Here is a 72,089-nt window from a genome sequence, read left to right as displayed (position 1 = left end):
AATGAAAAGGAATGCTATTGGGTTACGAAAGGATAAGTTTTTGATGTATCCTAGATTTGTGCAGATGATTCTAAATGCTCGTTATCCTGAATTGAAGAGATCGGGTAACACGCTGGAGTTAAAGCCCATGGGTCCTTCCTGCTTCGGTACCCTTACAACAAAGAAAGGAACAGAGAAGAAGTTTGAGGGTTTGATTGAGTTAGAGAAGTTCGGTCAGTTTGCAGAGACCGAAAATGTTGTTGAAAATCCAGTCAGGGCACTAGCCGTACCTGCACGTGCCATAGTTGCTGAAGAACATGACATTCAAAGGAGTACTGAAAATGAGCCAGAGCCAGAGCGTATCACTATTAACTCTGACGATGAAGGTGTTGAGATTGCATGTGATTCTGATGATGATGACTTTGAACTTCCTCCTGAAGTCAATGCTGATGCTGTTTCTACTGTTAATCCGGTGATTTCTGCAGAGAATTTGGCTCTGTTGTTAAAGAAAGTGGCTGACACGATGGGTAATCCTCCTACCAATCTGTCAGTGTCTACTGAAGAGCCTGAAGAAAGCCCAAGGGATTCTGATGATATTCCGCTAAAAAGGAAAAGACGGGATCCTAGACCCGGAATGTTTATCGAACAAAGCAAAGATCAATCCGTAACTGTTGCTGATGATGCTGAAGGTTTATATAAGTTTGATTTCGAAACAAATGTTGATGACACCACCACTACTACAGATAATTTCTTTGAGTCTGATGCTGGAATTCAAGGTGATGATACAGTTATGGCAAATGTTGAAGCTCAAAGTGAAGCAGTGCCTAGTGTTGAAGCTCACACTGAAGCTGGGCCCTCTGAAACTGTTAGTGCTGGACCTTCTGGTACTATTCATGAAGAACCGGGCAGTTCAAGTGGTAAACGGCCTATTGAACCGCTCAGAATGCCTTTCGACAGTGATTCCAGTGATGATGATGAGTTTATAAGTATGAGAGAAATGAAGAAACGCTTGGTTGTGCTCGAACAAGATTCCATTCATAAAGATGCAAAGATTATACAACTTGAAGACACCATTGTGAAGAAAGATCAACAGATTGAGCAACTGCAGGGAGATGTTGGTCTATTGTTCAATATTGTTTATGATCTGCGAGGCAAGCTTGAAAAGAAATTTGGTCAAGAGTTTTCTGATCCCACTGATGTAGAGAACAGAAAGAAAGCTTTTGAGAAAGATAATGCTGAAAAGGCTGCTGCTATGGAAAAGTACTTTGAAAGGGTTACTGATCCAGAAGCAGAGAAAGCGAAAGCAGAGAGGTTGAAGAAGAAGAGAGAGTTTGTAATTCTGAAGAACAAAAATGCAAATCCTGATGATGAAGATGCACGTGCTACACATCATTTGATGGATGTTGGTGAAACTCTCTACGACAAGAAAGGGAATCGATCTGGTGTTGTTAGCTGGGGTTATGATCATGACCGTAACAGGTGGTGGATTAAAAGAAAAGTTGGACCAGTCGAATGGTACAAGCGTTCAGGGCAATTTCAGTCATTCACTAAGGTAGATTTAACAGATTTGGTAAATAAACCTTATGTGGATGATAAGCTTAATGGACCTGGTCATATGTTCTTCGAGAGATTGAAAAGGGAAGTTGCAAAAGGTTTTCCCTCGATGCGTACAGCAGATACCACTGTTAAACCAGCGAAAGGAATCAGAGATCCATATACAAACAAGCGGATGAAGATAGTGCACTGGCCCGCTACTGACAAAGAAAAGACAATTCCTTTGGTAAGAAAGATTCCGAAAGGGGCGCTGAAGACAATGCATTTTTGGGCGTATAATGAACGTCTTGGTCAAGCTGTGATTGTTTGTGATGGAGATGAAAGCTACTGTTTGGTCGATCAGATTGATTTGTTGAATCTTGCAGTTGAAGATATTGAAGTACTGGCGAGCAACCAAATCAGAGCTACTGAAAAGTATGAAGAAATTGCTAAGGGGTGGACGTCTGCAGTAGCCTCTGTTATGCATATTCATAAGCGGGGATTTGGTGGATACAAGGACAATATGAGTGGTGGTCATCAAAGCAGCTGAAGACAGAAGAACCTGCATGCATAAACCTAGGGGGAGATTGTTGGAACCTGAAGGTTTATTCATGTAGGTTATTAATGTTTAGGGGTTGATCTTGTAATTAGTTTGTTTATGTTTTGGGTTAAACACTTGTGGGTTGGGCTAGAATGGTAGTGGCATGGGCCTAGGTTTCGGCTTGCATGTTTAGTATTTAAACACCCTTAATCTATTGATTAAGGGTTGTTGTTCACGTGTAGCAGGCAGGCAACATAAGCAGTCGCAACCGGGGTTCCATCCGATCTTGTATCAGTCATCGTTCAGTTGAATGCAAGTTTCGGTTTGTTTTGTTATTCATTGTTTGTTATTTGATCTTAATATTACATCTTGAATCGCCTTGTATTTGATTTCCGCGCTCTTACAAGGTTTAGATTGATATCATTGTGATCCTCACGGGTTTTACACTTTAGTAATTGAAACAATCAGACTTGAATTTTGAGAAAACTGAATTTTCACTTCAAATTCCGTGGCCTTTAGGTTGCAATTTGGGGGTTGGGGAAGAACTACACGGGTATTCTTAGAATCAACGTGTTCGATCTTCTTTATCGTACTGCGCACTACATCAGAACGAGATCAACCGGGGATGTGAAATGAACAAAACTGGGTTAATCACGAAGATTGGATTTGTTTTGGGGGATGTTAATGGATTTAAAATGAATATATTGGAAGATGGCATGATAGAGGACTGTGTTACGAGTACGTGGGCGAAAACGGCGAGTAAAACGGAGCTATAACGAAGAAGTTATGAAGAAAACAAGAAATCAGGAAATTCGCACCTACAGGGGGTGTCGGGGACGCCCTAAATGGCCGTCGGCGACGCCCTCCCTGTATGTGTGTCACGAATTTTGTTGTTTAATGAGTTGGGGATGGTTTTAGGTGAGGTTTTGACCAATTTTCGGGGGTTACGAGATAGGGAAGCTGAAAACACCATCTTGGAACCATTCTTGATCATCTTCTTCACCTCTAACCTACCTCTAACATCCCTAATCTCTAACCCATCACCATCCACACTTCAAAACCCTAGTTCACCATCACCATCATCTTCATCCATTCTCCACCATCCAAACCCTAACCCCTACTCTTCAACTCTCCCTCAAGACTCAAGATTATGGTGTGGTGTTCGTGTTCGTCATCCTGTGATCGCGGTCATTCAACCATGAGCGGCTAATCATCTCGGTTTCACCCCGGTATAGGTTTTTGTAAGTCTAGGGTTTAACATTGTTCTTGGTTTGATTTTGTGACAAATTGCTATTTGATTTTGAAGCTTATGACAATTGTCTTGCATTTGTATTGAATTCATAAATTATCGAGTGAAGATTAAATTTGACTTTATGAAATGTTTATTTGCATTCATGCCTTGTCTAGGTTAGTATTTACATGTTCTTGGTAATGAAGTGCATTTTTGTCCGTTCTTTGTAACGTTGATAGCTATTGGCACCTAAGCCTCACAACACTAAATTCGTTAGTCACTTTTGCAATTGAATCAAATCTAAAAACATGTAGAAACCCCAGGATTGCAATTACCGAACCGGGTGTGAATTGTGTCTATTAATCTTGTTTTAAACTATCAACTACAATTCCGTGCTATTGTCTAAGTTCTTGTTGGTCATAATTAAAAACCAAATTTGTCAGTCCACTCCGAGTTCTTTTCAAAAATCAAACAAACAACTAAAAATTAGCAAGCTTCATAATCACATTGTACATTTTTGTAAATAGTCTAACTAATCGAACAGGTCGTGTGATACTGACCACATGCTCTTAGTGGATACGATACTCGACTTACCCTAGCTACCTAGGTTTAATTGGGTTTTTGACTGATCGGGACGACATGGTCACGTCAAAATGGCGCCGTTGTCGGGGAGCTAGTCCGCTTAGTATTTCATTGCTTGTTCGATTTTAGTGTTAGTTTTCTTTCTTGTATTTTTGCGATTTTACTTTGGGTGGTCGAGCTTGTCTGTGCAGGTACATGTTTTGCAGGCACCATCTTTCAATATGAATTGGGTAGATGATGATCCGTGTGAGTGTTGCGGAAGCGGAGAGCATCTATTAGAGGATTGCTCTGTTTTCTATGAGAAGGTTCAAGCATACAAGGATCGGGAAGACTACCTCAGTGGATTGTACAGATATGGGAGGGCGGATTATGAAGATTTCAATGGTTAAACCTCATATTATCCATACGGTAATCCACCACAACCACATTATCAAGAATACTACTATGAACCCGAATTGCCACATTTCTCAAGTTACCGGGAGGAGTATGATGATTATTATAACGAATACCCTCAACCGGCATCCGAGGAACCTCAAGATTCAACGCATTCCAAGCTTGATGCTCTCATAAACATGGTGAAAGGATATCACAAGGATATCAAAGATATGAAGAAATCGAATGAAGTGAGAGATAAAGCCCATGAAGTATTGGTGATGCAAGTGGGTCAATTAGCGGAGGAAATAGCCCAAATTAAACGCGAGTGAGATGTTTTGGCTAATGGTACCATGGTTGATGGTGATGTGGTGGAAGAGGTCATAGATATTTTGGAGCAAGAAGTTGAATGTCTGAACCGAGCGGAAGACGTAACACCGCGAGACGAGTCGGATCCGAAAGAAGCCCACATTCATGTCCATCCTTCTCCCATACTTATCACTCTAACCAACAAAGTTGGGGATGCGGGTTCGGGTATAAGGCTTCGAAGGGTGGCGTTGCAAGACATTGGCTAGTTTGGTAAGAAGCGACCCCGAAGTTGTACAGTACGCATGCCGAATAGAAAAAAATAAAAGAGTGGATTCGGCATGCCAACTACCGAGCGTAAGTTGAAAACTCAGTAGGCAAATGTGCACTTCGACCACCATGAGAGGCAAATCAGGTATGATTGTTGTAGAGTTTGTACTATTATTCATTTTATTTTATTTTCTTAGTTAAATGAACGTTGTGGGTGTGTTCCCTATATAACCCTCACGAGACCTACTCGTCCTATCGAGCTATCGAGAGGTTTAAAAGGGCTTGTTGCATAAGCTAAATGCAACCGTGATTCCTACGAAAGTGAGTTAGGTTTGTTGTTATTGTACACTATTTTTCCACATAAATCAAAGTAAATTAACGTATGACTTGGTAATATTTTCATAAAAGTGGTAGAACTGGGTAACTAACAAGTTTTAATGGTTGTGAGAAGCATGCTTCTACACAAGGGTTGAGATTTGTAGGTACATTATGTTCGTGAGACGACCACTTTGTTGAAAAGATGAAGAGCACACGAGAACTAGCGAAAACCAGGTGCAGGTGCATACGTTTCTTTTTATCTTTAGTTTTTAGTTAGCAAATAAGTGGATTGTAAATTGTATTTTATTTTCCGGGGTGAAATTTTGGGGAAGGTTAGCCGTGTCACATCCCTTGTACGTTTTAAAAGCTCTATTCTTACACATTGAGGACAATTGTTTCCTCAAGTGTCACAGCCCCCGACCCCTCCCCGGGAACGGGAGCCGCGACCCAGTCAAATGGTATCGGTGTTTATTAATTTGGCAGCCGAAATTTTCATCAGGACCGTAGTTAGGAAATATTTTTATCAGAGTTAAACACCAAAATGCTTAAATAGATAGATGGAATAAAATCCAAGTTTTGTTGATAATACATTTATAATGACAAGTGGGACAAAACCCGATTTTTATTTGTAATATATTTATAGGGATTAACCCTAATTATTGAAAACAATACTCCTTTTTAATTAGGTAACTTTCATGGCCACTTTTCTAAGCCTTCAGTGCTCTCCAGCTGTCTTTTATTGGCTTCACATGTACACTAAGTTACCTGAAACACGTGTTTAAAACATTTTATCAGCAAGAAATACTGGTGAGTGAATCCCAATTTAATCAAAACAGATTTTATCATTTTACAGTATTGAGGGTGGTCGCGCAATTACATTTGTTTCCATCTACCTCAATTACCACCCACGGTAATGTCAATCAATGAATGGTGGTAACAAATTTTGTATACAAAACCCCAACATACCGATGATAATTGTAGAATACAAATACTCAATCACTGTTTAATATAATGTAAATCATTTGAGGTTTTGTAAAAACAGTTTGCAAAAAGGAGGATTACTCACATTGCTATTTTAGGGAATTCCTTGTGACTTCTTGGTTATAATCTATTAAATTAAACAATGCATACGCGTTAGTATAATAATGCAATTTCCATTAGTTATACCCTCCCCGAGACAGAACTCCAATGACTACGTCGGGCAGGGCCTCGACAGTCGTTACAGAGCACTAGATCAATCGGGTAGCGTATCTAATACGTAACCGGGGGTTATGATACTTACAACGAGGCAGTGTTTTGCTATTTAGGGGGGTATAATACCCGATATTATGTTTACAATTCAGAAATTTGGAGAGGTTATCAAGTTTTGAACGAATTGAAAGTGAATGCCGATCGCTCAATTTATAGGGCTGGAACAAGAGTTCCTCACGGCCCGTGAGAGAAACCACAGGGGCCGTCGCGCTCGGCCAGAGACCTAGAGGCGACGGCGGTGTTGCTGAGTCACCGGAGATGTCGACGCGTGTCCTGCCACGTGGCGGGCTGTGCTTTCGACGTCTGTTGCTCGGTCCCGCCCCACGACAGAATAAGAGGGGTCTGTCGCGCACCGTGACATCCTCTTATTTTTTTTATTTATTTTTTTTTAAAAAATAAAGGTATTTCGGGGCCGGTTTTCGTATACGTGGTGTATTTAGGAGCGTTTAGGGTTGTCCTAAATATTTCAGGAGGGTTGTTATATATCCTGGCTATGAATCCTGAACTATTTTATAAAATAAATAATGTATTCGTATTAAGTACAGTAACCCAATTAAATTTATCCCTACGTCACGAGACAGAACCCCAACGTACTTAGTCGGACAGAGTCTCGACATGCGTTGGTGGGTCCTAAATCAATCGGACAGGGTATTGACTCAGTGGTCAGGGATTACAATACTTAAAACGGGGCATGGCTTTATTATTATAGGGGTGTAATACTAAGAATATATATATATATATATTTATATATATACATATATATATATACATATATACACACACACACATATATATATATATATATATATATATATATATATATATATATATATATATATATATACAGAGTAGAAGTTGGGTGGAAAGTCTATTTTTCCTAGAAAGTCTAGGAAGGAATAAGAATTGGACATGTGTCATTGAGGGATTTTAAGTAGAAGGGCTATCATGTAATTTCACATTTTAATTTTATTTTTGGAATGTATCTTCATTAACTAAAATTCCATGATTTTCAGATTTTTTTATTATTTTTGAATTCAAATCTGGAAGTCAATGTGTTTATCTGAAACTATGAGCATGTTCTTAGTGATGTGTGTTACCAGTCATAGAGGTTGAAGTCAGTGTGTTTTAACACTCTGAAGTCAATATATAATCAGGTTGTGTTTTAACAGTTCTTTTGCATTTTAACAATCTGAATGTATTTTATGTTATTGTCTATGTCACATTACATCGCATATTTCATTGTTCAGAAGAAGATTACTGGAATTTATCAGCATGTTCTTGGTGTTGTGTTTTAACAGTTTACAGGGCTAAAGTCAAATTTTTTTATAGATCCCACAATATAAAGATGGTAAAACACAGGGTATGAATCTGATTGCTGTTAAAACACAACTCTATGAATCTGAATGCTAAAACACAACTGTATGAATCTGCTTGCTGTTAAAACACAACTGTATGAATCTGCTTGCTGTTAAAACACATCTGTATGAATCTGGATGCTAAAACACAACTTTATGAATCTGAATGCTAAAACACAACTGTATGAATCTGCTTGCTGTTAAAACACATCTGTATGAATCTGCTTGCTATTAAAACACAACTGTATGAATCTGTTTGCTGTTAAAACACATCTGTATGAATCTGAATGCTAAAACACAACTGTATGAATCTGCTTGCTGTTAAAACACATCTGTATGAATCTGCTTGCTGTTAAAACACAACTGTATGAATCTGTTTGCTGTTAAAACACATCTGTATGAATTTGAATGCTAAAACACAACTGTATGAATCTGCTTGCTGTTAAAACACATCGGTATGAATCTGGATGGTAAACCACAACTGTATGAATCTGCTTGCTGCTAAAACACAACTGTATTAATTTGCTTGTTGTTAAAACACATCGTCAAGAAAACGGAGATGATAAGAACAATATTTGAATGGTGATGATGAACTCGGAGATGGTGGAGATGGAGAAGTGTTTTAATTTGATCTGGTGCTCTCCATCGTTTCTAAAGTTATCTTCTTCCATGATTGTAGTTATTTTTGGTAGGGATTGGGGTTTCCAAGATGGGTTTGGAGAGAGAGAGAGAGGGAAAATCGCTTGAAATTAGGAACTGGGCGGTTATCTAATTGATTTAAAACACGGCCATTGACAAAATTGCCCCTACTCATTTAAAACAATCAATTAATTAAACTCAAATATTACAAGATTGCCATTGATTTAATCTCAACCCTTAAACACACCAATCGGATGGACTAGATCGCTTCCTAGACTTTCTAGGAAAAACACACTTTCAGTGCGAACCCTACTCTATATATACATACATATATATACACATATATATACATATATATACACATATATATACATATACACACACACACACACACACACATATATATATATAGGGTAGGGTTCCTCTACAAAGTGTGTTTTTTCCTACAAAGTGTAGAAAGTTATCTTGACCATTAGATGAGTGTGTTTGATGGTTGAGATTATATTGATGGCATTTTGGTAATATATTTGTCTTAAAAATAGGCTAATTTAATTGATTGAGGACAAATGTGTCATTTAAATCATTTTAAATAAGGAAATAACTGTCATACCATAACTTCCCCTTCATTTTCGCAAGTTTCTCTCTCTCTCTTTCTATCTTCTCTCCTCGGAAACTACTGTGTTTTAAACCTCCACAACGGTGTGTTTTATATTATGTATTTAAGACACTGATGTGTTTTATATGGTGTATTTCAGACACTGGTGTGTTTTATATCTGACACTGGTGTGTTTTATGTGTAATGGGTGTGTTTAATTATGAAATTGATATAACACAATGTGAAGAGCCCAGAAACAAATAAAAGACAACGTCTAGAAAATTATAGATGTGTTTTATGTTTTGAAATTAACGAGGGGATGTGAAAACTGATATAACACAGTGTGAAGAACAAGAAATTGATAAAACACACCTTAAAGAAATAATGGAATGTGAATATGAATTTGTGATCATCATGATATAAAATACTATAGTGGATTTTGATATCAATGGAGATATGCAGTTTTTTCTAAAATAACTCGTTAATTTGTTTAGGATAATAAATCTTCCATAATTAAAGTAATTATCCAATTACCATTATACCCTTTTGTATAAAATAACTAAATACCACATGTCTAAAGGAGATTGCTTTCTACACTTTGTAGGAAAAATAGGCTTTGTAGCCAACTCCTACCCTATATATATACATACATACATATATATATATATATAAAGATAGAGGGTGATCGAGAGATGAAAGAAAAATGGGCTGACCAAATTTAGATGGTGCAGTGCACCTTTCTATTTACAGATGTTGAAAACTTGCATAGAGTTCAAGCCATTTGCCACGTACACAATTGCATTAATTTCAAACATACACAATTGCATATGTAATCTTAATGCAATTGTTTAAAGTTTTATTGTTTTATTATTTTATTATTTTATATATTATAATTAATTCAGCTGCTTCACTTATTGGCGCTTATAACTTCTAAAATATGACGTTTTTCAAAGCAATGAATATGTCATTAGAACGAGAATATTTGTATCTACAATCTTGAACCAAGTTTCATTAAAAACGGAGTAGGTTCAAATATAATGTATTTTTATAATTAAATTATTAAACGATTCCTAGGCCCGTCTAGGTACTTCATATTTCTAACATTCAACTTACCCATGATCTATTCGTGTAATAACTTTATTTTAAATTTAAAATTTTGGGAATGTTACATCCTCCCCATCTTGTTTTAATTCTTGTCCTCGAGATTTGGACTACGATATCTTCTTGGGGTTACGTCATGTCTTTTAGTTGGTTATCAAGGTGTCTGGGCTAGAATCAAAAGATGAATATAAGGGTATCATAGGATAATTGGAATTCAATGGTCTCAAAACTCAGTTTCAAGAATTGATGTTAACTGAATGGGATGAAATAATACCATTATCAAGGTGACTTAGTTTCACAAATCAAAAGAGGAATTTGATAGACATAGAATTTGAAATGCAATGACTTGTAGAAACAATAGGATTCAATGCTAGAAAAGAACTTATTTTGATCATCAATTGAGGGAGATTCTAAATCAATAATCTCAATTTGAGAATGGAAGTATGAAAAATGATCTGTCAGTAAACCAGAAATCAGTGACATTTTTATTTAAGTGGCAAGTATACACCGGATAATACAATAGAATTTAGTGTAGCATTGTCTTAATACATAATTGTATCAAGCCTACTTGAAATGATGAGTCAAACGAATGATGTATGATTAGGGTTGACTATTAGCACAGACTACAAATTTATACAGACACCGCAAGGTGTTGTAATGACTGAAAGAATTCAATGATTACGGTGACCGAGCGAATTTACCATTCTCGTAATTGACTGAAAGTTTCAAATTGAGTGAATCTGGATATTCAAAAGATAGGATGTTCCAAATGAAGAAAGATATGAATATTATAGGATCAATTGAAAGAAATGTTGGAGGTATATTGGAATAAGAATTTAGGTACCTTTAATCTTAACACAAAATTGTATTAAGACTGGTGTAGGATAATGAATCAACAAATAGATAAATTCGTATCTCATGTGCGAAAATGAAATGAGTCCAAGTTTCAAAGAAATCGCCACCGCAAGATGTCGTGTTTTAACAAATGATTCATTGAAATTGAAGACCTTAAACAAGTTTATTATGATTCAAGTAATGAAATTACCTCGAATATGATGATCTCAATTCATCATATGGGATTTTGTATATTGTGAACAAGTTCAAACAATTGAGCTTGGTTTGGATGTATTCCAACAATGGATATATGTATTGACAAGAAATGGTTAAAATAAAAATCCGGTAAGTATCTTTTGAAAAGAAAAGGAGTTTTCCAAGAGATTTGTTGACTCGATTATCAAAAGTCAACATTAGGTAGTCATATAGATTATCAGAATGAGTACAACGAAATATTTATTAAAACTCAAGAATAACTGATCTTTTGAAGTGAATTCACATGCATGACAAGAAATGCATGTACAACATAGGAATTTGTCAAGAGATGAGACAAATGAGAGTTGGCTCTATAAAAGGAAAATAAAGACCTTTTATTGATGAAGTTTTGATTGGAATCAAAAGTCAACTAATACGTAAGTACAAACAAAACATAAGGGTGCCTTATTTAAAGTTTGTTGTTGTCTCCGGTGTTGTAAACATTTATGTGTTTTTCTTAGCTTCATCTGGGTTTCTATCCTCGTTGTCGGGTGCCTTGGATAGTTTCGAGCAATAGAGACGGAAGTGGTCTGGGTCTCCGCATTTGTAATATACATTATTATTCCTTCTCCTTCTACATTCTTCCTCTGTATGCCCAGTCTTTTTGCAGAAGTTACAGCGAAGTGTCTTCTTAGAATGGCGTTTTCTTGCGAGCTTCTTGTTATTGTTGTAGGTGGGCTGCGTGATTACTGGTTCCATTTCTTTGTCCTTGCGCGATTTGTCAGAGCGAAATTCCTTATAAGAGTAGCTATAGGTTATGGTTTTCTTTTGTTTGGAAGACAGAGTTTTGATATGAATATTGTGACAACCCAAACCTTCAAGGTCAGTATCTCTTCGGCACTTGATCCTGTTTCTTGTTATTCTCTTCGTATTCCTTACGACGATAAAAATTGGTAAACGCCTATGACTGTAATATAATTGCTAAATGGATTATGTTCTTGAATAATTGTGTGTCGTGGATATATTTGGGCCGCACCTCAAACCCTTGATGCCCAAACTTAACTCAATTGGATTAAAACCCAAACTGTAAAGGCTGTTTCGCCCGAGTTTTTGCGGCAGCCCAATTAAATGGGCTCAGGCCCATTCCGACCAAGATAGTATTGCCCGAAAACCTTGTATATATAGATTAGCATGACTCAGTTTTTGTAGCCCAATGATGCTATCATAACCGGCCCACTTGTAGGTTTATGGCATCATATTTAGAATGGTACGTAATATTCTAAATACCCCTCAACCTCAAGAATACAAACCCTACTTCCTACTTGTTGTGCGACGGCAGACGACCTCTCCCATCATCGAAGACATTTTCTGGTTCGGGCCAACTGTGGGTTAGTAAATGCTATGCTATATTGATTGTGTCTTTGTATGATTTCGATTAACCAAAGTATACATGTATGTTCTATGATGATGATTATACTATGGGAATGCTATGTTTTTTTTTTTTTAATAGCAAACCCAACTTTTATTCCAAACGAATGTTCCCAGCCAGAAGCTTAGAACAATAAACAAGGTACAAATACACTAGAAAGAAATGGCTGGAAAATTATAACTGCATTATACTAGCTGATTACATGTTCCAATTAAAATCACACCACTGTTGCCATGAGATTGATCTGCAGTTTGATCTTTGTTTCAAGCCTTGATACGAATCATCTTTTATATCTTCCACCGCTTTCTGAACGGTTCCCGGTTTACCTTTAAAAATCTTTTCGTTCCTTATCTTCCATATATTCCATATTGTTTGTAGGGTCACCGCATGAATCGCTTTCCTTATGTAACGACCCCTTCGTAACGACCCCTTCGTGCAGCATATGTTTTAACGATCCATCTAAGTTGACTTCAGGGCACTTCACCCACCTAAGCACTGCATTCCAGACCTGTTTTGCGAAGCTGCACTGCATAAAACATGGTCTGCCGACTCCTCTGCTATACCGCACAATCTGCAGGTATAGTCCGGTAACGACATACCTCTTTCCCTTAGACCCACAGCCGATGGAATCTTATTTTCTACAGCCCGCCACGCGAACATGTTGCTCTTTCCTGATGCCCATTTATTCCACACAAAGTCCCCAACCTGGGTATTTAAATCAATCTGATGTGCCAGAGACTCTCTAATTTCTTTTACCGTAAAACTCAACCGAACATTATCTTTCCAATACCATATATCGCTGCTTGATGATATCTGATGCTGGATCAGTAACTCATTCAGATCTTCCATCTCCTGTTTTTCAGTCTCCGTTTCTGGTGCCCTCACCCATGCCCAATCCCATATACGACCCCCGCCATTTGTCTTGTAACAGTCTTTTACTAACGCTCTTTTTTCTGTCGCTAACCGGTATAATTCTGGGAATTGAGACTTAATTTGATTATTACCCAGCCAGGTATCCTCCCAAAACATAGTTTTGTCCCCAATCCCCACTTTACTTCTTAGACACGCCGATGCATTTATATTACTTTTCGAGAATTCCACACCGATTTCTCCGATATTTTTCCATACCCCGGTGAGTGCCTTCTTACCGGAATAGACATCACTTTTCTCTTATTACAGTGTATCGCCTTTATCACTCGAACCCATACTTGGTTTGGCTCCATTTTAAATCGCCACCACCACTTTAGCAATAGTGCCAGATTCAGGTTCTTAATGTTCCCAATCCTGAGTCCACCGAAGTTTTTTGATGTAACCACTCTTTCCCATCTTACCCATCTGATTTTGTTGTTTGTATTACACCCACCCCATAAGAACTTTCTTCTAATACCTTCCAGTACCTTTAATACAGCCTTCGGGCACTTGTACAATGACAAATAGTAGTTCGGTAAGCTGCCAAGTACAAATTTCACAAGAATTGCCCTGCCCGCAAAGGACAAATTTTTTGCCTTCCAATTCGATAGTCTCTTATAGAACGTGTCAATCACTTCCTTCCAATTTGCCACTCTATTCATGTTTGCGCCCACTTTTAGTCCAAGATACACGAATGGAAACTTCCCATCTTTACATTTGAAGATCAAAGCCATATTATTAACTTCTGTCTCGGTGCAGCCCACACCATATAGTTGACTCTTCCGTTGATTTACTTTCAACCCTGACACTAGGTAGAAGATTCTAAGTATTCTTTTTAGGTTGTAGAACCCTGACACATGGGAATGCTATGTGAAACTGAAAGTTGTTATTATGATGAATAAGTTGATGATCAGTTAACATGCTAATGATTAGGATTGTTGCATATGATTGTGATTTTATGTGGATGATATGTTATCTATACTTTCAATTTGTCCAACAATTATTATCAGTTCTCTTATCTACACTTTGATTGGACCTCCAACTCCACTCACTTTCAAACATTTAATATATTGATACAAACTGGGCCGACAACTCTAATCGATATGACAACATTGAATTCCTTTTTCACATGCACAAGTATCAACTTCCATATAGTCGATATTTAATTGATATTGTCAACACATGATGCGACACTAAACTGAAAGATTATTGGACCAATATGTGTAAGTTGGCTGATCATGTAATTGAATATAGACCTGGGCCGAACCTTGTTTTGATCGCACCACTATCACTGCCCTCACACCTCGTGTATTGAGTCATTGTATAAATTGCTTGATGATATGATTATGTGAATACCTTATGTGATTTCATGATTAACTATTAACTATTTAATGAAAACTGAAAAGTTGCATGAGACCTTGAATCCATCGAGAAGCATCAGTTTTTGAAGGTCCAATTGAAATTGGTTTTAGTGCAATATAACTACAAATTGACAAAATTGTTTGTGGCCCATGTGCATATCATCAAACGGTTGTCATCCATTCAGGCTAAAAGTGATCCAAATTGTGACTAATTAGGGTATTTTGATAATTAGGGAATTGTATGTTGTTAGAGGGAACCTTTATGAATATAGAAAACCTAATTAGTGTAACTAAATGGCCGGGGGAGGGGTTAAGAATGCATAAGTCTTGGACTGTATGCTGCGGTTGGGCTTCACAGAGATAGCTTTTGGCTGGTCTCCGATGACACACATCATTGATTCACTGAGAATATGTAGATTATGGTTGAGTATAAATTATTAACGTTGTCATGTCACATATTGGAATTGGGCCACACTGGCCATTAGTTTGGCAGGTATTTTGGGCTGGGTTTTAGGCTGTGTTGGATACGGGGCCCAGTAACACTAGGGATATCGACCGCACAAGTGGGCCAGCCGCATAAGTAGTTGGGCCTCACACGTAATTCGGGTTGCATGAATTAATAACAAGGCAATGGGCTCTGATGGTCATGGGGCTGCGAATATTACAACTTGTTGGACTGGGAGGGTAACTTGTGGAATCAAGATACCGATCTACGTGTATAACGATATAATATATGCACATATAAACCTGTGAATTGATATGATACATAGTGTTATGGATAACTATGTGGTATGGTTTCTAGTTATTAGTGTATGTTCACGGAAATGTTAACCAAAATCACCCGACATGGATTATGGTGTAAAACTATGAACTCACCAGCGTTGTCTTGTCTGATACATTTGTTGCATGCTCACAGGTCGTTAGATGTCTTGGATTGGAACTTGCTGTCTGGAGTAGCTGAAGTGGTCATGGGTCGAACTGGAGGGATACATGTGTTGGAATTGTTGATATGACATGTGATTTTGAAACAGTTAAACTATGATTTCCTTTATTGCTTCCGCTGAACATGTTGGTTTTCATTTAAACTTATTGATGGTACTTTTCATTAATAATTGGCAATTTCATTTTTAAACTTGTTATGAGTTCAACATGATTAGTGGCTCGTTATTGGTTTGTCACACGCCTAGTAGGGTTTTCCATGGGTGGTATTTTGGGGGTGTGACAAATATCATGACTTCCGTTGATACTAGGGTCAGGTATGAAGTGATGGGTATGTTTACAGTGTATAGTATGATTTTCGTTTATAGGGACATAAATTTTAATGGCTTCAATGATCGAAGGTATAGAATTTGATATTCCTTGAGCTGTTATATTTTCCATAGTATTTTTATCCAGAGAGTTTTCATTACTAGCCTGAATTTCTTGATTACATGCTATTTCCCTTGACATCTGAATTACAAACATGTTCAGATATAATTATCACAGAACTAAGCAATTATACAGGCACATTTTGTTGCTCACACCATGTTTAGCACAATTATAGTCATAGCTATCAGGATTATGCGTTGATAAATATATATATTAAGATATACATATGTACATGTTATATTTTAACATTTTCTTTTACTATATATCTTATCAAAATATAAGGAAAATGTATATACTATATATGTTGTTTCTTCCCTTGGTATAACATCTTTTCTCTATATTGCCTTAACTTAACTATGTTTCGAGTGCGCATGGCTGGATAGGTATTTAGAAAATAAGGTAAGGGTTTTATATAAAATTTTGAGATTATTTGTCATTGACCCACTATTTTTTTTCAAGAGGTGGTGCTAGTATAGGTATTCTTAAGGTATCTTTTGAATTAAAGCTGGGTGTCAAAATAGATCTTGAGTAAACATGTAGATTTGTTTCTTTTGTTATATAAAAGCTTGTCCTTCTACAGAAGACATTTGATTATAATGTATATTTTCAAGAAGATGATGTCTTGCATATATATATCTATACTTCTATACTACTTTATAAAGCATATCCAAAGGACTTCTTAAAGTCATAAAAATTCCCTTAAAACACCCCTAAAGCATGCTATACAACCCTCTAAAGTACAATATAATTTACAATTCCAATTATGCCCTTCACCCAAAAAAACACACGCGGTACAACATGAGATGCATAATGTACTACTCATTAAAAAAAAACACGGTATCACTCTCATTAGGGTTTCAGATTTCGCATCTCATTCCTATCCGCCTCCCTCTCTCTCTCTCTCTCTCGGCGATTCAGAAACCCCAAGCTCTCTCTCGGCGATTCGATTCAGAAAGCCCAAGCTCTCTATCTCTCTCTCGGCGATTCAGAAACCCCAAGCATTCCTACCACTCGACAATTGTCAGGTAAGCTTAAGTTGTTGATTGTGCAACTGAGCTTTTAGATCTAGGCTTTCTCAGTGATTATCTCTCTATCTGACACCGTCAGACATGCGCTGGGTTCATCAACGATGGTGGCTGTGGGTGGAAGATGATGACGTTGGTTGGTGGCCAGATTGGTACTATCCTTACCAGATCTACCTTTTTGTTTGGTATTTGTGTAGTTTATGTTTATACGCTATTAAATTTCATGTGTTATAAGTTGTTTTAAACAGTTTCGCTACTGTTTTTGGATGTATTTATGTTAGATCTGCATAAAATTTTCAGATCTGTGTTGGTTCTGGGTTTTTGTAATGTTTTGTGAACTGATATTGTGAATGGAGTGATAAAATGAAGGTTATTGCTTCATTTGATGGGTGAATAGCTGAAGCATGATTGAGAAAACAGTTTAATGTAGAATGTTGTATGTTGTATTTGGTTTACACATCAGGTATTATGCTTCTTGTATGTTGTTAATTTAAACATGTAATGTGCTAATGTGTTTTTACAGGAATGATCCTGTGGATGAGGATGCAGCCAGCGCAGCCGCAACAACTTTATTTGGTAAGCGATTATCATATTTTGAAAAAACCATGTTATTTATGTTTCAAGAAATAAGTATGATCTGGTCAAGATGACGAGTTATCTCTGTGTTAGGCATTTGGTCAAGAAATAAGTATGATCTGATATAATGCACAATTTAACACATGAGTTTAACGACAACTGTTGATGTAACACATGCAGCCATACCAACTGTTATAATCTCCGAGATTCTGAAGGAGATGGACTGGTAACTCAAAAATGTAAGGATATAATTTCTTTATTTATACAATTATATCGAACATTCAGTCTCAATTCATATCCCTGCATAGGTTGATGGTATGGATGCTTTTGCTGTCAAACAAGCTTGCAAAACAGCAAAGGGACATGCCTTGAAGAACAGATCCATTGTAAGCAGTCATAGCTTTTGTATGGTTTTCATGTCATATTATTAAATTCGTTATGATAGAAAATGCATCACATTCTTTATGGTTACAACTTACATCTTTTGTGTGAATTAGGTCACTATGGTCCAGCATGTATTGGATTACTAGAGCTTATGTGTTACTGGAGAAATTTGATTACATCAAATTTTCACTATGAAAATGGTTAATAAGTAGCCAAAAGATAGGCTGTGCAATCTTGTGCATGAAGTGCTTTGATGATTCTCATCATCATCATTATTTAAGATAATCAAAAGAAATAGAGTGTCAATGAAATGAAACATGCTTTTATGCACTTGGATGAAAATGAAAGTATGAAAAGATTCATGCATGATATTCTTACTTTTGCTACTGAAGTCACTTTTTCTTTACCTATTTTGCATATATTCGAGTTACAGTAAAGTTTTCTTTACCTATTTTGCATATATTCGAGTTACAGTAAAGTTTTCTTTACCTATTACTGAAGTCACTTTTTCTTTACCTATTTTGCACATTTTATATTTGTGGTTCTCACATGCTTGGCTTACTACCAGATGATGATCTTCAGCTGCCGATCAAACTCGTAAGATTCTGTTTCAATCTCGATTTATCAAATCATACTTGTTAAATGTTTCTGATTATTTTTAGTTTATAATAGGGGGCATTGTCAAGAAAATTAGGTATTATTGTTGCACTACTAGCAGTAGCATCGATCTGTGAATCTGTGGCGATATTTGACCCGATATATGAATCTCGCCATTCTGCTGCATTACAGATGTTTTCTCGATCGTTTTCGAGGTTCATTTTACTCCCAGATCAAGTTCCCCCCTTTTGGTATACATTTATGCGTTGTATGATTATCTTGTGAAAATATAAAGTTTTTTTTTGGTGATTCTTGATCATTTTATTTTAACAACTATGAAATGATAATACAGACACAGAATGTCATTTTTTTGGCAACAATAAGTATTCTTACAGTTAGGAGTGGGTATTTTTTCATCTTTAGTGTAGAATGGAAGCATAAAAATAAAAGAGAATACTCTTTAATTTTTTGATTTTTTTGATATTGTTTTCATGTACTATCAATTTATAGATCACACAATTAAAAAAAATATATATGCTCAAAATATATAAAAATATCTGATGCACAACTCATTTCTGTCTGTTCTTGTTATCCCAAATAAGAATAATAATAATCCTACCATTGTTGTTTGTTATTTGCAGGTTTGATGTGTAAGGTTTCGAAAAGTAAATTTGGTATCATGGAGGGAGAAATAAAGTTTCAAGAAAAACAAATCGGGGCTTTCTTAAATTCCTCGAGCTTACTAGAATTAGCAGTTACAGATGATGTTTTTGGGCTCCAGTACAAGGTAGAAACAAACGGTACGAGGTTAGACGATGTCGGTTTGTGGTACGGAAGAAAAAACAGGTGTAAAACGAAGATGGGGTTGGAAAAACGAACTCCGTTAATGATTGCGGCTGTGTACGGAAGCACAAATGTCGTGAAATATATAATCGGTTCCGGAAAAGCCGATGTGAACAAAGTATCTGACTCTGATGGTGCAACTGCGCTTCACTGTGTTGCGGCTGGCAGGTCTTCTTCGTCCGTCAAAACGGTGAAGTTGTTACTTGAGGCTTGTGCGGACCCGAATTTAACATACGCCAACAGGAACAAACCGGTGGATTTGATTGCTCGAGGCGTGTTCTGTTCCATCGCCAAAAACGGGTTCTGTTGGGCCAATTGAAATGGGTTTGATGAGTCCGTTAGGTGTCGGTTCAACTCCGCCGATGTCACCTAACGGGAATATGTGGCAGAATAAATTTGTTAATATAACGCCACCCGCATTACAGCTTCCGGGTAGCCGTTTGAAGACGTCTTTAAGATCTAGAGATTTAGAGATGGAACTTGAGTTGCTACAAAGGCAGCAAATGATTGATAATTTATCCACTAATCTTTACAACAGATTTGGGGAAATAAAGCCCACTAAGCTGGATGATGTTTACGGTTCGAACCTTCTCAACAACAAATTCGGCAGAACTCTAACCCGCTTAGATCAAGTTTCGGGTTTGATTCATCGGCTGCAGTGGCACAAGCGGTGATGAACTCGAGGTCTGGTTTGTTCGCCCCCAAAACAACGTAGCCAGAGTTTCATTGACCGTGGCGTCGGCAACCTGAGTCTCCGGTCAATGACTCAATCTTCCACTTATTCGGAATAGGGTTCGCCTGATGGGAAACTAGATTGGGGTTTCACAGTGAGGATGCTAACAAGAAGACGTCAAAATTTATTTCTTTGAATAATTCAATGTAATTTGATGATCAATTAAATCTGATATCATAGTTTTTTTTTAATTTTTGTTACAAAGAAGATAATATATCATTGGTAGATAACAGACATGATGTCGTATAATGACTAAAGAAGAACAGGTCGCAAAAAATAGGCCGGTTTCCACGTTTGCTACTTTATAACTCACTCAAACCGACCCTTTGATGTATTATGCAAGATACAAAATACAATAATCAACATTAATAAAAAAATATATAAACTTCTATCAACATATTCTTGATTGCATTTAATAGAAAGTTAAAAACATCATCTTTTGACTTGTCTTTAGATCCAAACACCATACCTTTGCGGTGATATAAATAACATACTATGTGGACCATATCACCGGTTCTTTGAACATTGGTCTTTTAAACAACCTTTTTATCGGATTATGCAAATAAAAAAACAACTAGGAAAAAAAATAATCATATGTGTGCTTAAGACTTGCCATCCGGGTTGTCAAGTGGGTCAATGGAAAGTAGGTTCATGGTGTTAGCTTTAAGATATTCATAACGTGATGTTCCTTAACACTCATTTTTTACAACGTAACATTTTCTTACATTTAGGTTGTGACGCGTATTTTTATTTACTTTTCCATATTCAAAACCAGCTCATATTGAAATGTACTTGTACGATATCCCCGCCACAGAAGTACTATACAATATATCATACGGGGACTGATAAATTAACATAAAATGAGTTCGGCGTTGTAAATTGTCGCATTGAGCGGGGATGGTAACCAGCTACATGGGTTTGGGTGACGTAGGGTTAAGCCCAACCTATTGACACCGTTTTGTCTCTCTTTCTTTCTTTTATTATGATTTTTTTTAATTATGAAGATAGTTATTATATTATAATTAAGATATATTATATTTAAATTGATAATGTAATTTCTTTGAAAAACAATTTTTAGGACATGAAAGCATTTCAGTAAGGCTATTTTGACACACACGTTTAACCTCATTGTGACATTTGACCCCTTTTTTAATTATTTTTATTACTATAACAAACTTTGAATGTTTTATTCATCATTGATAAAGTCGATTTAAATTAGACTTTTCAACAAGTGGGTCAAGATGTATATCACGATAAAAAAGTACAAAGGTATTAGTGCCTCCTCCAAAGACTTAGACGAGACGGATTATATACCTCAAATGTTGCTTATCAGAATGATTGATAAACTAAAATAAAATGAGTACCGCGTTATAAATCGTCGTTTCCGCCTTGTAAGAAAAGCGAGTGCCAACATATCACGAATAAGAAAACTAACTTAAGTACTATACAATATATCACGAGACGACTAATAAACTAACGGTAACCGAGTATCCTATTGTAAATCGTCACTCCCGCCGCATCGCGCGGGTAAATGGCTAGTATATATATATATATGTATATAAATATAAAGTTTTTTATTTAAATTTCCTGTAATATATGTATATATATATATATAATACTAATTCATAGGAATCCAATTACATAACTAATTGTATTAGTTATCATGTTCATTCCTATAACTTTGTCTATCCCTTTATATTAACAAAATAAATTTCAATTAAATTTATTGAACATAATAATTTGGAATAAAAAGGAAATTCATCAAAAGGAATAAATTTAATAAAGATATAAATCTTCTGAATTCTTTTAGAAGAATTTAATATTGGCAGGTTGACTCAGTTTTGGTTATAACATATTTGATTCAAATTCTTAATTTGTTATATCTATTTATTTAAGATTTGTAATAGATAATACAAAGCCTGGTGTTTCTAAACACGATTCTTAATATATTAAGCATCGTTCTAATATCAGAATACATATACATATGATTTAAATGTAGTTTAAAAATGAATTCAATTTATCAAATGATAAAAAATGTTTCTTTTTGAGATATATATACATATATTTTAAACCATATCGTTATACTGTACTAAATGTTTTTGTACATATTTTTACTTGATAGATGAAATGTCATTTATAATATTGATACAAGTTATATATAAAATATATACATCTGACTTACATCTAATTTAAGAAATAAGTTTAGGCTATTTCCTGTTGATATATAAGTATTATGTATTAAAATCATTCAATTATACAGTACTAAGTTGTTGTGCATATTTCTATTTCATAGATATAGTTTTGTAAAATATTTTATATCTTCCATTGTATACGTATATGTGTTTAAATTTTAGAATTGCCGAACTTTAATAATTCTTGATTATTAATTAAATTAAGAATTATGTCTTATAAAATTCTTTTAACATTACTTTATTCAAGAGACAAATACTTTATTCTTCCAAAAATAATATTATTATTAGTTTTACTTTAAAATAGAATTTAATAATATTTCATTTAGTGTATTATATTAATAATAATTATGATAAATAATAACAGTATATATTAAAGACTTTTCTTAGAGAGCTTTTGCGTATTAAAAATTTCTCTCGCATGTTAATTATCATCAATATTGACTATACGTATAATTTCTGAATATTACGTAAATTATCAAATTTTGATGAACAATCTACATATTTAATATTTAATAATACGATAATGAATTATAAAGTGATTTACAAATTATTTTAATTATTGTATCTAAACAATGCTGAAATATTATATTTTAACAAAATTAGTATAATTATATGTTTTATCAAAACTTTGACAAGTTCACATCTTTAAATCGAGTAAAACTTTTGGATTATATCATAAATTATAAAATATCCTGCTTTTATTGAATAATATTTTATATTATGATATTTCACTGACATCATACCTAAGGGTGTTTTTATATCTTTGATTAAGATATTAGTATCAATATCATAATATTATTATAATTTATATTGAATTATATTCATATAAATATGTGGATATGATACATGTCGCAAAATTAATAACAATATATCATGAATATATCCCTTTTTTATATTTATAGTATAACATATGGTAAGATACAAATATGGGTTACCCAACTTGACATAAAATCATTTAGGTATAATACATATTATTTTAATATTTAAATTATGACATTTTCGAGGCATTATACCTGAGTTGTATTACTCTACATTAATATTAAGATATAAATATTAATATCGTAATATTATTATAATGTTGAAAGATTCATATCGCATTATGTTTCTACACATATAGATGGATATGATATATATAGTATATATCACAATTTTTTTTTCTAAGACATAATATTATTGATATATCACTTATATATATATATTTAAATATAGCATAATTGTAAGATGCAGATATGGGTAATGCATATTGGGAATTTAAAATTCGTTAAATGGCATAAAAATCATGATAGACATATTAAAATTTTATGTTTTTTCAGAATAACACATAAGATATTAATTTCCTAACACAGATGATTAAGGGTTTAGGTATTGGAAGAACACCTAAAGGGCTTAAACCAGTGGCATAGCTCTGATACCACCTTCTGTCACAGCCCCCGACCCCTCCCTGGGAACGGGAGCCGCGACCCAGTCAGATGGTAACGGTGTTTATTAATTTAACAGCGGAAATTTTCATTAGGACCGTAGTTAGGAAATATTTTTATCAGAGTTAAACACTAAAATGTTTAAAATAGATAGATGGAATAAAATCCAAGTTTTGTTGATAATACATTTATAATGACAAGTGGGACATAATCTGATTTTCATTTGTAATATATTTATAGCGATTAACCCTAATTATTGAAAACAATTCTCCTTTTTAATTAGGTAACTTTCATGGCCACTTTTCTAAGCCTTCAGTGCCTCTCCAGCTGGCTTTTATTGGCTTCACACTAAGTTACCTGAAACACGTGTTTAAAACATTTTACCAGCAAGAAATACTAGAAATACTGGTGAATGAATCCCAGTTTAATCAAAACAGATTTAACATTTTACAGGATTGAGGGTGGTCGCGCAATTACATTTGTTTCCATCTACCTTAATTACCACCCACGGTAATGTCAATCAATGAATGGTGGTCATGTTACTACTCACAGTTTAGTAACAAATTTTGTATACAAAACCCCAACATACCGATGATAATTGTAGAATACAAATACTCAATCACTGTTTAATATAATGTAAATAATTTGAGGTTTTGTAAAAACAGTTTGCAAAAAGGAGGATTACTCACATTGTTATTTAGGGATTTCCTTGTGACTTCCTAGTTATAATCTATTAAATTAAACAATGCACACGCATTAGTATAATAACCCAATTTACATTAGTTATACCCTCCCCGAGACAAGACTCCAACGACTACATTGGGCAGGGCCTCGACAGTCATTACGGAGCACTAGATCAATCGAGCAGTGTATCTAATACGTAACCGGGGGTTATGATACTTACAAAGAGGCAGAGCTTCGCTATTTAGGGGGGTATAATACCCGATATTATGTCTACAAGAAATTTAGAGAAGGAATCAAGTTTTGAACTAATTGAAAGTGAATGCTGATCGATCTATTTATAGGGCTGGAAGAGGAGTTCCTCGCGGCCCGCGAATGAAACCACAGGGACCGTCACGCCCCGCCAGAGACCTAGAGGTGGCGGCGGTGTTGCTGAGTCACCAGAGATGTCGACGCGTGTCCTGCCACGTGGCAGGATGTTATTTCGCCGTCTTTTGCTTGGTCCCGCCCCGCGACAGAATAAGATGGGTCTGTCGCGCCCCGTGACAACCTCTTATTTTTGTTTTTATTTATTTTTTAATAAAATAAAGGTATTTCTGTGCCGGTTTTCGTATACGGGGTGTATTTAGGAGCGTTTAGGGTTGTTTTTAATATTTCAGGAGGGTTGTCATATCCTCCTGGGTATAACTCCTGAACTATTTCATAAAATAAATAATGTATTCGTACTAAGTACAGTAACCCAATTAAATTTTATCGCTACGTCACGAGACAGAACCCCAATGTACTTAGTCGGACAGAGCCTTGACATGCGTTGGTGAGTCCTAAATCAATCGGACAGGGTATTGACTCAGTGGTCAGAGGTTACAATACTTAAAATGGGGCAGGGCTTTATTATTATAGGGGTGTAATACTAAGAATATATATATATATATATATATATATATATATATATATATAGAAAGAGAGAGAGAGAGGGAGATCGAGAGATGAAAGAAAAATGGGCTGAGCAAATTTAGATGATGTAGTGCACCTTTCTATTTATAGATGTTGAAAACTTGCGTAGAGTTCAAGCCATTTGCCACGTACACAATTGCATTAATTTCAAACATACACATTTGCATACGTAACTTTAGTGCAATTGTTTAAAGTTTTATTGTTTTATTATTTTATTATTTTATATACTATAATTAATTCAGCTGCTTCACTTATTGGCGCTTATAACTTCTAAAATATGAGGTTTTTCAAAGCAACGAATATGTCATTAGAACAAGAATATTTGTATCTACTTCTTGAACCAAGTTTCATTAAAAACGGAGTAGGTTCATATATAATGTATTTTTATAATTAAATTATTAAACGATTCCTAGGTCGGTCTAGGTACTTCATATTTCTAACATTCAACTTACCCATGATCTATTCGTGTAATAACTTTATTTTAAATTTAAAATTTTGGGAATGTTGCATCAAGTGTGGGGATGGGGGAGTAAAAGTTTTTAGATTTTTGAAAAGTTCATTTAAACACTACACATTGAGGACAATGTTGACCTCAAGTGTGGGGATGGGGGAAGATTTTCAAAAAATTTTTCAAAATGTCTTTATTTGAAGCGATCTAAAAAGCACAAGTAACTAAGTTAACGAGGGATGACACAACCCATTTGGTCTTTTGTCATGGTCAAGTTCGAGTTAATAGCATGACGGGTATTTAGCGGGTGGTTATTTGGGAATAATCCGCCTAAGAAACTTGCAAATTATGTATATCATATTCTATACCCTTATATGTGAGATCTTGAGCCACTTTTATACATCATATATACACATATGTCTTTGTTTGAGTGGACCATTAGTCACGTATTGTAGAACTTGCGACTTTTGATACGTTTGAGACCATAGACCGAATACAAGCACGAGAATGATTAAGGCATTAGGTGAACGTTTTCCTTTAAAACCATTTATCTATCCTTACCCAAACAAATCCCCTAGTCGCCCACTTTGAGGTTAAACCTTTCGTTTGACAACCCGTTTAGCCCATAGCCATAAACCTTTTCTTTTTAAACCCGTGTGATGAAAATTCGATTATAGGATTATATGTTTGTATAGTTGTGATTTATATTCGTAAAAAAAGCAAAAATTCAGAAAATGTTGCGAAAAAGAATAGAAAATCATTGAGAAAAGAACAAAACAATGTGTTTCTAGTTTGTGGAATAAAAGGCGAAAATCGTTCCCTCGTAATTGATGTTTATAGTTAGTTTTGTTTAGCATAGTTGTTTGTAATAAAAATCGAATTTTTCATCACCTTCGCCACTTTAAAATACCCTATTTCCTACCCTTCGCCTTGCCCCATTACAACCCTTCAAAGACCTTTTGATTTGTGCCTAGTATTCGTGTTCGGTGGTGGAAAATGATTAAGTTGCAAGCCTATGCGGGTACGTGTTCTAATCGGTTTGAGTGATTATTTCAAAAGCGCTAATGCATCAATTATTAGCCAATTTTAAACCGAGTGGAGAGAACATTGTGAGGGATGTGCATGATTTATTAGTTTCAAGGGCGGGTTAATTTTGGATAACAATTTTATATGTGATTATTCATTTTACGGTTAGATATTTAGTAAATTGTAAAAAGTTTGAACCGGGTATGACTTTAGACCTTAACCTTAGTCTCGGGAATGGGACGTGTGTTTCTCGTTCGACCCACGTGAAAGTGAAAAACAGAATTACTTGAGGGCAAGCAAACGACAAGTGTGGGGATGTGATACGTGGTCGAAAATCGGTGTTCGTTAATGTTTAAGTTCATGTATTTGCTTAACTTTTAATCTCTAATAGCCTACTTTTAATGGGATTTGTGTTTTGTAGGTCTTACGGAGTTTAAGGAGTTATTTGGGAGCTTTACAGAGCACCGGGAGCGAACGGGATCAACCGGGGATGTGAAATGAACATAACCGTGTTAATCACGAAGATTGGGTGTGTTTTGGGGGATGTTAATGGATTTAAAATGAATATATTGGAAGTTGGCATGATAGAGGGCTGAATTACGAGTACGTGGGCGAAAATGGTGAGTAAAACGGAGCTATAGCGAAGAAGTTATGAAGAAAACAAGAAATCAGGAAATCAGCACCTACAAGGGGCGTCGGGGACGCCCTAAATGGCTGTTGGCGACGCCTCCTTGTATGTGTGTCACAAATTTTGTTGTTTAATGAGTTGGGGACGGTTTTTAGGTGAGGTTTTGACCAATTTTCGGGGGTTATGAGTTGGGGAAGCTGAAAACACCATCTTGGAACCATTTTTGATCATCTTCTTCACCTCTAACCTACCTGTAACATCCCTAATCTCTAACCCATCACCATCCACACTTCAAAACCCGATTTCACCATCACCATCATCTTCATCCATTCTCTACCATCCAAACCCTAACCCCTACCCTTCAACTCTCCCTCAAGACTCAAGATTATGGTGTGGTGTTCGTGTTCGTCATCCGGTGATCGCGACCATTCAACCATGAGCAGTTAATCATCTCGGTTTCACCCCGGTGTAGGTTTTTGTAAGTATAGGGTTTAACATTGTTCTTGGTTTGATTTTGTGACAAATTGCTATTTGATTTTGAAGCTTATGACAATTTTCTTGCATTTGTATTAAATTCATAAATTGTCGAGTGAAGATTAAATTTGACTTTATGAAATGTTTATGTGCATTCATGCCTTGTCTAGGTTAGGATTTACATGTTCTTGTTAATGAAGTGCATTTTTGTCCGTTCTTTGTAACGTTGATAGCTATTGGCACCTAAGCCTCGCAACACTAAATTCGTTAGTCACTTTTGCAATTGAATCAAATATAAAAACGTGTAGAAACCCTAGGATTGCAATTATCGAATCGGGTGTGAATCGTGTTTATTAATCTTGTTTTAAACTATCAATAACAATTCCGTGCAATTGTTTAAGTTCTTGTTAGTCATAATTAAAAACCAAATTTGTCGGTTCACTCCGAGTTCTTTTCAAAAATCAAACAAACAACTAAAAATTAGCAAGCTTCATAATCACATTGTACATTTTTGTAAATAGTCTAACTAATCGAACAGGTCGTGCGATACTGACCACATGCTCTTCGTGGATACGATACCCGACTTACCCTAGCTACCTAGGTTTAATTGGGTTTTTACTAATCGGGACGACACGGTTGTTCAACATGGTACATATGTGTATAGAAAGTATCTGAGATGATTGTTCGGCATTGTACATATGTGTACATAACAGTCTCAACACATATATACATATATGTACATTACAAGTCATATTTTTAACACGAATGTACACATATTTACATTATCACACATACGTTCAGAACAAGTGTACGTTATCATACAAGATTCATGATGAGTACATGAAGAATAATCATGGATATGCAATTGTAAAAAAATGAATATTTAATCCAAAAATAAAAAAAAATATGTAATCAAACGTTCTGTAAATAATCCATTCTTGCATGAATATGAAATTAAAAAAATTCATTATTTTGAATTAAGAGAGATGGAGAAGATAATTATGCAATTTAAGAAAACTACCAAAATTAAAAGTATAACTGGAATTCAATGATTAAAATAAAGATTTTAAACTAATTTATAGTATAATTACAGTCCTACCCTTAACAACTAAAAAGGAAATCAATGGTCCTGAAATGAACCTAATCCTATATATAGAGGCAGGTTAACGTACATTACGGCTTAACGTACATCATGTACAATAGGTAATTACGCATGTTCATTTTTAAATCACGCACGTTCTAACTCAAAAATCCAAAATCACGCATGTTGAAACACAATAATCACGCATATTGAAAACATTAATCACGCATGTTCCAGAACAAATCACGCACGTTGTCGTACGTGAAGTACGTTAAGCCGTAATGTAATGTACGATATACTTTCTCTCTCTCTCTCTCTATATATATATATATATATATATATATATATATATATATATATATAGAGGAAGGTTAACGTACATTACGGCTTAACGTACATCATGTACGACAGGTAGTTAAGCACGGTCATTTTAAAATCACGCACGTTATAACTCAAAAATCCAAAATCACGCATGTTGAAACACAATAATCATGCATATTGAAAACATTAATCACGCATGTTATAGAACTAATCACGCACGTTGTCGTACGTGAAGTACGTTAAGCCGTAATGTACAATATACTTTTCCTATATATATATAGGGGAAGTTTCATTTGAGAAGAAATTTAATATGAGAAGAGAAAAAAGAAATAGCATATTAGTAAAATACTATTTCATTTATAACTCATATCATTAGTTTTTCTCTCTTTAATTAATTAGTCAACTAATCATTAATTATCCTACATATAATCTACAAAACCTACACATATCAAATTTTTTCCTAGGTATACCCTACACATTATAGAATTTTATCCTACACAGTAGAAATTTATCCTACACACCTCGAAATATATCCTACACAACATATAATTTATCCTACACAACTAGTAATTTATTCTACACTTTAAATTAAGTTGTTTTTTTTTTTAATTTGGAAAAAGTATATATTTTGAAAAGAAGTTACAAATTTAATTTAGTTAGTTATTAAAGAGGAAGAATACAAATTAATGATTTGTGTAAGTTTACCAATATGCCCTTATATTAAAATTAAATGCAAATATTAAATTAAGTAAAAGCAAGCATTCTTATTGGTTGAAACTTGTTCTTTTTTCTTCTTACAAACAAATTGTTCTCGTTTGGACTCTCCACTGTATATATATATAGGAGAAGGATCCGTTAGGAACCACTCTTTATTGCGAGAACAGCGAGAACCAATGTGAACACAACCAAAAATATCTAAAAATAGCTAAAAAGCACACAAAATTTTTTCTTCTTTTTTTAGTATTTTTTATAAAAAATCGCTACTTTTAGTAGCAAAAGAAAAAAAAATTTTAAAAAGAAAAATTTTTTTTTGGCTACTAAAAGTAGCGATTTTAATGTAAAAAATGTTAAAAAAAAATTTTGTGTGTTTTTTTTTTTTTTGATTTTTTTTTAGGTTTTTTGGGGGTTTAGTTTTTAGCATTTTAGCTTGGGGTAGGGGGGGGGGGTCGGGGTTAGGTTTTTTTTAGGTTTTTTTTAGCTATTTTAGGTTGTGTTCACATTGGTTCTCGCGGTTCTCGCAATAAAGGTGGTTCTCGCATGAACCTTACCCTATACCCCCACCCCAAAAACCTAAACCCCCCCCCCCCCCAAAAAAAAAAAAACCTAACCCCCCCCCCCTCAAGCTAAAATGCTAAAAACTAAACCCCTCAAAAAACCTGACAAGAATCTTAAAAAATCTATAAAATTCAAAAAAAAAAAATCTAAAATTTTTTTTAAATATTTTTTATGTTAAAATCGATACTTTTAGTAGCCAAAAAAAATTTTTTTTTGGCTACTAAAAGTAGCGATTTTTATATAAAAAATATTAAATTTTTTTTGTGTGTTTTTTAGCTATTTTTAGGCATTTTTGGTTATGTTCACATTGGTTCTCGCGGTTCTCGCAATAAAGGGTGGTTCCTAACGGATCTTTGTCCTATATATATATATATATATATATATACTAGCCATTTACCCGCGCGATGCGGCGGGAGTGACGATTTACAATAGGATACTCGGTTACCGTTAGTTTATTAGTCGTCTCGTGATATATTGTATAGTACTTAAGTTAGTTTTCTTATTCGTGATATGTTGGCACTCGTTTTTCTTACAAGGCGGAAACGACGATTTATAACGCGGTACTCATTTTATTTTAGTTTATCAATCATTCTGATAAGCAACATTTGAGGTATATAATCCGTCTCGTTTAAGTCTTTGGAGGAGGCACTAATACCTTTGTACTTTTTTATCGTGATATACATCTTGACCCACTTGTTGAAAAGTCTAATTTAAATCGACTTTATCAATGATGAATAAAACATTCAAAGTTTGTTATAGTAATAAAAATAATTAAAAAAGGGGTCAAATGTCACAATGAGGTTAAACGTGTGTGTCAAAATAGCCTTACTGAAATGCTTTCATGTCCTAAAAATTGTTTTTCAAAGAAATTACATTATCAATTTAAATATAACATATCTTAATTATAATATAATAACTATCTTCATAATTAAAAAAATCATAATAAAAGAAAGAAAGAGAGACAAAACGGTGTCAATAGGTTGGGCTTAACCCTACGTCACCCAAACCCATGTAGCTGGTTACCATCCCCGCTCAATGCGACAATTTACAACGCCGAACTCATTTTATGTTAATTTATCAGTCCCCGTATGATATATTGTATAGTACTTCTGTGGCGGGGATATCGTACAAGTACATTTCAATATGAGCTGGTTTTGAGTATGGAAAAGTAAATAAAAATACGCGTCACAACCTAAATGTAAGAAAATGTTACGTTGTAAAAAATGAGTGTTAAGGAACATCACGTTATGAATATCTTAAAGCTAACACCATGAACCTACTTTCCATTGACCCACTTGACAACCCGGATGGCAAGTCTTAAGCACACATATGATTATTTTTTTTCCTAGTTGTTTTTTTATTTGCATAATCCGATAAAAAGGTTGTTTAAAAGACCAATGTTCAAAGAACCGGTGATATGGTCCACATAGTATGTTATTTATATCACCGCAAAGGTATGGTGTTTGGATCTAAAGACAAGTCAAAAGATGATGTTTTTAACTTTCTATTAAATGCAATCAAGAATATGTTGATAGAAGCTTATATATTTTTTTATTAATGTTGATTATTGTATTTTGTATCTTGCATAATACATCAAAGGGTCGGTTTGAGTGAGTTATAAAGTAGCAAACGTGGAAACCGGCCTATTTTTTGCGACCTGTTCTTCTTTAGTCATTATACGACATCATGTCTGTTATCTACCAATGATATATTATCTTCTTTGTAACAAAAATTAAAAAAAAAAAACTATGATATCAGATTTAATTGATCATCAAATTACGTTGAATTATTCAAAGAAATAAATTTTGACGTCTTCTTGTTAGCATCCTCACTGTGAAACCCCAATCTAGTTTCCCATCAGGCGAACCCTATTCCGAATAAGTGGAAGATTGAGTCATTGACCGGAGACTCAGGTTGCCGACGCCACGGTCAATGAAACTCTGGCTACGTTGTTTTGGGGGCGAACAAACCAGACCTCGAGTTCATCACCGCTTGTGCCACTGCAGCCGATGAATCAAACCCGAAACTTGATCTAAGCGGGTTAGAGTTCTGCCGAATTTGTTGTTGAGAAGGTTCGAACCGTAAACATCATCCAGCTTAGTGGGCTTTATTTCCCCAAATCTGTTGTAAAGATTAGTGGATAAATTATCAATCATTTGCTGCCTTTGTAGCAACTCAAGTTCCATCTCTAAATCTCTAGATCTTAAAGACGTCTTCAAACGGCTACCCGGAAGCTGTAATGCGGGTGGCGTTATATTAACAAATTTATTCTGCCACATATTCCCGTTAGGTGACATCGGCGGAGTTGAACCGACACCTAACGGACTCATCAAACCCATTTCAATTGGCCCAACAGAACCCGTTTTTGGCGATGGAACAGAACACGCCTCGAGCAATCAAATCCACCGGTTTGTTCCTGTTGGCGTATGTTAAATTCGGGTCCGCACAAGCCTCAAGTAACAACTTCACCGTTTTGACGTACGAAGAAGACCTGCCAGCCGCAACACAGTGAAGCGCAGTTGCACCATCAGAGTCAGATACTTTGTTCACATCGGCTTTTCCGGAACTGATTATATATTTCACGACATTTGTGCTTCCGTACACAGCCGCAATCATTAACGGAGTTCGTTTTTCCAACCCCATCTTCGTTTTACACCTGTTTTTTCTTCCGTACCACAAACCGACATCGTCTAACCTCGTACCGTTTGTTTCTACCTTGTACTGGAGCCCAAAAACATCATCTGTAGCTGCTAATTCTAGTAAGCTCGAGGAATTTAAGAAAGCCCCGATTTGTTTTTCTTGAAACTTTATTTCTCCCTCCATGATACCAAATTTACTTTTCGAAACCTTACACATCAAACCTGCAAATAACAAACAACAATGGTAGGATTATTATTCTTCTTATTTGGGATAACAAGAACAGACAGAAATGAGTTGTGCATCAGATATTTTTATATATTTTGAGCATATATTTTTTTTTTAATTGTGTGATCTATAAATTGATAGTACATGAAAACAATATCAAAAAAATCAAAAAATTAAAGAGTATTCTCTTTTATTTTTATGCTTCCATTCTACACTAAAGATGAAAAAATACCCACTCCTAACTGTAAGAATACTTATTGTTGCCAAAAAAATGACATTCTGTGTCTGTATTATCATTTCATAGTTGTTAAAATAAAATGATCAAGAATCACCAAAAAAAAACTTTATATTTTCACAAGATAATCATACAACGCATAAATGTATACCAAAAGGGGGGAACTTGATCTGGGAGTAAAATGAACCCCGAAAACGATCGAGAAAACATCTGTAATGCAGCAGAATGGCGAGATTCATATATCGGGTCAAATATCGCCACAGATTCACAGATCGACGCTACTGCTAGTAGTACAACAATAATACCTAATTTTCTTGACAATGCCCCCTATTATAAACTAAAAATAATCAGAAACATTTAACAAGTATGATTTGATAAATCGAGATTGAAACAGAATCTTACGAGTTTGATCGGCAGCTGAAGATCATCATCTGGTAGTAAGCCAAGCATGTGAGAACCACAAATATAAAATGTGCAAAATAGGTAAAGAAAAAGTGACTTCAGTAATAGGTAAAGAAAACTTTACTGTAACTCGAATATATGCAAAATAGGTAAAGAAAACTTTACTGTAACTCGAATATATGCAAAATAGGTAAAGAAAAAGTGACTTCAGTAGCAAAAGTAAGAATATCATGCATGAATCTTTTCATACTTTCATTTTCATCCAAGTGCATAAAAGCATGTTTCATTTCATTGACACTCTATTTCTTTTGATTATCTTAAATAATGATGATGATGAGAATCATCAAAGCACTTCATGCACAAGATTGCACAGCCTATCTTTTGGCTACTTATTAACCATTTTCATAGTGAAAATTTGATGTAATCAAATTTCTCCAGTAACACATAAGCTCTAGTAATCCAATACATGCTGGACCATAGTGACCTAATTCACACAAAAGATGTAAGTTATAACCATAAAGAATGTGATGCATTTTCTATCATAACGAATTTAATAATATGACATGAAAACCATACAAAAGCTATGACTGCTTACAATGGATCTGTTCTTCAAGGCATGTCCCTTTGCTGTTTTGCAAGCTTGTTTGACAGCAAAAGCATCCATACCATCAACCTATGCAGGGATATGAATTGAGACTGAATGTTCGATATAATTGTATAAATAAAGAAATTATATCCTTACATTTTTGAGTTACCAGTCCATCTCCTTCAGAATCTCGGAGATTATAACAGTTGGTATGGCTGCATGTGTTACATCAACAGTTGTCGTTAAACTCATGTGTTAAATTGTGCATTATATCAGATCATACTTATTTCTTGACCAAATGCCTAACACAGAGATAACTCGTCATCTTGACCAGATCATACTTATTTCTTGAAACATAAATAACATGGTTTTTTCAAAATATGATAATCGCTTACCATATAAAGTTGTTGCGGCTGCGCTGGCTGCATCCTCATCCACAGGATCATTCCTGTAAAAACACATTAGCACATTACATGTTTAAATTAACAACATACAAGAAGCATAATACCTGATGTGTAAACCAAATACAACATACAACATTCTACATTAAACTGTTTTCTCAATCATGCTTCAGCTATTCACCCATCAAATGAAGCAATAACCTTCATTTTATCACTCCATTCACAATATCAGTTCACAAAACATTACAAAAACCCAGAACCAACACAGATCTGAAAATTTTATGCAGATCTAACATAAATACATCCAAAAACAGTAGCGAAACTGTTTAAAACAACTTATAACACATGAAATTTAACAGCGTATAAACATAAACTACACAAATACCAAACAAAAAGGTAGATCTGGTAAGGATAGTACCAATCTGGCCACCAACCAACGTCATCATCTTCCACCCACAGCCACCATCGTTGATGAACCCAGCGCATGTCTAAAATACTACACAGATCCGGTGTCAGATAGAGAGATAATCACTGAGAAAGCCTAGATCTAAAAGCTCAGTTGCACAATCAACAACTTAAGCTTACCTGACGATTGTCGAGTGGTAGGAATGCTTGGGGTTTCTGAATCGCCGAGAGAGAGAGAGAGCTTGGGGTTTCTGAATCGAATCGCCGAGAGAGAGCTTGGGGTTTCTGAATCGCCGAGAGAGAGAGAGAGAGAGAGAGAGAGAGAGAGAGAGAGGGAGGCGGATAGGAATGAGATGAGAAATCTGAAACCCTAATGAGAGTGATACCGTGTTTTTTTTAATGAGTAGTACATTATGCATCTCATGTTGTACCGCGTGTGTTTTTTTTTGAGTGAAGGGCATAATTGGAATTGTAAATTATATTGTACTTTAGAGGGTTGTATAGCATGCTTTAGGGGTGTTTTAAGGGAATTTTTATGACTTTAAGAAGTCCTTTGGATATGCTTTATAAAGTAGTATAGATATATATATATATATATATTTAATTACTATTACCAAAGTAACAAATAAATATAAAGTATTTGCTTAAATACACCATTTTAGCGAGTAATGTTATATTCTTTTTAACTTGTTATGGATAGTTCATGTTAGGATAATATGTGTTTATATCAAAATTTATATTAAACATGTACAATATCAAGAATAATTCAAATTTTGTAATTATTCTGTTCTTCGAATACAAGCAATCTTATCATTCAACCTGTGTAGCACACAGGACTATAAACCAGTTAATTACCCCTAATCCCTCTTTAAATAATAATGTTAATAAATTATAGTACTTTTTGTGTTTGCATATCTTAATTCTATGAATTTGCAAGTATTATTTAAGGGTTTGCAAGATCTAGGGATACCTAATTAGAGGCTTAGAGCTTTCGTAGATGTTTGGCCTTTTGTGAGTTACATTGTAGTAATGTTAAGAAGAGAGAGAAAGGCATATGTTCTAAAGGAAGCTCTTAGACAAATTTTGGTGAGGTTGAGAGGAGAGGGGGATAAAATAAAGAGGGTTACATTTTTGGCCATGAGAGGGGAAAATCTGGGCAACTATAACATAGTGACGTTTTTAAGGCTTCCTCTTGGTGGAGCTCTTAAAGTATTAGGATACAATACCATCTGTATTATTAATATCATATTTGATGTTAATAATATCTTATAATTAAATATTTTAAAATCACAGGGCATATCATTTTCAAAATTCAAAGGTTCTTAGAACATCTTCATGGTGTGCATTTGGATGCGATCCGGTAGCAGAATATGAAAACCTGATATTGTAGCGCATTGTAGGAGATGACATGGGTAGATTTGGTCCGATGCACTAGATGATAGTGGATAAGTGTCGTTCGTCGCTTTGGACCGTGTGAATTTTATTTTAAAAAAAGTTTAACACCTACTTTTAAAAATTAAATAAACAATTAATATTCACTTTAACCAACCCACTATGTATTGCTAATTTAACATACATAGAACATATAGACAGTAGGCATGAATTTGATTAACAAAAAGAGTTCACATGGTGAAGGACCGGGGAGATCAAGCATGATTACAAAAATGGGTACCAGTACCGAAAGTGCTTGACATCGTATATTATTAGAAGGTAAAAAGTGAGTAAAATAAAGTAGCGAATCCAAAGTACCAATTCCGAAAACCATAAAAAATGAATACTAGATTAGTATTGAAATTCGTAGGTACGGTATGAGTTGGTATCGAAATTTTTCGATACCCAGTAGCGATTGCGAATCCGAAGTTAGGACTCCATGATAGCTGATCTTAAACACACTCTTTCACGGCGGTTTGACAAAGTCATCAAAGAAAACCTCGGCAGACCACCAAACCTCGGTTCTCATACGTCTTCAATTTCCGCAACCACCGTATGAGTAAATCCTAATCCTAACTAAACCCCAAATTTAAAGCTTGGAAATGACTGTAAGTATAGTAATTGACATCCAATGAGCAAAGAAGGGGATGTTGACTGCTTTGAGGTATCGGTTCTCCTTCCAGATCTTCCAATCACAACTATCTCTGTACGATTTTCCGGTAAAAAATCACTACTATTCCTTTCTGTTCGTCAAAGGGTTTTTCTGTACAAACACGATTGCATTTCGCGTATAATTGATCTGCTGGAAGGATTCTGTTCGTCAAAGGGTTTTTCTGTACAAACACTGAAGTTCGTAGTTTTCTTGGGCTAGCAGGTTATTACCGACGTTTTGTGGAAGGATTTTCTATGATAGCTCTACCACTGACCCAACTTTTAAGAAAAGGGATAAAGTTTTCTTGGAACGATGATCAAGAAAAGGGTTTGAGACGCTAAAGCAGAGACTTGTATCCGCTCCTATTCTTACTCTTCCTTCTGGCTCTGGTGGATTTAATATATACAGTGATGCATCGAAGAAAGGGCTTGGTTATGTTCTCATGCAGCATGGAAAGGTCATTGCATATGCTTCACGACAACTTAAGCCTTATGAGGTGAATTACCCTGCACATGATTTGGAGCTTGCAGCAGTGGTTTTTGCGCTCAAGATTTGGAGGCACTATCTCTACGGGGAGACATGTAACATATTTACCGACCATAAGAGCCTTAAGTATATTTTCACTCAGAAGGAGATTAACATGAGACCGAGGAGATGGTTAGAACTACTTAAAGATTATGATGCCAACATTCAGTACCACCCTGGTAAAGCTAATGTTGTGGCAGATGCTTTGAGTAGGAAGAGTTCAGGAGGCTTAGCTTGTTTAACTCTTCAGCCTCATATTCTATCAGATTTGAACCGCTCGGAGATTGGTCTACACTTTGGTGAATCAGTTGGTTATTTGGCGAGACTGAAAATTGAACCGAACCGAACCTTATCACACAAATAAAGGAAGCTCAATAATAGGATGGTCAGCTTTGGGCAATCTTGCAAAACTTAGAGGTGGGGAAGCAATCTGAATTTCGAGTCGATGAGCATGGGACAATATGGTGTGGGAAACGTTTATGTGTGCCAGATGATTCCACTCTACGTAAGTACAAACAAAACATAAGGGTGCCTTATTTAAAGTTTGTTGTTGTCTCCGGTGTTGTAAACATTTATGTGTTTTTCTTAGCTTCATCTGGGTTTCTATCCTCGTTGCCGGGTGCCTTGGATAGTTTTGAGCAATAGAGACGGAAGTGGCCTGGGTCTCCGCATTTGTAATATACATTATTATTCCTTCTCCTTCTACATTCTTCCTCTGTATGCCCAGTCTTTTTGCAGAAGTTACAGCGAAGTGTCTTCTTAGAATGGCGTTTTCTTGCGAGCTTCTCGTTATTGTTGTAGGTGGGCTGCGTGATTACTGGTTCCATTTCTTTGTCCTTGCGCGATTTGTCAGAGCGAAATTCCTTATAAGAGTAGCTATAGGTTGTGGTTTTCTTTTGTTTGGAAGACAGAGTTTTGATACGAATATTGTGACAACCCAAACCTTCAAGGTCAGTATCTCTTCGGCACTTGATCCTGTTTCTTGTTATTCTCTTCGTATTCCTTACGACGATAAAAATTGGTAAACGCCTATGACTGTAATATAATTGCTAAATGGATTATGTTCTTGAATAATTGTGTGTCGTGGATATATTTGGGCCGCACCTCAAACCCTTGATGCCCAAACTTAACTCAATTGGATTAAAACCCAAACTGTAAAGGCTGTTTCGCCCGAGTTTTTGCGGCAGCCCAATTAAATGGGCTCAGGCCCATTCCGACCAAAATAGTATTGCCCGAAAACCTTGTATATATAGATTAGCATGACTCAGTTTTTGTAGCCCAATGATGCTATCATAACCGGCCCACTTGTAGGTTTATGGCATCATATTTAGAATGGTACGTAATATTCTAAATACCCCTCAACCTCAAGAATACAAACCCTACTTCCTACTTGTTGTGCGACGGCAGACGACCTCTCCCATCATCGAAGACATTTTCTGGTTCGGGCCAACTATGGGTTAGTAAATGCTATGCTATATTGATTGTGTCTTTGTATGATTTCGATTAACCAAAGTATACATGTATGTTCTATGATGATGATTATACTATGGGAATGCTATGTTTTTTTTTTTGAATAGCAAACCCAACTTTTATTCCAAACGAATGTTCCCAGCCAGAAGCTTAGAACAATAAACAAGGTACAAATACACTAGAAAGAAATGGCTGGAAAATTATAACTGCATTATACTAGCTGATTACATGTTCCAATTAAAATCACACCACTGTTGCCATGAGATTGATCTGCAGTTTGATCTTTGTTTCAAGCCTTGATACGAATCATCTTTTATATCTTCCACCGCTTTCTGAACGGTTCCCGGTTTACCTTTAAAAATCTTTTCGTTCCTTATCTTCCATATATTCCATATTGTTTGTAGGGTCACCGCATGAATCGCTTTCCTTATGTAACGACCCCTTCGTATATCGATTATCTCGTGCAGCATATGTTTTAACGATCCATCTAAGTTGACTTCAGGGCACTTCACCCACCTAAGCACTGCATTCCAGACCTGTTTTGCGAAGCTGCACTGCATTAAAACATGGTCTGCCGACTCCTCTGCTATACCGCACAATCTGCAGGTATAGTCCGGTAACGACATACCTCTTTCCCTTAGACCCACAGCCGATGGAATCTTATTTTCTACAGCCCGCCACGCGAACATGTTGCTCTTTCCTGATGCCCATTTATTCCACACAAAGTCCCCAACCTGGGTATTTAAATCAATCTGATGCGCCAGAGACTCTCTAACTTCTTTTACCGTAAAACTCAACCGAACATTATCTTTCCAAAACCATATATCGCTGTTTGATGATATCTGATGCTGGATCAGTAACTCATTCAGATCTTCCATCTCCTGTTTTTCAGTCTCCGTTTCTGGTGCCCTCACCCATGCCCAATCCCATATACGACCCCCGCCATTTGTCTTGTAACAGTCTTTTACTAACGCTCTTTTTTCTGTCGCTAACCGGTATAATTCTGGGAATTGAGACTTAATTTGATTATTACCCAGCCAGGTATCCTCCCAAAACATAGTTTTGTCCCCAATCCCCACTTTACTTCTTAGACACGCCGATGCATTTATATTACTTTTCGAGAATTCCACACCAATTTCTCCGATATTTTTCCATACCCCGGTGAGTGCCTTCTTTACCGGGATAGACATCACTTTTCTCTTATTACAGTGTATCGCCTTTATCACTCGAACCCATACTTGGTTTGGCTCCATTTTAAATCGCCACCACCACTTTAGCAATAGTGCCAGATCCAGGTTCTTAATGTTCCCAATCCCGAGTCCACCGAAGTTTTTTGATGTAACCACTCTTTCCCATCTTACCCATCTGATTTTGTTGTTTGTATTACACCCACCCCATAAGAACTTTCTTCTAATACCTTCCAGTACCTTTAATACAGCCTTCGGGCACTTGTACAATGACAAATAGTAGTTCGGTAAGCTGCCAAGTACAAATTTCACAAGAATTGCCCTGCCGGCAAAGGACAAATTTTTTGCCTTCCAATTCGATAGTCTCTTATAGAACGTGTCAATCACTTCCTTCCAATTTGTCACTCTATTCATGTTTGCGCCCACTTTTAGTCCAAGATACACGAATGGAAACTTCCCAGCTTTACATTTGAAGATCAAAGCCATATTATTAACTTCTGTCTCGGTGCAGCCCACACCATATAGTTGACTCTTCCGTTGATTTACTTTCAACCCTGACACTAGGTAGAAGATTCTAAGTATTCTTTTTAGGTTGTAGAACCCTGACACATGGGAACGCTATGTGAAACTGAAAGTTGTTATTATGATGAATAAGTTGATGATCAGTTAACATGCTAATGATTAGGATTGTTGCATATGATTGTGATTTTATGTGGATGATATGTTATCTATACTTTCAGTTTGTCCAACAATTATTATCAGTTCTCTTATCTACACTTTGATTGGACCTCCAACTCCACTCACTTTCAAACATTTAATATATTGATACAAACTGGGCCGACAACTCTAATCGATATGACAACATTGAATTCCTTTTTCACATGCACAAGTATCAACTTCCATATAGTCGATATTTAATTGATATTGTCAACACATGATGCGACACTAAACTGAAAGATTATTGGACCAATATGTGTAAGTTGGCTGATCATGTAATTGAATATAGACCTGGGCCGAACCTTATTTTGATCGCACCACTATCACTGCCCTCACACCTCGTGTATTGAGTCATTGTATAAATTGCTTGATGATATGATTATGTGAATACCTTATGTGATTTCATGATTAACTATTAACTATTTAATGAAAACTGAAAAGTTGCATGAGACCTTGAATCCATCGAGAAGCATCAGTTTTTGAAGGTCCAATTGAAATTGGTTTTAGTGCAATATAACTACAAATTGACAAAATTGTTTGTGGCCCATGTGCATATCATCAAACGGTTGTCATCCATTCAGGCTAAAAGTGATCCAAATTGTGACTAATTAGGGTATTTTGATAATTAGGGAATTGTATGTTGTTAGAGGGAACCTTTATGAATATAGAAAACCTAATTAGTGTAACTAAATGGCCGGGGGAGGGGTTAAGAATGCATAAGTCTTGGACTGTATGCTGCGGTTGGGCTTCACAGAGATAGCTTTTGGCTGGTCTCCGATGACACACATCATTGATTCACTGAGAATATGTAGATTATGGTTGAGTATAAATTATTAACGTTGTCATGTCACATATTGGAATTGGGCCACACTGGCCATTAGTTTGGCAGGTATTTTGGGCTGGGTTTTAGGCTGTGTTGGATACGGGGCCCAGTAACACTAGGGATATCGACCGCACAAGTGGGCCAGCCGCATAAGTAGTTGGGCCTCACACGTAATTCGGGTTGTATGAATTAATAACAAGGCAATGGGCTCTGATGGTCATGGGGCTGCGAATATTACAACTTGTTGGACTGGGAGGGTTACTTGTGGAATCAAGATACCGATCTACGTGTATAACGATATAATATATGCACATATAAACCTGTGAATTGATATGATACATAGTGTTATGGATAACTATGTGGTATGGTTTCTAGTTATTAGTGTATGTTCACGGAAATGTTAACCAAAATCACTCGACATGGATTATGGTGTAAAAGTGACTTTATTTGCTGACACATGTACTAAGACGTGTGAATAGTTGTGCAAACCAAACTGATTATTCTGTGATAACTACGTTAGGGACGGTTGATCGAATTGGATTATATAACATAACCTACCGAGCACCCTAAGGTGAGTTCATGACTACTTGAGCATGCGTCGCGGTGGTTTGGGACAGTCGGTGGGTATCCCGGGGAGGGATAAATCTTTTGGGTAAAATTGGGATTTTGGATAATATTCTCACTCTCTATCTCTTAAGTCCCATCTTTTGCTATCGTGGGTGGTAGCGGGGTATTAGTTGGTAGCGCTACTTAGGTTTGGCACCCTCACCTCGTTCCTGAGAGAGGGCGGGTGTGAACTAATGACGCAGTCGGGCCCAGTGCTTTGATAGGAGCACTGGGGAACGGGCAAAACATACATCAGGAGCCGTCTTGTTCAGTATCGAGATATTATCAACATTACTTTCGGAATTAAATTCAATGGATTAACTAAACACTTGGTAACCAACGTTTTCGTAAAACTATGAACTCACCAGCGTTGTCTTGTCTGATACATTTGTTGCATGCTCACAGGTCGTTAGATGTCTTGGATTGGAACTTGCTGTCTGGAGTAGCTGAAGTGGTCATGGGTCGAACTGGAGGGATACATGTGTTGGAATTGTTGATATGACATGTGATTTTGAAACAGTTAAACTATGATTTCCTTTATTGCTTCCGCTGAACATGTTGGTTTTCATTTAAACTTATTGATGGTACTTTTCATTAATAATTGGCAATTTCATTTTTAAACTTGTTATGAGTTCAACATGATTAGTGGTTCGTTATTGGTTTGTCACACGCCTAGTAGGGTTTTCCATGGGTGGTATTTTGGGGGTGTGACAAATATCATGACTTCCGTTGATACTAGGGTCAGGTATGAAGTGATGGGTATGTTTACAGTGTATAGTATGATTTTCGTTTATAGGGACATAAATTTTAATGGCTTCAATGATCGAAGGTATAGAATTTGATATTCCTTGAGCTGTTATATTTTCCATAGTATTTTTATCCAGAGAGTTTTCATTACTAGCCTGAATTTCTTGATTACATGCTATTTCCCTTGACATCTGAATTACAAACATGTTCAGATATAATTATCACAGAACTAAGCAATTATACAGGCACATTTTGTTGCTCACACCATGTTTAGCACAATTATAGTCATAGCTATCAGGATTATGCGTTGATAAATATATATATTAAGATATACATATGTACATGTTATATTTTAACATTTTCTTTTACTATATATCTTATCAAAATATAAGGAAAATGTATATACTATATATGTTGTTTCTTCCCTTGGTATAACATCTTTTCTCTATATTGCCTTAATTTAACTATGTTTCGAGTGCGCATGGCTGGATAGGTATTTAGAAAATAAGGTAAGGGTTTTATATAAAATTTTGAGATTATTTGTCATTGACCCACTATTTTTTTTCAAGAGGTGGTGCTAGTATAGGTATTCTTAAGGTATCTTTTGAATTAAAGCTGGGTGTCAAAATAGATCTTGAGTAAACATGTAGATTTGTTTCTTTTGTTATATAAAAGGTTGTCCTTCTACAGAAGACATTTGATTATAATGTATATTTTCAAGAAGATGATGTCTTGCATATATATATCTATACTTCTATACTACTTTATAAAGCATATCCAAAGGACTTCTTAAAGTCATAAAAATTCCCTTAAAACACCCCTAAAGCATGCTATACAACCCTCTAAAGTACAATATAATTTACAATTCCAATTATGCCCTTCACTCAAAAAAACACACGCGGTACAACATGAGATGCATAATGTACTACTCATTAAAAAAAAAACACGGTATCACTCTCATTAGGGTTTCAGATTTCTCATCTCATTCCTATCCGCCTCCCTCTCTCTCTCTCTCTCTCTCTCTCTCTCTCGGCGATTCAGAAACCCCAAGCTCTCTCTCGGCGATTCGATTCAGAAACCCCAAGCTCTCTCTCTCTCTCGGCGATTCAGAAACCCCAAGCATTCCTACCACTCGACAATCGTCAGGAAAGCTTAAGTTGTTGATTGTGCAACTGAGCTTTTAGATCTAGGCTTTCTCAGTGATTATCTCTCTATCTGACACCGGATCTGTGTAGTATTTCAGACATGCGCTGGGTTCATCAACAATGGTGGCTGTGGGTGGAAGATGATGACGTTGGTTGGTGGCCAGATTGGTACTATCCTTACCAGATCTACCTTTTTGTTTGGTATTTGTGTAGTTTATGTTTATACGCTGTTAAATTTCATGTGTTATAAGTTGTTTTAAACAGTTTCGCTACTGTTTTTGGATGTATTTATGTTAGATCTGCATAAAATTTTCAGATCTGTGTTGGTTCTGGGTTTTTGTAATGTTTTGTGAACTGATATTGTGAATGGAGTGATAAAATGAAGGTTATTGCTTCATTTGATGGGTGAATAGCTGAAGCATGATTGAGAAAACAGTTTAATGTAGAATGTTGTATGTTGTATTTGGTTTACACATCAGGTATTATGCTTCTTGTATGTTGTTAATTTAAACATGTAATGTGCTAATGTGTTTTTACAGGAATGATCCTGTGGATGAGGATGCAGCCAGCGCAGCCGCAACAACTTTATATGGTAAGCGATTATCATATTTTGAAAAAACCATGTTATTTATGTTTCAAGAAATAAGTATGATCTGGTCAAGATGACGAGTTATCTCTGTGTTAGGCATTTGGTCAAGAAATAAGTATGATCTGATATAATGCACAATTTAACACATGAGTTTAACGACAACTGTTGATGTAACACATGCAGCCATACCAACTGTTATAATCTCCGAGATTCTGAAGGAGATGGACTGGTAACTCAAAAATGTAAGGATATAATTTCTTTATTTATACAATTATATCGAACATTCAGTCTCAATTCATATCCCTGCATAGGTTGATGGTATGGATGCTTTTGCTGTCAAACAAGCTTGCAAAACAGCAAAGGGACATGCCTTGAAGAACAGATCCATTGTAAGCAGTCATAGCTTTTGTATGGTTTTCATGTCATATTATTAAATTCGTTATGATAGAAAATGCATCACATTCTTTATGGTTATAACTTACATCTTTTGTGTGAATTAGGTCACTATGGTCCAGCATGTATTGGATTACTAGAGCTTATGTGTTACTGGAGAAATTTGATTACATCAAATTTTCACTATGAAAATGGTTAATAAGTAGCCAAAAGATAGGCTGTGCAATCTTGTGCATGAAGTGCTTTGATGATTCTCATCATCATCATTATTTAAGATAATCAAAAGAAATAGAGTGTCAATGAAATGAAACATGCTTTTATGCACTTGGATGAAAATGAAAGTATGAAAAGATTCATGCATGATATTCTTACTTTTGCTACTGAAGTCACTTTTTCTTTACCTATTTTGCATATATTCGAGTTACAGTAAAGTTTTCTTTACCTATTTTGCATATATTCGAGTTACAGTAAAGTTTTCTTTACCTATTACTGAAGTCACTTTTTCTTTACCTATTTTGCACATTTTATATTTGTGGTTCTCACATGCTTGGCTTACTACCAGATGATGATCTTCAGCTGCCGATCAAACTCGTAAGATTCTGTTTCAATCTCGATTTATCAAATCATACTTGTTAAATGTTTCTGATTATTTTTAGTTTATAATAGGGGGCATTGTCAAGAAAATTAGGTATTATTGTTGTACTACTAGCAGTAGCGTCGATCTGTGAATTTGTGGCGATATTTGACCCGATATATGAATCTCGCCATTCTGCTGCATTACAGATGTTTTAGATGTTTTCTCGATCGTTTTCGAGGTTCATTTTACTCCCAGATCAAGTTCCCCCCCTTTTGGTATACATTTATGCGTTGTATGATTATCTTGTGAAAATATAAAGTTTTTTTTTGGTGATTCTTGATCATTTTATTTTAACAACTATGAAATGATAATACAGACACAGAATGTCATTTTTTTGGCAACAATAAGTATTCTTACAGTTAGGAGTGGGTATTTTTTCATCTTTAGTGTAGAATGGAAGCATAAAAATAAAAGAGAATACTCTTTAATTTTTTGATTTTTTTGATATTGTTTTCATGTACTATCAATTTATAGATCACACAATTAAAAAAAAAATATATGCTCAAAATATATAAAAATATCTGATGCACAACTCATTTCTGTCTGTTCTTGTTATCCCAAACAAGAATAATAATAATCCTACCATTGTTGTTTGTTATTTGCAGGTTTGATGTGTACGGTTTCGAAAAGTAAATTTGGTATCATGGAGGGAGAAATAAAGTTTCAAGAAAAACAAATCGGGGCTTTCTTAAATTCCTCGAGCTTACTAGAATTAGCAGCTACAGATGATGTTTTTGGGCTCCAGTACAAGGTAGAAACAAACGGTACGAGGTTAGACGATGTCGGTTTGTGGTACGGAAGAAAAAACAGGTGTAAAACGAAGATGGGGTTGGAAAAACGAACTCCGTTAATGATTGCGGCTGTGTACGGAAGCACAAATGTCGTGAAATATATAATCGGTTCCGGAAAAGCCGATGTGAACAAAGTATCTGACTCTGATGGTGCAACTGCGCTTCACTGTGTTGCGGCTGGCAGGTCTTCTTCGTCCGTCAAAACGGTGAAGTTGTTACTTGAGGCTTGTGCGGACCCGAATTTAACATACGCCAACAGGAACAAACCGGTGGATTTGATTGCTCGAGGCGTGTTCTGTTCCATCGCCAAAAACGGGTTCTGTTGGGCCAATTGAAATGGGTTTGATGAGTCCGTTAGGTGTCGGTTCAACTCCGCCGATGTCACCTAACGGGAATATGTGGCAGAATAAATTTGTTAATATAACGCCACCCGCATTACAGCTTCCGGGTAGCCGTTTGAAGACGTCTTTAAGATCTAGAGATTTAGAGATGGAACTTGAGTTGCTACAAAGGCAGCAAATGATTGATAATTTATCCACTAATCTTTACAACAGATTTGGGGAAATAAAGCCCACTAAGCTGGATGATGTTTACGGTTCGAACCTTCTCAACAACAAATTCGGCAGAACTCTAACCCGCTTAGATCAAGTTTCGGGTTTGATTCATCGGCTGCAGTGGCACAAGCGGTGATGAACTCGAGGTCTGGTTTGTTCGCCCCCAAAACAACGTAGCCAGAGTTTCATTGACCGTGGCGTCGGCAACCTGAGTCTCCGGTCAATGACTCAATCTTCCACTTATTCGGAATAGGGTTCGCCTGATGGGAAACTAGATTGGGGTTTCACAGTGAGGATGCTAACAAGAAGACGTCAAAATTTATTTCTTTGAATAATTCAATGTAATTTGATGATCAATTAAATCTGATATCATAGTTTTTTTTTAATTTTTGTTACAAAGAAGATAATATATCATTGGTAGATAACAGACATGATGTCGTATAATGACTAAAGAAGAACAGGTCGCAAAAAATAGGCCGGTTTCCACGTTTGCTACTTTATAACTCACTCAAACCGACCCTTTGATGTATTATGCAAGATACAAAATACAATAATCAACATTAATAAAAAAATATATAAACTTCTATCAACATATTCTTGATTGCATTTAATAGAAAGTTAAAAACATCATCTTTTGACTTGTCTTTAGATCCAAACACCATACCTTTGCGGTGATATAAATAACATACTATGTGGACCATATCACCGGTTCTTTGAACATTGGTCTTTTAAACAACCTTTTTATCGGATTATGCAAATAAAAAAACAACTAGGAAAAAAAATAATCATATGTGTGCTTAAGACTTGCCATCCGGGTTGTCAAGTGGGTCAATGGAAAGTAGGTTCATGGTGTTAGCTTTAAGATATTCATAACGTGATGTTCCTTAACACTCATTTTTTACAACGTAACATTTTCTTACATTTAGGTTGTGACGCGTATTTTTATTTACTTTTCCATATTCAAAACCAGCTCATATTGAAATGTACTTGTACGATATCCCCGCCACAGAAGTACTATACAATATATCATACGGGGACTGATAAATTAACATAAAATGAGTTCGGCGTTGTAAATTGTCGCATTGAGCGGGGATGGTAACCAGCTACATGGGTTTGGGTGACGTAGGGTTAAGCCCAACCTATTGACACCGTTTTGTCTCTCTTTCTTTCTTTTATTATGATTTTTTTTAATTATGAAGATAGTTATTATATTATAATTAAGATATGTTATATTTAAATTGATAATGTAATTTCTTTGAAAAACAATTTTTAGGACATGAAAGCATTTCAGTAAGGCTATTTTGACACACACGTTTAACCTCATTGTGACATTTGACCCCTTTTTTAATTATTTTTATTACTATAACAAACTTTGAATGTTTTATTCATCATTGATAAAGTCGATTTAAATTAGACTTTTCAACAAGTGGGTCAAGATGTATATCACGATAAAAAAGTACAAAGGTATTAGTGCCTCCTCCAAAGACTTAGACGAGACGGATTATATACCTCAAATGTTGCTTATCAGAATGATTGATAAACTAAAATAAAATGAGTACCGCGTTATAAATCGTCGTTTCCGCCTTGTAAGAAAAACGAGTGCCAACATATCACGAATAAGAAAACTAACTTAAGTACTATACAATATATCACGAGACGACTAATAAACTAACGGTAACCGAGTATCCTATTGTAAATCGTCACTCCCGCCGCATCGCGCGGGTAAATGGCTAGTATATATATATATATATATATATATATATATGTATATAAATATAAAGTTTTTTATTTAAATTTCCTGTAATATATGTATATATATATAATACTAATTCATAGGAATCCAATTACATAACTAATTGTATTAGTTATCATGTTCATTCCTATAACTTTGTCTATCCCTTTATATTAACAAAATAAATTTCAATTAAATTTATTGAACATAATAATTTGGAATAAAAAGGAAATTCATCAAAAGGAATAAATTTAATAAAGATATAAATCTTCTGAATTCTTTTAGAAGAATTTAATATTGGCAGGTTGACTCAGTTTTGGTTATAACATATTTGATTCAAATTCTTAATTTGTTATATCTATTTATTTAAGATTTGTAATAGATAATATAAAGCCTGGTGTTTCTAAACTCGATTCTTAATATATTAAGCATCGTTCTAATATCAGAATACATATACATATGATTTAAATGTAGTTTAAAAATGAATTCAATTTATCAAATGATAAAAAATGTTTCTTTTTGAGATATATATACATATATTTTAAACCATATCGTTATACTGTACTAAATGTTTTTGTACATATTTTTACTTGATAGATGAAATGTCATTTATAATATTGATACAAGTTATATATAAAATATATACATCTGACTTACATCTAATTTAAGAAATAAGTTTAGGCTATTTCCTGTTGATATATAAGTATTATGTATTAAAATCATTCAATTATACAGTACTAAGTTGTTGTGCATATTTCTATTTCATAGATATAGTTTTGTAAAATATTTTATATCTTCCATTGTATACGTATATGTGTTTAAATTTTAGAATTGCCGAACTTTAATAATTCTTGATTATTAATTAAATTAAGAATTATGTCTTATAAAATTCTTTTAACATTACTTTATTCAAGAGACAAATACTTTATTCTTCCAAAGGGTTTTTCTGTACAAACACGATTGCATTTCCGGTAAAAAATCACTACTATTCCTTTCTGTTCGTCAAAGGGTTTTTCTGTACAAACACGATTGCATTTCGCGTATAATTGATCTGCTGGAAGGATTCTGTTTGTCAAAGGGTTTTTCTGTACAAACACTGAAGTTCGTAGTTTTCTTGGGCTAGCAGGTTATTACCGACGTTTTGTGGAAGGATTTTCTATGATAGCTCTACCACTGACCCAAATTTTAAGAAAAGGGATAAAGTTTTCTTGGAACGATGATCAAGAAAAGGGTTTGAGACGCTAAAGCAGAGACTTGTATCCGCTCCTATTCTTACTCTTCCTTCTGGCTCTGGTGGATTTAATATATACAGTGATGCATCGAAGAAAGGGCTTGGTTATGTTCTCATGCATGTCACACCCCCAAATAACCACCTAGGGCATGTCCCTAATGGAGGTGCAACGATCCAACAAAGAGCCACTAATCATATCAAACACAAGTAATAATGTACTTAAATACTCAATAGAAAGAAATGTATCGTTTGAAAGTTAAATCAAAACCCAGGTACTGAGCGGAAGCATAAAAGTATAAATGTTCATCATGACCATAACCACTCCAGCAGCATCAGACGGCAAGTTCCCAAGTCCCTTCAGTAATTACCTACAAGCATGTAAACAAGTGTGTCAGACTACGCTGGTGAGTTCAAGGTTTGTGTTTGTTTACCAAGTTGTGTTACCGATCACGTGTGTAAAACAGTTTACAAAACGTTATGTTGTTTATTGCTAAGATGTTTGATGTTTCGATGTTTTGATGTTGTTCATGTTAGATACCATAGGGAGTGTGCCCATAAGTATCCGGGGAGTGGGTACCCCTTAATGACCGTTTGCTATGTTGCCTTCGTTAGATACCCTAGGGAGAGTGCCCATATGTATCCGAGGAGTGTGCCTCTAACAACCATAGCCATACCCAGATAATTAGTTCACGCCCGTCCTTACGGCCCGGTGTGAGGTTTCCCACCTAATAGCGCTATCAACTAATCACCCCCATTGCCCTCCAGGCAATAACCAAAACCGATTAAGTTATTTACCCAATGTTTCCCTTCCAAATGTTTACCAGTTGTCCCAAACCACCGGGACGCATGCTTGAGAAAAGTACAGTGAACTCACCTTTGCTTTGCTCAGTTAGACAAGTTACTTGTTAAATAAATTCAGTACTCACAACCTAGAAGAGTGTTTGGTAATAATCAGTTTTACAGTTGGTTTACACATAGCCCACACCAGTGGTTATCACGTATGGCACGTATAATGGTCACGTAACAATTCAAGCAAGAACAATAACTAATCCTCATAAGAATCAGTGAACTAAATGCTCCATATCACATCAACCGGTTAACCTCAATCTTGGCCCACTTAACATATATGTAAATATGTCACTATGTTTTATTTGTCGTGCAATATCAATAACTAATACCCAACCCAATTTATAACTTGTAACCCACTGTTATGTTTTCATGTTACCCGCTAACCATGGTTCGGCCCAACTCGACAATTATAAACTTGTACAATTAGTATGCAGCCCAATTAACTTGTGTAACACAACAGTTAGCTCATGAATTATTTAAGTCCGTATGCTCACATGTTCCGGCCCACTAAACCCATGCTTATGGCCACTAACTAATATATACGCATAGCCAAGCCCAGTTGCCAGGCCCAGTTCGGACCTTGGGCCCCATTTAAATCATCAGTTCTAATTACATATTTTCAATGAAAGCAAAGCCCATTAATTAGACTTATCAATTAATTAGACTTATGTTACAATGTGGCCCTATAACATCTCGATTACAATACCCCCATTACATCAGTCATGCATGATCCTAATTAATTCAGCCCCTCATTTAATTATACCCGATCATAAACTCTACTACCTTAATCACTCGTTACCCATACAACATGCATAAGTATCGCACGTCAATCAGCACATATATGAACCAGATTATACAAGTCAGATTCAATACAATTTACATCCCTACCTATGCTCATGTGAAAATCCGAACACACAACACTTATCCGTACACAGTGCATAATCAATACGATGGGAAAAGACATACCTATGAAAGATTACAAGTAGAGTAGATGGTCACGAGAGGGGGGGGGGGAAGGGTCTCCTGCTGCCGAATTGTATGGGAGAGGTAGAGAGGGATATGGAGTTTGTTGTAGTTTTTAAACTAGATCCAATCCTATTTGGGATATAACACGTATAGGGGTATGGGGCCGGTTAACTTAATCAATAAAGGTTGCTAACAAATTAACAATGATGTTGGGCCGATTGTTAAGTGGGCTCATTTAATTAATTAATGGTTTAGTTATATCTATGTGGGCTGACCGAATGATAGCATAGAGAGGAAGTTGGGCCGATTACATTATCTAGACAACAGTTGGGCTTGTTATTCGGACAATGAGGTATTGGGCCAGTTGCAATAATTCCACAGTGGCCCATTGTTTTAGCTATTAAGTTAGTGCACCGATCCATCTACCGGAGTTTTAACGTATTAAACGAAGACATCGAAGAGTAAGGACCGAAAGATGGAACGTTACTAGCCTTTAAAGTTCGGGTTGTCACATCATCCCCAACTTGAAGGAAATTTCGTCCCGAAATTGGCGAGCGTCGAGTGTGAGAGAAATGTAGTAAGAAATCAGAGTTGTTGCGGGTTTTGCTCAGTTGTGGCATCATTTCCAACTTGAAAAGGAATCTCGCCCCGAAATTTAACAAACAGTCACTGAGGGCACTAGTTTTGTTAAGCGTTTTCGCGGGGTGTCACATCATCCCCAACTTGAAAGAATTTTCGTCCCGAAAATTGATCTAAAACAATGGTTTAAAGTAAGCTCCGACGAACTCGATCTATAGATACTTTACAACTCCTGGGGCTAATCTTGCGATCAGTGGAAATCATAGTATGGTGGTTAGCGTGTGGTTATATCAGTTGCCGATCAATGAAACCGGGGATTAATGAGGTTCGAACAAAGAATCGGGTGAAACAGGGGTCCATTCTAGCGATGCCTGCACATGGTTAGCTCTATTGAAACAAGGGTGCACTGGAGGCCCTTGTGATCGGTCTAATTGGTGCCTTCGGATAAAGCGATGCTTCGCGTGTTGTAGAGTTGGGTTTCAAAAGCTGTAAGGACGTTCTCCGATTTAATTACTCAGGGATTCACAGCTCCCCGCTATGCTAAGGAGGTTGAAGTTGCGAAACCCTCGAAAATCCTACGACGAAGCTGTGATAGTATTTAACAAACCTAAGGGGTTTCTGTTTATTATACCTAGCATACGATCATAACATCCATTATCAAAACAACTTTCTTATAATTCACGAACCAAACTTAAAATCACCCCTTTGCTTTCATATATACTAACCGGTTCCTCACAAAACCAGTTACACCAGTTCCATACGCATGACACATTAGATCAGTCATCATAACACATAAGATCATCTTATAATTTCCTCATGGCTGTGGGCGGTTTCAAAGCACATATACAACAAAATCATGCAAGGGTTATCGGAACATGATATGCATATAAAGCAAGATCAAGAAATCAGATTATTAACCACGACAACTAACCCTATTCAGTCAATGCACAAGGATTCACATATTATCACACGATTAATCAATCATATATGAAAATCACACCTTCAATATCACATATGAACAATACCATACTACGATGAATATTGTAGGCAAGAATCAAGAATAACTAACCAAAACCAGTCACACAATAACATTTTATAATTACTGAGTTCTATGCCCTAAAACATCATGGTTCTCATTCATCAAGCGACATACTCACATGATAACAGAACACAAATCACGCATACACCATGTATAACACCATTACATACACATATCATGCGTCAATCAATAATAGTTAACTATGATGGAACACCAACTCGACACACGGCGACCCGTCAATACATAAGAAAGGGTTGCGACTAGGCTGGCTTTTCTTGAGGTTGTCGCCGACCTCAGGGGGGTTTTGAGAGAGATGAGGCTACCGTCCAAGATTGAGAAAGGTAGAGTTTGTGTTGGTAAATTAGGGATTATTAAATATCAATACATAATTAGTATACGTATACAAAAGGTTTAATGTTGGGCCAAGCTAATGAAAGGGCAAGTCAGAAAATCCATGGGTAAGTGGAAAACACTCGATCTTCCTTTCTTAAAGCGGCAGATCGGCGACAAGAGTTAGCATGGCAGGGTAGCCCTTCCGTAGACACTTCCGGGCTTTCGTGACAGTGACAATGCCAACAACGGCACCACTACGATGATCTTAAACTGATAAGGATTCCCCACTGGGGAGAGGGGACGCACGATTTTCCGTTTGCAGAGAATTTTCTGCTTGATACCTAGATAACCAAGTCCAGGTCAACGACCATTCAAAACTTACAAGAGTATTGCATCAACCAATAGACACCGGATAGTATAATGGCCAGCGAGAGGTTTACCGTAATTAAGGTAACTGTCGTAGAGTTAAAGATGTGTCTCTCGCGGTGCAAGGGTAAAAAGAGGTAAGGTGACGGCTCGGTACAAGAAATATCCTTTAAATGATAAAATAAGAAACCCATTCAAATTAAACCATATAAGTCACTACATCGAATATCCGCGAAGGTCTTAATCACCATGATTGTTTATACGAAAACAACTGAAAGAAATAAAATAAAAAAATAACTAGATAAACGATTAAAAGACGAGTCAGTCATCCACGTCACCATCCCCGAGGTCACTACCATCATCATCGTCCCCGTCATTATCCGAGACCTCCTCTGGCTCTTCTTCCTCCTCTTCGGGATCTTCTTCCTCCTCTTCGGGTTCTTCATCAGACCCTTCCGCCTCTGGTTCGGGAGGTGCCGGGACTGGGGCTGGCTCGGGTTCAGGTGCGAAGCGGGCTTCCTCCAAGTGATGGACCCTCCAATCTATCATACCCATCTGTTGGGCCTGCGAGTTAAGCCTTTCATGATCCAATCGAGCGTCTCTCAGTATCAGACCCTGCACCTCACGCCCTTTTAGAGCTTCTGCCTTCAAGTCATTAGTCCTCCTAATAAGTTCCTGTATCTGCTTCTCTTGAGTTTCCAATCGCCCGCCTTGGGTATCAACCTTTCTTAGTAATTTCTGATTCTGCTCCATCAAGACTTGGTTTTGTTCTATTAGAATCTGGTTATAATCTCGGAGGGCCTTACTCACAGCCGCCTCGGCCTGAGCGCTGAGGGAGTCAACTGGTAGGGCATGCGTAGGTCGGGAGGACGACTCCCCGCCCTGTGCGAGTCTCTTCCTATAAGCAGCACGCGTCTCCATCTGACGCGGGGGTGAGTGAGTATCAGCGGGTGCCTTCCCTGGCGCCCGGGATTGGTCGGAAGATGCGGACGATGTAGACATACCTGTCGAGTTGATGACGTAACGCAGGTTAAACGAAAGAATGCACACTCACAACGTTCCAAAGGAGGGTATTAACGCAGAAAGGAAAAAAAAAATATGACAGAAAGAGTAAGCACACAAGGTTTCAATCAATAGTTGCTACGTCCGTTTCCTCGTCCACTCTTGTTTCTATATATGGAAATGAACTAATTTAAGGGTCGAAAACGAGGAAAGTGTTCAGGTTTATCATGTTAAGAACAATTAACTACCATATTCATACACAAACAGGGAAGAACCCCTCTCACACTCGTTAAGCCTCATTGGGATTTGCATGCACCACGCGTTATTATTATGTGTGCACCCATAATAATAAGGCGGTTTGCATGCTCCTCTCGATGCTTCTTAACTTATGTTTGAAGTTTCTCCCACCCCAATCAACACAAAATAAGCACTACCAACAAGATTAAAGTTTACTAGATACAAGCGTTATGTTGCACTAACAATGTGTCATGATGCCTACCAGGTCGTATCGTGCATGCTATAAATATAGTTACGTTTACTAGGCATATAAAGCACAAGCTAAGGAGGAACGAACCTTGCAGTCTGAAGCTGAGTGTCATGGTCACCGTTTGGATCAATTCGGTTATAGTCTGGTTTTATGAAAACATTTTTTTTTAAAACCGAGTTCTCTATAACCAGTGGCTCTGATACCAAACTGTCACACCCCCAAATAACCACCTAGGGCATGTCCCTAATGGAGGTGCAACGATCCAACAAAGAGCCACTAATCATATCAAACACAAGTAATAATGTACTTAAATACTCAATAGAAAGAAATGTATCGTTTGAAAGTTAAATCAAAACCCAGGTACTGAGCGGAAGCATAAAAGTATAAATGTTCATCATGACCATAACCACTCCAGCAGCATCAGACGGCAAGTTCCCAAGTCCCTTCAGTAATTACCTACAAGCATGTAAACAAGTGTGTCAGACTACGCTGGTGAGTTCAAGGTTTGTGTTTGTTTACCAAGTTGTGTTACCGATCACGTGTGTAAAACAGTTTACAAAACGTTATGTTGTTTATTGCTAAGATGTTTGATGTTTCGATGTTTTGATGTTGTTCATGTTAGATACCCTAGGGAGTGTGCCCATAAGTATCCGGGGAGTGGGTACCCCTTAATGACCGTTTGCTATGTTGCCTTCGTTAGATACCCTAGGGAGAGTGCCCATATGTATCCGAGGAGTGTGCCTCTAACAACCATAGCCATACCCAGATAATTAGTTCACGCCCGTCCTTACGGCCCGGTGTGAGGTTTCCCACCTAATAGCGCTATCAACTAATCACCCCCATTGCCCTCCAGGCAATAACCAAAACCGATTAAGTTATTTACCCAATGTTTCCCTTCCAAATGTTTACCAGTTGTCCCAAACCACCGGGACGCATGCTTGAGAAAAGTACAGTGAACTCACCTTTGCTTTGCTCAGTTAGACAAGTTACTTGTTAAATAAATTCAGTACTCACAACCTAGAAGAGTGTTTGGTAATAATCAGTTTTACAGTTGGTTTACACATAGCCCACACCAGTGGTTATCACGTATGGCACGTATAATGGTCACGTAACAATTCAAGCAAGAACAATAACTAATCCTCATAAGAATCAGTGAACTAAATGCTCCATATCACATCAACCGGTTAACCTCAATCTTGGCCCACTTAACATATATGTAAATATGTCACTATGTTTTATTTGTCGTGCAATATCAATAACTAATACCCAACCCAATTTATAACTTGTAACCCACTGTTATGTTTTCATGTTACCCGCTAACCATGGTTCGGCCCAACTCGACAATTATAAACTTGTACAATTAGTATGCAGCCCAATTAACTTGTGTAACACAACAGTTAGCTCATGAATTATTTAAGTCCGTATGCTCACATGTTCCGGCCCACTAAACCCATGCTTATGGCCACTAACTAATATATACGCATAGCCAAGCCCAGTTGCCAGGCCCAGTTCGGACCTTGGGCCCCATTTAAATCATTAGTTCTAATTACATATTTTCAATGAAAGCAAAGCCCATTAATTAGACTTATCAATTAATTAGACTTATGTTACAATGTGGCCCTATAACATCTCGATTACAATACCCCCATTACATCAGTCATGCATGATCCTAATTAATTCAGCCCCTCATTTAATTATACCCGATCATAAACTCTACTACCTTAATCACTCGTTACCCATACAACATGCATAAGTATCGCACGTCAATCAGCACATATATGAACCAGATTATACAAGTCAGATTCAATACAATTTACATCCCTACCTATGCTCATGTGAAAATCCGAACACACAACACTTATCCGTACACAGTGCATAATCAATACGATGGGAAAAGACATACCTATGAAAGATTACAAGTAGAGTAGATGGTCACGAGAGGGGGGGGAAGGGTCTCCTGCTGCCGAATTGTATGGGAGAGGTAGAGAGGGATATGGAGTTTGTTGTAGTTTTTAAACTAGATCCAATCCTATTTGGGATATAACACGTATAGGGGTATGGGGCCGGTTAACTTAATCAATAAAGGTTGCTAACAAATTAACAATGATGTTGGGCCGATTGTTAAGTGGGCTCATTTAATTAATTAATGGTTTAGTTATATCTATGTGGGCTGACCGAATGATAGCATAGAGAGGAAGTTGGGCCGATTACATTATCTAGACAACAGTTGGGCTTGTTATTCGGACAATGAGGTATTGGGCCAGTTGCAATAATTCCACAGTGGCCCATTGTTTTAGCTATTAAGTTAGTGCACCGATCCATCTACCGGAGTTTTAACGTATTAAACGAAGACATCGAAGAGTAAGGACCGAAAGATGGAACGTTACTAGCCTTTAAAGTTCGGGTTGTCACAATGCAGCATGGAAAGGTCATTGCATATGCTTCACGACAACTTAAGCCTTATGAGGTGAATTACCCTGCACATGATTTGGAGCTTGCAGCAGTGGTTTTTGCGCTCAAGATTTGGAGGCACTATCTCTACGGGGAGACATGTAACATATTTACCGACCATAAGAGCCTTAAGTATATTTTCACTCAGAAGGAGATTAAGATGAGACCGAGGAGATGGTTAGAACTACTTAAAGATTATGATGCCAACATTCAGTACCACCCTGGTAAAGCTAATGTTGTGGCAGATGCTTTGAGTAGGAAGAGTTCAGGAGGCTTAGCTTGTTTAACTCTTCAGCCTCATATTCTATCAGATTTGAACCGCTCGGAGATTGGTCTACACTTTGGTGAATCAGTTGGTTATTTGGCGAGACTGAAAATTGAACCGAACCGAACCTTATCACACAAATAAAGGAAGCTCAATAATAGGATGGTCAGCTTTGGGCAATCTTGCAAAACTTAGAGGTGGGGAAGCAATCTGAATTTCGAGTCGATGAGCATGGGACAATATGGTGTGGGAAACGTTTATGTGTGCCAGATGATTCCACTCTACGTGAACAGTTGTTAGCTGAGGCACATAGTTCACCATTTTCTATTCACCCTGGATCCACAAAGATGTATAGAGATCTAAGGCAACATTTTTTGGTGGAATGGTATGAAAGAAGATGTAGCTAGATATGTTGGCCAGTGCCTGATTTGCCAGCAAGTGAAGATTGAACATCGGAGAGCTAGTGGATTGTTACAGCCTTTGGACATTCCGGTTTGGAAGTGGGATGATATTTCTATGGACTTCGTAACGGGTCTACCAAGAACCCTTAAAGAAGAATGACGCTATTTGGGTTATAGTTGATAGGCTCACAAAGTCTGCTCATTTCTTGCCTATTCAAAAGGGGTATCCAGTGAGTAAGCTATCAGAGATATTCCTTCGTGATATTATTCGATTGCATGGAACACCATCTTCTATAGTTTGCGATAGGGATCCACGGTACACATCACGGTTCTGGAAAGGTTTACAAAATGCTTGGGATACCAAGATACGGTTTAGCACTGCTTTCCATCCACAAACTGACAGCTAGTCTGAGCGTACTATTCAGATCTTGGAAGACATGCTTAGGGCATGTGCATTGGAGTGGACTGGCAATTGGGATGAGTACTTATGCTTGGTAGAGTTTGCTTACAACAATAGTTGGCAAGCTGGTATCGACATGGCACCGTTTGAGTTATTATATGGGCGTAAGTGTCGAGCTCCCATATGTTGGGAGGAGGTTGGTGAAAAATTGATTGAGGGGCCCGAACTGGTGCAGATCACAAATGAAAAGGTTGCTATTGCTCGTGAAAAACTCAAGGAAGCGCAGAGTAGACAGGAAAGCTATGCAGATCGTCACCGACGAACTTTGGAATTTAATGTTGGTGAAAAAGTGTTTCTAAAAGTATCACCATGCCGAGGTGTTCGACGTTTTGGCATAAGATGGAAATTGAGTCCTCGTTTTATCGGGCCATTTGAGATATTGGAGAAAATCGGCGGAGTTTCATATCGTTTAGCTCTGCCACCGCAGCTATCACACGTGCATAATGTTTTTCATGTATCGTTGTTACGCGGGTATAATTACCATCCTATTCATGTTGTGAACTATCCTCTACACGAGATTCATGAGGACTTATCGTACGAAGAGGAACCCGAGGCTATTCTGGATCGACATGAGCGTGTCATGCGTAAGAAATCTATACCTTTTGTCAAAATCTTATGGAAAAATCATCCAGAACATGAAGCGACTTGGGAATCGGAGGATGCAATCCGTTCTCAATATCCGAGGCTATTCGAAACCTAGTCCATTCGTATATATTGCGAACTCCTATCTCTACTATCGTACGGTACGTACCTGATTTTAATTATTGACGTATTGATATTGTTTATACAACGTGTTTAAATTCTGTGTATAATATTCAAATTTCTAGGACGAAATTATTTGGAATACCCGTAACTCTAGTGTCAATTGTTTTTGTGACTTTTGTGACAGTAATTTCGAGGACGAAATTCTTTTTAGGTAGGTAGAATTGTAATAATGTAAAATTTTAAAATAACAATCTAATGACTCACATAAGTATGAGACACATTATCATATATATCGAAAAAAAGACGTTGGAGGCTCAGATGTTAAAAAATTCTTTTTTGGGCTAAAAGGGTAAAAGTGATATAACCACAGGGGCCAAAATCGTAATTTACTCTAACTAATATTATTTATCATTTATACATTTACGGAGTTTTAAATAATGGGTTAAATTTTTTAAGACTTCGTTAACAAATTTTGCTACAACAAAATAATCTATTTATATCAATCTAAATTTTTATCTGTACTATACTATATAATAAAACATTAAGGTGTGACACATGTCGTTCATTGTAGGTATTTATTTTATGATTTTCTCGCCCCACTTCCAAACTTATCTTATATTAATTAAATATATAAATGAATAATGAGCTAATATTAAATTTTATCCTACTTTAAATTTCGAATACCATTCTTCTATCTTTCTAATAAAATATTATCCGAAATTGTAAATTGTTTTTTTTTTTTTTTGAACAACAACTATCATAGAACAAAAACTAGCAAGAAGCTAGAAAAAACAATGTACAGACTTACAAATTGAAACCAACCCAATCTTTCCACGAAAGATCGGTAAACGGGGACCTATTTTTAATCCAAAGGTACGAAATTGTAAATTGTTAAATTAAAACATTTTAAATAAAACAAATTATTTATCACGAAAACCAAACTTTGTATTAATATATTAAATATTTTTATTTTCACTGTACAAAATTACATTTACTAACTTTTTTATTATTTGGTATATAAAATAACATTTATTTAACTCGTGTAATAATGAGGTTTTTAAAAGATGTATTATTTTATTATTTGGTAAACAATATTACATTTATTCAATCCATGTAATACATGTGGTTTTAAAGATATAATTTTTTTATTTGGTATATAAAATTATATTAATTCAACCCGTACAATATGGTTCTTATATATATAACTTTTTATTATTTAATATATAAAATTATATTTATTCAACCGTGCAATAAAGGAAGTTTTTAAAGATATAATGTTTTATTATTTAGTATATAAATTTATTTACTCAACCCGTGTAATACACGGGGTTATAACCTAGTATATCATATATTAAATGATTTATGATCAAGTTTTATTAATTTAAAGCCTAAACAATTAAAGACATATTGCTAATAGTAATAATAAAAAAACACAAATTATGGCTTTGACTTTTAGTCTGTTGTAATTCAAATATCACATTGCCAAAACCAGTTATCACGTTCAACTTCAACGGAATAGCAAAAGAATCGGTGTATATCTCCGAGATCGCTAGTTTTTAAACAACCCATAACCTCATTCAGTTATCACATAAACCACACTGCAACACCCCTCATCGTTCAACTCTTCTATTCCTGTGGGTTTTGCCACCGAACCACAGCCGTAAGGGAACTCCGGTGACGTTGCGAAAGAGCTTTTGACGACCATTAAGGTATCAGTGATCTTCTGTTTTCTTTCGATATTCCTTGTTTCATATTTCCAAACCAGTCAAATAACAGCCTTAATGCTCCATTGCTAGGTCTCGAGACAACGGTGAAAACTTAGTTGTTCGTCTCTGTTCATAGCATGCCCGTTTGAATCTCTTAGCCAGTTTGTTAGCCTATTTTGAGCAGCGACGAACCGCCGCCGTTTGAAACGAACCGCCACCGTTTGAAACGACTAATCGGTTCGACAGGTACCACTGCTACACTCTTTTGTTCATCATATTTTCCCATGTTCGTAAACTATTATCTAAAGAATAACATTTTCGGTTCACCGCTGCTAGGCCTCCAACTACGAAATAGTTTTCCGTCGAAAATACTACGCTCGAACCTCGTCGTTATTACCGTTCGGAAGACCTCCATGGAACCTACTCTCCATCGATCAACTATCCTACTTGATACAAGGTACCGGCGCTAATCTGTTGTTTATTTTACTTCTTAATCAATGTTGAAATAGTGACATAGGTGGCATTCTGCAAATATGAAGAATATGAAAGCAAGTTAAAGCGCCTATGAGTATGCGAGCTGTTTTAACATGTGTTTGGTGTATACTACTGAATTAAAAGTAAAGTTATTTAAATAGAAGATAGAATGCCAAAATATGTATGCATTATCGAACCGCCATCATATGGGCATTTAAAGATTGTGTGATGCCAGCTTAAAAAAATAAATAATCATATACCATTTGAGGTTTCAAATATATATATAACAGTGTTTAACCATATCTTAAAACACTAGTAAATAAAGAGTATTAAGATTACTATTAGATTAATTATTTGTCAGTTATACCGTACAGGTTTCACACAAATTGGTCATATTTTTGTTCATTTCTCTATAGCATCGAATTAACTAATGTTTATTGTTGAAAGTAATTTTAATAGAAAATTAGCAATATAAATACATATGGTACTCCGTGAACTAATTTTATATTTATATATAACTCATAAATATGAATATAAAACTAGTAATTAAATACATGGATAACAAAATAAGCCCTGTATTTAAATAATGATATCCTAAATAAACAAGCTAAATAAGGTAGCAATTGTACAACAAATCTAATTTAAAAATGTAATGGTTATGTAGGCTTTGGTGATAGTTAAGGACATCGTCGTTGAGTTTTGTGCTTTTATCGTTTAAGCTAAGGTACGGATTTTGTAGTCTTTTTCTTGGAGCGTTTTATATTGTTATTGTACTCGTAGTGTCTAGGCTATTGAACCGTTGTCATTGTTTTCTAGTAGTATGCTTCTTGCCATCGATTTGCATGCGATAGATAAATTTCGTAGACTCATTATCGCATGTTCCTATTGATCATTGATCTTTGCCATAGAAATGAATTATTGTACTAGTTGTCTTGATTTAAATGTACCGTTTTATTGACCTCAATACCCGAGCACATCCACCTATGGGGACATAGGGCGTCATCATCGGCACCGATGACGTGCACCATCCGTGACGATGCGATTAGTTCACGGCGTCTCTACATTAGTATTTATTGTTTATGGATTATTGAGAGGCGTATGGATCTATCCTAGGATATTATTGTTACTTATTGGTATTGGGATAGGTGTGTATGCCTACATCCCCTCTACATATTGGTACATTGGAACTGCAGCTGATGTACACATTGTTTATTGTTTATTGTCATTGGCTCACATGGATATTTCCACATAGATTCTTATTGTATTGACTGACCATTGATTAGTGTTGACTGTATTGTTACAATTTTATTGTCATAGTATTGTGTAACAACTCTCACTAAAATAATTACTTATTATGTTAATTGTCCAATAAGGATATCCTAATTGAGAAACCCAAGTAATTCTGTATAAACCCTAAAATTTTCATAACAATCAGAATCAGGATCAGGGCCCCTAAAACTCAGGGGGGGTAAACCCTAGTTACGATTATCCAAATAAAAAGCTGTCAAAATCGAATTTTACAATTTCATCGACTCAGCAAGCCTACAAACACACGGGGCTACCCTATGGTAGGTAGTGACCCCTCCCGCCACGCGACGCCCATAGGGGTACCCCTCGCGTCACGCGAGGGGGGTCAAATTTTATGTATAAATAGGGGTGTTTGGGACTTGAATTCTGGAGTTGGAACGACGCTCAAATTCGAAATATACGCTGAGTTATAGTCCGAATACTTCACAACACACACAAATCACGAAACGCTGCCGCAATAACAGGGTAATAACTCGATCGCTATTACGATTCAACGTCCGATCGATTGAAACTATCCAACGAATGTTTAAGTGCCGCTCAAATTGGGTTTATACTTTGTCATTCGTTGTGATTTTCGACAGGATGTTTGAGTGCGGCCCAAACTCGGGCTATACTCTGTCATTTGTTGTGAATCCCGTGGATGTTTAAGTATCGCACTTTGTCAATCGTTGTGAGGGTTTAATCTCGTGAATTGTCGTAAATGCTGTATTAGTTACTAACCCTGTTTGTGTGCATTGTTATTTAAATAAGGTTAAACAAGGCTAATCAGTAGGCTTATACACTGCTCGTTAAATCTGCAATGTGAGTCATTCTCTTTTTATCAACTATTTTACAATACTCCAAATTATTTTCCAAAGTTATAATTACAGGGATTAAGTCTTTGTAATCACCAAATTACAGCCGGTATGTGGGGTACTGTTCACATTACTACTGTTTTTATCATTTTAGGTGAGCGTGCCTAAATCATGATATACACTATTAGGTAGTCGGACCTAAATAGTGATATACATCACTTTTGGGTGAACGGACCCAACAGTGATATGACCACAGTCACAGATCCGGTCGAGTGACAAATACTGTGGGTAGTTGGTTGATATGGAAACACTGTAATCGCTCTTAATACTGTAAATTATAATAAATGTGTTGTTTTCAGTAAACTGAATGATTCACTCAGTATTTCACCGCCGACAAAACCCTTTTCAAACATGTTTCAGGTGATCTGTTGTGATCCAAGAAAAGTGCCGTGAAGCACTACAAGCTTAGAGAAGTGGCTCACTTGTTAGACCCAGTTTATAATACTAAATTTTATAAGATAGAACCTTACATTTCGTGCCAAAGCTTTAGAGTTTACAAAAACTTTCAAGATTTGAAAACCAACTAGTTACAACATTCACATGTTTAACCTACCAAACGATATTCAAGGTATAACTACAAGTGTTTATATAGAAACAAAACAAAAGATCAAGTGCGGAAGCGTTGAATTGTGTGTTCGGTTCGACTTGATTGCTTGATCATCATCCTTTTACTTGGATACCTGAAAACTAAACATTTTAAACAAGCATTAGCATTATGATTCTAGATATTCACGTATTCAACCAGGTCCGAAAACGTGTTCAAGAAATTGAAATAAAAATCACATCAAGCTGGGCTCCACCGTAACTTACGGTGTCACCGTAAGTTACGATGGCTTCTGGACAATTTGAAGCCTACCGTAAACCAGTAGGATCCCACCGTAGCAGTTTACTGGCCACCGTAAGTTACGGTACCACCGTAATTTACGGTGTACGCTGTACTAAACTCCTTTGTTTCATTTGCAGTTTTTGCTGATTCTTTTCATGCGTCAAAACAGCTTATTTTCACATAAATTGTTAAGTGACCGAGCTAATTTCTCATACTCATATTTTACTTATAATAATACTCGACTATTCTCATGAGGGTATGACTACGGAATAGCTTACAAGCGTAATTCCAAGGCTTCAAGTTTAGTCGTTTGTGCTACTTGTCTTGCATTAAATTTCTAAACTTTAACTCCTATATTAAGAGCAAAGTTTCTCAACTTGCTTAATGTGTTCGCTACGCGGCTTACGCGTCATGTAAAATCATGCATTATGTAATAGTGTCTAGCTTCATGCTTATTACCAAAACTTGTTTGACCCGTTTGGGGTGCTGAATTACACACCATTCAGGACATGCAAGATTTCATGCTTATCACTTGTTTTTGACCCGTTCACTTGTTTAAGACGCAAAGTCACTTTCGTGACACAATGGTCTATCCTGTTTACCATGCTTTATACTACGACATAAAAACAATAATTAATCTTGATGTAACGAAGCGGTATTTTCGTACCTTTAGAGCACGCCCTTTCCCCGTGAACTCCCTTCGGCTTGTCCGCTTGACGATCCGGACTCTTTGCCTAGAAATTTCAGTTTACAACATGTTTAGAACTCTTTTTATGACCATAATCACATCATTATGGACCACTATCAAATCTGCGTTTTTATCCAAATTTTTACATTTAAATCCTCACTTAGGCATTTCAACAAACACCTAACGGGTCAGATTTTCTTACAATCATTACAAAGTTCGTGACTTGCAATTTAACATCTAATTTCACTTTATTTAATAATTTTTTACATACATCTTGACATCAATATTTCTGAATTACTTCTGTAACACCTCGAAATTTTGTATCCAATAATGTATTGACACGTGTCTTAAGTTTACACATGGCGTTTTATATTTAATAAAGGATTAATGTTGACAAACCTTGAAAGTATAGAAATTCGAGGGTTATAAATGTCAAACAAGGGTAAATATACTGTATAGTAACCCTAAACAATGCTCGTACCTTCAAACGAATAAATCAAGGATCGTACGGAAGCGAAATGCGGAAGAAAGTGAGAGATTACAAGCTGCGGGGTTTAACTGTGTCAACATGTTTAATTATACCTCTGAGTGACCCTTTGACGTACCCAAGGCTTTGTAACAGTAAAATACGCTCACTGGAATATACTGTATAAATTCCGCGAAGTTCCGTTTTAAAACGAGAAAGATATGATCAAATTCATACGAGAAGGGTTAAAAGCGTCAACAATATAAATTAAAGCTTTTCGGATAATGATCGAACTAACCGGGGGCTTAACTGTACGAATAAAAGACCCGAGGCCTTAATTGTAATTAACCGAGGGCCAAATCGCAAAGTTACCCCTTCAAACCCGAAAGGTCAGGGTATTAATTACCAAAGATTTTATTAATCATTTCAAAAGATTTAAAAAGATTTAAAAACCAACCCTTACGGACGGTAAAGGTCCTGCCTTACGGACCGTAAGGGGGTGAATGATTAAATCAGATCCGCCACTGGCTTACGGACCGCAAGGCCCAAGCCATACGGTCCGTAAGCGACGCCCAGCGACAGAAAAATGGTTGTTGGCTGTTTTAAACGGTAAAGCAATTATGTATGGGTTTCCCAGAGGTATGGGCGCCCCCTACTCGACCCATAGCACCCTAGGACACCTGCCCATCATCCATGCTCACTTGTAGACTAATGTGTGATGATCTAAAGGCAAGACTTTCACTATAAATAAGCCTATTGAGTGCATATGTACACCACACCTCAAACACACCCTTCTGATCATACTTGGAGCTCTCAAAGCTTTCTCTTATCATTCTAAGTCGTGCACAAGTCTCTGTAAGTATGCCAACCCTTCTATGGCTTTGTTTTTGCTTAGTTTAGCCCAAAAGTCAATCCGTCGTAACTAACGATTGACTTTGCAATAAATCACGAATGGTCCAGTAAATTCTCGAATCAAAAGTAGTTATGTGTTGGTATTCATGTGGGTAATAAACCTCTGAAAGGGTTCCGCCTGATCACCACTCTAACTAGTTCAAATATCGAGTCAAACGTATGCTTAAAAAGTCAACAGAAAGCCGTTTTGCGAATTTGTACATAATCTGTAATGTATATGCTATGAAACCTGTTTGAACACTCATAAAACATGATATTAAGTATATTAACTTGTCTAATCTCGTTTGATTCGGTCATTTGCCATATTGACACGGTTTGGAGCCGAAAGTCGCAAAAGTTTGACTTTTGCTTTGACTTCAGTTCTGACCCGTATTAATACAATGTAGATATGCCTTAGGACTCTCTTAGGACCAGGTCACGTGATGGTATCACCCTCTGTGACCCGTTCGTTGTTTGTCCGAGTCTTTTACGCATTTCCGTTAATTACTTAAAAGTTGACCGTAACGCCCTTTTTAAAATAAAACGAGTATTTCGGACACGTGAAGGGACCATAACCTTTCTTATTAAATTCTAAGCATGTCCCTAAAGTTTCACGCCAATCCGAGGTCTAGAATGGGAGTTATGCTAAATAGCGCATTTATAAGAAACTTTTGTAATAAACGGCGCAATTAGCATAACGCCTACCTAAACCAAGATTTCGTCACCAAAACTTTTACCCACTGTAGTTAAATAATATTTTGGGATTTTTAAAGATTTTTAATTAATTTTAACCTACTCATAACCTGCGGTTATGGCTACGGTTCGGTAAATACCGAATATGCCCTTTTCGGCCAAAACTTGAGTTCTACAAGGTCTTTTGACCCGATTCCAGTTGCTACTGATTTTAAATAATAAATAAGATATTTTAGACTTATTAAACTGATCGGGAACCTCAGGTTTCCTGTAGAACTCAGAAATCCTTTTAAAAGTCTTTAAAATGACCGGAAAACCCCTACGGGGCGTATAATGAACTAAAACTCGTTACGGGCATTATGGAAGGTATCCTACTGATACCACAACCTCTTTAAAGTATATTGGCTTAGGAAAACAATGTAGGACTCCTACGGTTACCCGTTGCGCCTATTGCGCGCACGGTTCGGCTTATGTAACTAGTTTACATAAACTAGCCGATACGGGTCAAACCATATCATTTTGACCCCAAGATTCAGAGTGTGAATATTAAACCCGTATAAAACAAGTCTCCGAACTTGTTGGGTCAGAATCACATTCCATTCTCGGTTTTCGCCTTTCATGCGATTAAACCGTATCTATCCCTCGAAACTAACCGGTCTAGGCTACGGCTAATATAAAGACCCGTTAGGATTCTAATAGGTTATTTTAAAACCTTCGTTCCAGAATAGGAGCCCCAGTAAAAGATATCTGTGATTTAACTGATTAAGGACAATACTTGCAAAGTTAAATACTTTTAACTTATTTTCCCTTATACGGGCTTGGGTTACGGTATATAAAATACCGCTTGATTGAGCATCAAATCTTCCATCGCTTAGGTGGTTAATTGAATAATTTGATCGGCTCATTTAAACAGTCTTGTTACTTAAAAGCCTTTGGGGGGTTAATGACCATGTCCCGGATATCCTTGGCATCATTTTACGAAATGGCCACGACCTCGACACCCGGTTGTAGGCGTACATCCGGTTGATGTCTATACTACTAAAAGACGTAGCCGATGGTTTACCCTCCTCGGTTTTACGCAAATGTGGTGTGTCTATTGATCTTTAACCCAGACAGGATCCGGGCTACTAAACGCATAGAAGGAACATGTAATTCGTTCACAAGATTATAATTTTAAATAATTCTCCCAAGTTATAAAAGAATTTGTGCCTCGTGCATTCAAATTAATTTTTATAAACGTTTTTCAAAAGTGTCGGTTGAATGTATTTACCAGTGTAAACTGACGTATTTTCCCAAAAAGATTAAGTGCAGGTACTACACGTAATCGGCTGGCATTAGCTCCTTAGCATCTTAAGAAGTCTCGCAAGCTTGATGTCTTATCTGTTGAACAACATTTTTATTTATTTTGATCCCTCCTGTGGATACTATTCAACTACTTGTGATACATTTGATATTACAGTACATGGTTGAATTATATTTATCTTTATGCTTCCGCTGTGCATTCATATATTGTGGTTTGACTATATTGTTGCCAACTACGTCACGGTAATCCCCCACTGGGCCCACCGGTGATACACGTGGAAATCGGGGTGTGACAGGTTGGTATCAGAGCCAACATTGAGTGAATTAAACACTGTCCTAATGTGTTTAATCTCAGTGACACAATTGCACATACTTGAGTCTAGACAAGAACATAGGACAAATTCGAATCGTTATTCCAAATTTGTCTTTTCCTTTTTATTATGTTATTTAAAGTTTTGAAAGCAGGAAATATGCCGCCAGTGATTTTCCGAGGAAGAGGAAGGGGAAGAAGAGGCAGAGGAGAGATCGTTACTCATCACGATCACGAAGCCGGACCTTCAAATACGCGAGCTCCTTCGACCACAAGGAGTGAAGAACCGCAAAGGCGAAGAGACCTTTATGAACCTGCGAGGCATTCCACCTCGCATAGCTCAACGCCATCATACCGGCACTCATTCGGGCCAAATTCCGAGAATGACCCCAACAACCCGCAACCCTCCTTCATACCTCTACAGCGTTCGGTATTGCACCGAAATTTTGACGACCCTACTCCATACTTCAGAGGTCAGTTCAACCCAGCTGACTACATCCAGGAACCTTCAGGCTTTGTTCCGTTAGGGCCACAAGATCACTTCTCCGAAGATCATATGGACGAGGATACTGATCCGACAGAACCTGCTCGTGGTACGCCCACGCATCCAATAGAAATCTCTGATGGGTCATCCTTTCATGGTACACCCTATCAGGGACCAGATAGTTTCATGGCACTGTTTAATCAACACGAGTGGTACCACACGCCACAGACATCACAACAGCCGCAACATCCGCGAGATCCCTCCGAGGATCCACATTTCGTGGAAGTTACGCCACCACCTCCGCCACCGGTACAGCCAGTAATGCCTGATCCGCCAAGGCGTAGGAGGACAAATGCTCGTATGTCCACACGAGGAGGGGAATTCCACTTCAGCACCCCTCGACACTCTAGTAGTAGCCACTACCCGCCACTACAAGAAGAAGGACCTTCAAGTCCTGTACGGGAGGCGAACTCCGCACCAGCTGCACCAACTTCGCCACCATTTGGGCATGACCACCCAATACCTGCTTACACGGGACCAACGGCTTACAACCCGTTCGAACCGTCATCACAAGCACATTACAACTACAACTATGAGCGCGACCCATATGTGGTAGCGGCTAGGTATAATGCACGCTATCCCGACGGAGCTCATGGGAACATGGGAGTACCGGACTACTCAGCTCATGGGTATCCAGCACCTCCCAGACCTCCAGTTCCGCAACAGGCGCCACAACCACGTTTCTCTCCTCCCGAACAAGAAGAAATACTCCACCGTTTGAGCCGTGTGGAGAGAGAATTCGAGGAAGAACGTAAGAGCCACCGAGGATTCCTCAAGGGCTTAGCAAACCTACTGAAGGGCAAGAAGAAGAAACGTGACCATTAGTCCTTATGTATGTTCTAATGTAATGTTTATTTTAAATAAGTCCCTACGTGGACGTTTATCGTATTTCAGTCCCTATGTGGACTTATCTTTAGTCCCTGCGTGGACACTTATCTTATATTAGTCCCTGCGTGGACTTGTCTCTTATTTTAACCTCTACGTAGGTATGTACTGTTTAAAAGTCCCATTTAGGGCGGTGTGTAATCGTATTAAAATTTTGGAATGTTATATTATGAATTTCATGTTGTTATTACTATATATGGAATAAATCAAAATCATTCCTTTTTAATTTGATCTGCCTAAATAAAGAATCTTCAGAGTGAAACCTAGCCAGGTGTCTTTTAAGATCCGGC

General features: G+C 36.5%; 2 protein-coding genes, 1 long non-coding RNA gene and 1 other non-coding gene across 12 annotated transcripts; 3 read left to right on the top strand and 1 right to left on the bottom strand.

Annotated features, from left to right (window-relative positions):
* The first annotated feature begins 12,322 nt into the window (after nucleotides 1-12,322).
* Nucleotides 12,323-20,563, top strand: LOC110884564. 5 transcript variants are annotated; one of them, XR_004892170.1, is made up of 8 exons: nucleotides 12,323-12,490; nucleotides 15,718-17,194; nucleotides 17,277-17,346; nucleotides 17,718-17,770; nucleotides 17,951-18,009; nucleotides 18,079-18,751; nucleotides 18,827-18,966; nucleotides 19,393-20,563. It is a non-coding gene; the product is annotated as an uncharacterized LOC110884564 (long non-coding RNA). The 5 variants fall into 5 exon arrangements; XR_004892168.1 differs by having other exon boundaries at nucleotides 18,827-19,002; XR_004892171.1 differs by lacking the exon at nucleotides 18,827-18,966 and having other exon boundaries at nucleotides 12,323-12,473.
* Nucleotides 20,564-32,560: 11,997 nt separating this feature from the next.
* Nucleotides 32,561-36,091, bottom strand: LOC110884563. 5 transcript variants are annotated; one of them, XR_004892166.1, is made up of 8 exons: nucleotides 35,900-36,091; nucleotides 35,422-35,810; nucleotides 35,309-35,361; nucleotides 35,070-35,128; nucleotides 34,923-35,000; nucleotides 34,328-34,811; nucleotides 34,077-34,252; nucleotides 32,561-33,686 (listed from the first exon to the last, which is right to left on the bottom strand). It is a non-coding gene; the product is annotated as an uncharacterized LOC110884563 (transcript). The 5 variants fall into 5 exon arrangements; XR_004892165.1 differs by having other exon boundaries at nucleotides 35,733-35,810; XR_002561331.2 differs by having other exon boundaries at nucleotides 35,309-35,810.
* Nucleotides 36,092-45,772: 9,681 nt separating this feature from the next.
* Nucleotides 45,773-48,417, top strand: LOC110884565 (zinc finger CCCH domain-containing protein 29-like). The gene is made up of 3 exons (XM_035989788.1): nucleotides 45,773-45,853; nucleotides 45,923-46,819; nucleotides 47,247-48,417. Exons 2-3 carry the CDS (start codon nucleotides 46,759-46,761, stop codon nucleotides 47,765-47,767), a joined length of 582 nt encoding a protein of 193 aa, XP_035845681.1. The 5' UTR covers nucleotides 45,773-45,853; nucleotides 45,923-46,758; the 3' UTR covers nucleotides 47,768-48,417.
* LOC110881134 (zinc finger CCCH domain-containing protein 29-like) lies at nucleotides 47,769-48,122 on the top strand. The gene has a single exon (XM_022129493.1). The coding sequence runs from the start codon at nucleotides 47,769-47,771 to the stop codon at nucleotides 48,120-48,122; it is 354 nt and encodes a 117-aa protein (XP_021985185.1).
* Nucleotides 48,418-72,089: the final 23,672 nt, after the last annotated feature.

Source organism: Helianthus annuus, chromosome 4 (genome assembly GCF_002127325.2).
Source record: "Helianthus annuus cultivar XRQ/B chromosome 4, HanXRQr2.0-SUNRISE, whole genome shotgun sequence".
In the NCBI taxonomy this organism is placed as follows: domain Eukaryota; kingdom Viridiplantae; phylum Streptophyta; class Magnoliopsida; order Asterales; family Asteraceae; genus Helianthus; species Helianthus annuus.
Note: the sequence above shows the minus strand (reverse complement) of the source record. Positions and strands in the feature narration are given on the sequence as shown.

What these genes read in the sequence shown, in the direction of transcription:
- LOC110884565 (XM_035989788.1), top strand. Translation starts at nt 46,759, where the DNA reads ATGAATCTCGCCATTCTGCTGCATTACAGATGTTTTAGATGTTTTCTC. An exon ending in TTTTCTCGATCGTTTTCGAG is followed by an intron (nt 46,820 to 47,246) that starts GTTCATTTTACT and finishes TGTTATTTGCAG; the next exon opens with GTTTGATGTGTACGGTTTCG.
- LOC110881134 (XM_022129493.1), top strand. Translation starts at nt 47,769, where the DNA reads ATGGGTTTGATGAGTCCGTTAGGTGTCGGTTCAACTCCGCCGATGTCA.